The 68,979-nt window shown below is 35.2% G+C and overlaps 1 protein-coding gene across 7 annotated transcripts; it reads right to left on the bottom strand.

Moving 5' to 3' along the window:
• Positions 1-8,486: 8,486 nt before the first annotated feature.
• mRRF1 (mitochondrial ribosome recycling factor 1) lies at positions 8,487-46,972 on the bottom strand. Of its 7 annotated transcripts, XM_069816576.1 has the most exons (7): positions 46,684-46,765; positions 35,857-35,943; positions 35,642-35,703; positions 26,984-27,121; positions 23,427-23,637; positions 11,839-11,995; positions 8,487-10,661 (listed from the first exon to the last, which is right to left on the bottom strand). In XM_069816576.1, exons 1-7 carry the CDS (start codon positions 46,713-46,715, stop codon positions 10,578-10,580), a joined length of 771 nt encoding a protein of 256 aa, XP_069672677.1. In that variant the 5' UTR covers positions 46,716-46,765; the 3' UTR covers positions 8,487-10,577. The 7 variants fall into 7 exon arrangements, with proteins under 7 accessions (XP_069672677.1, XP_069672679.1, XP_069672675.1 ...); XM_069816578.1 differs by lacking the exon at positions 46,684-46,765 and adding an exon at positions 46,894-46,972 and having other exon boundaries at positions 35,642-35,943; XM_069816574.1 differs by having other exon boundaries at positions 35,642-35,943; positions 46,765-46,787.
• Between the last annotated feature and the right edge of the window lie 22,007 nt (positions 46,973-68,979).

Genomic DNA, 68,979 nt, shown 5'->3' with positions numbered 1-68,979 from the left:
CAACAATCGAAAGCTATTAAACATAGCCTACAAAGAATGTTTCTGTGTTTGTATGAAGCAATATCAGAAGCTAAATTAACCGATTTGTATAATTAATTATTATTTCACCATTGGAAAGTGTAGTTTCTCTAGATGGATATAATGCTATAATGTTATTACAGTAACGTCTGAGTAAATCGAGGACAGGAAAGATTAAAATAGCTTTTTAAGCACAGAAAATTTGATAGGCTATTTTGTACATTCGTTTTCTGTATTTCTTAAAATAATATTTATGTACACTCATTTTAATCTCAGAGAATTAACGAACAACGAGAGTATATTGATTTAGTATGCAGTAATAGTACGTTAGCTTAGCAATCCATTATTTTATAATTCAAATTTTAACTATGCTCAATTGAATCGTGTTAAAATACATAAAATATATAGGCCTATGCAATAAATGCAATGAAAAAAAAATGGGTAATGAGCGAAGCAGATTATCTTGCGCTGTTGTAAAAGTTGTTCCCTGGGTCAAACGTCCTATTTTAATTATGTAATTACTTTATATTTATTTCTAACAGGTGCAGCGGAGCGCACGGGTACGGCTAGTTGTTAAAATAATAGAGAAAATGTAGGGCTTAGGCCCTAATACACCTGTATTTTAGGAAATGTCATAGTCTAAGCTATTTGACAATCTGGTTTTGAAATTAGTTAATGTCTGAGAACCTGTGAGTTAGGGAGTTCCAATGACGAGAAATTGAAACAGTAAATGATGAAGAGTACTATCGGGAAGTGTTATGATGAGATATAGGCCTAGGCCTATTCCTACTTGATGTGGCTGTGATCTGAAATCGAGTATTTAGGTTATGATTGAAGCATAATAACACAGATAACTTGGGGTTGAGTACGCAGAATTTGGAACAGAAGAGGAAGACTGCAAAGTTCTGCGATCGTTGAGTCGGTGAAATATGATCGGATCGAAGTGCGGCATTACGAATGTTTGAACTAATGTCTGTTTCAGTGGCGCAGGAAAGAAATGCTTGAACCAGCTTATCGAGCGAATAGACGAGCAGTGTGCTTTACTTGTAATTCAACTCACTGTGTTATTATGGTACACATGTAGGGCAACCAGACACTTTTGACATGTCATTGAAGTCTTCTTGCGACAAACCCTGCATCATGTTTGTTTGCCCTGAGATGTTCTCAAATGATCAGTGCGATCTTATCTTGAATCTGCGTATTCGAAAGATGATGATCGACTTCTCTTCCTTATTGTTGATGTTGAACGGTCCACTGGGAAAAGGTTATTTGGAACAGAACTCATCTCAGGCCAGTCTACATAACTTAGTCTGTTTCTAAGTCACCATTTTTCCAAGCATGTTTTTTTTCTCGAAATAATTCACAGGTAATAAATCCTCACCAATGTTATATTTCTCTCCTTCGTTACATTCATCGCCATTTATTTCAGCTTCAGCACGAAGCTTTGATCCAGGTTAAGTGGACGATATTTAGGTCTAGGGTCATTTTCTTCCCCTGAATCTTCATCTTTGGCACCACCATTTTCCACAGGAGGCGGGAACACCGTAAGAGATCTCATTTCTGTCAACCATCTCATTATCATCCTCAGTCATTGTCACATAACTGAAACAATAACAGGCTTATTATATAGTAGGTAGGTATAGCACCCTTTGTGCCCATTGCTCTTCAAAAAGGACAAACAAATTTGCTGTAATGGCCGTAAAACAGGTAATGGGTAATTCAAAATATAAATATTAATTTTGAAGTTATTACAATCTATCTTTGCAATCTTACAATAATTAGACCTAGGCTATTTACTTTTTCTTTTCAAATCCGTCTTCTTTTTCACGTTTGAAGAATCCCACATTTTGACCAGTGCCAACAGTCAAACTCTGCGTTAGAAATTAATTGCAGCTGTTAGAATAATTATCTCATAATATCAACAGTGATGCCAACATAAAACCATCCCGATTAAAACACGCCAATGATAGCCTATCAGAGAGCCTATACTAATGACTAGGGCTAAGAATTGTATGCCGTTGCATTGCGCTTCATGCGCCTCTGACTTCAGGTATCGGTACGTAATTGTGATGGGTGGGGGATTTCAGTGTGTTTCGTTCAGCAGGGAACTTCAGTTGATCGGTTACATTACTGCTATTCGTAACAGACAACATTCAACGTCTTGAAAAGAAGAATAATAGCAAGATGCTGAGGACGAAATTTGTGACTTAATTTAAAATGAGGAAATTTGTAACAATAATACAGATTTTGAGATAAATAATGCTTGTGTAAAATATTTCAAATATTCCCGCATTGTTTCTGCAGAAGTGGAACTGAGTTTCTCTAAACATAAGACTGGGGATTCTAGCAACAGGCAATCATTCTCCTTTGAAAAGTTGAAAATGTGGTTTGTTATTCACAATATATTAAATGAAAAATTATGTAAAACAAAAACGTAATACACTACCATGTTAACATAGTGAAATAATAAGGCTGATACTTGTCAATGTCATATTAGGTGTATTTTCTACAGACATAAAATAGCATGTAGTCAATGATGTTGTGACGAATCGAATAGTTGCAACACGAAATAGGAAAAAATGTAGCAAACAAGATGAAAAAAATACTGGATAAACGTTATGGATAGATAGCTCTATGTAAAAGTTGTGACAATTTCAAATGAGGAAATTTATAATAATGACACAGATTTTGAGATAGATAATGCTTGTGCAAAATATTTCAAATATGTCCTCATTGTTTCTGCAGAAGCGGAACGAAGTTCTTCTAGATGTAAGGCTGTGTTTTATAGCAAAAGGCAACCAATCTCTTTTGAAAATTTGAAAATGTGGTTTGTTATTCACTGCAACAATATATGAAATGAAAAATTATGTAAAATAAAAACGTAATACACCATCACATTAACATAGTGAAATAATAAGGCTGATAATTATCAATGTTATATTAGGTGTATTTTCTACAGACAGAAAATAAAAATGTCTTTAAAATAGTGCAATTTTTCTTTAACAAAGAAAATGATGTCTTTAAATGTTTCTTTAGCAGATAGTTGTGTTTCGAAGTCAAAGGAGTGGCTTTCAACCACCCAAATGCCGAGCACTAACTTACCGTGATGATGAGCATGAGTTCAAACTCACCCCCACTCTGAGACGTACTCGAAGTCAGAGGTGCACGAAGCGCAGTGGTGGTATAGCGGCATAACTTACATTTCTCAGGCCTACTAATGATGTCTGTCCTTTTAAAAGAACAGTGAGCAGATCTGGGTTAATATAGGACTATCTTGCAATTTCTCTGGGATAGTTTGCACGTACGCTTATTACAGGTTTTAAATGATCTAAGCCAGTGTTGTCGTAATTAAGCCTTACTAATATCCAGAAAAAATAATAGGACAACCGAGTTTTTTTTTTTTCTTTTTCCCCTTGGCATGTTTTTAAATAGGCTACCTACATGAATTAATCTGTTTACCTTGAGTTGCCGTAAATTCTCGCTGCTTTTTATTGAAAGATACACAGATAGGCCTACTTCCTCAGTCGTCTTTCAAACAATCTATAACACGACGAAGAACAGAACAGATAGATATTGGCCGCCATGTTTGCCACTTTCAGGCCTGTATAGGCTATGAGAAGTGTTAAGACTTCTTTAAAACTTCTGGGAATCCAGCCAGTTATCGATATGATTGTAGCAACATTAGCTAATACAGCGTAGCCTACACATCGGGATGTTTTTCAGTGGCGGCTCATAAAAATTTAATGCCTAGTGCCAGAGATAAGGATAATGATAAACAGTAACAATAATGACATTATTATTATTATTATTATTATTATTATTATTATTATTATTATTATTATTATTATTATTATTATTATTAAACTCACCAAAATATATACAACTGTAGATACAATCCAGATAAATTAGAGGAAAAATGCACACTTATCGGTTAATAGACAGGCATTCCATCAATAATATAATGTAATTTATTTATTTTCTTGGTTATTTAACGACGTTGTATCAACTACGAGGTTATTTAGCGTCGATGGAATTGGTGATAATGTTATACCTATATTTGGTGAGATGAGGCCGAGGATTCATCATAGATTACCTGACATTTTTCTTACGATTGGGGAAACCTCGGAAAAAACCCAACCAGGCAATCAGCCCAAGCGGGAATCGAACCTGCGCCCGAGAGCAACTCCGGATCGGCAGGCAAACGTCTTAGCCGACAGAGCTACGCCGGTGGCTCGTAACGTAATAGTTGGAGGAGTTGAAACATCAGTCGTATGGTAAACAATGATAAAAACAGTCTATAATCATTAGTTCTTTTTTAATTTCTACATCGTACCCTTTCAACATGCAGTCAACCAACTCTTTTTGAATGATTTTAGAAGTACCCTTAAATGTTGTTGAATTTGTTAAGTGCTTTTTTAACTCTATAAGTCTTTATCGAACTCAGAACTGAAGTGAACTAATTCACGAAAACGCTCCTGCATTCTAAGTCGTCGGATTTATCGTACCTTGTTAATACTAAATCTACTGCTGCTTAAAATGTTATACAATTTATTATTAAATTTAGGACATATCTGTTTTCTTCAACTTGCTCGTCGTGTTTTGCAATCGCGAGTCTGTAATGTAAGTTTAACTGAATTGCAATATTCTCTTTAAGCAGCATAGACAAACTGAAGATGTTATTCATACGAACCTCTGATTTTGTGTACATCCATACCCGCAGTGTTTCAGACCGAGTTGTATAGGGCTTGAACTGTAGGTCTACTACACTACAAATTGGACCTACATATAAAATAGGGCACAACTTAAGATAATCTCCCTATTTTTTTTTGTCATACGCAAACACTAACAGAAACTTTTTTATCTGAAGCTTACTTTTCTGAAGATATCATATGAAATGTAAAGTCTAATTATTTTACTTAATCTCTCGTCCTTGAGTTTACACATTATACCGGGATCACTTTTCTTTTTTCTGCATTGTTGTGCAGTATGTTATTCATATTTCTCCAAGTGGCGGCTGAACACCTGCAGTCTTCTAACACATGAGTACAGAAGAAACATTGCGGTACTTCCATTTCTCAAATGAGGTATAGAAATTCTTAAACATTCAGAGATTTAAAATAAAAATATTAGTCCAGACACATGATCTGAACACATTAATTCGTCAATTTAAGCACAGAAATTTAATCATAAACAAAAGCAAGAAAAACCTTTTGAATTCAATATTTTCTAACGTTAGTAGAAAAAAAGAGTTGAGACAAGGTTGGGAGGGCAGTGCCCCCACCTCCATAACTGCGCCTATGGCTTCCAGACGAATACAAATATTTCCACAGTGCGTGGGATTCAACAAGTACGAATTGAGATGTTGCAGAATCTAATTGCAAGACTGTGCTACGGAGTAGAAGAAGAAAAACAAAGAATAAAATGTACTGCACTGTGTGCAAAAATAATAAGAATTGCTATGCAAAGAATAGTAAATTTTGTAAGAAAAATAATCCTATTGAAAGTGATTGTTATTTTAGAATGAATTGAAACAAGCAGTAGGGAAAGTGGAGTCTGAAATGAGTACCGTATTCTGAACAATGTAATTAATGTGCCTCAACTACCTAAAAATTTGCTGTCAGTAATTACTGAAGATGATGGTAAGGAAACAAAATGAGTAATGGAGTTTTGGATAGTGATAATGAAGTATTGTTAGCTGAAAATAATATTAAGTTAATGAATAACATAGAAAACTAGGGCATATAAGTATGTCAAATTTAAAAAGATTAACGGATTTTATTTAAGTGGAGATAAGTCACTACTTGATTTTAAATATGTTGGTTCGAAATGTAGTATATGTCGTAAAAAAAAACATAGTGGATTGTTATTTGATAGCATAAGATGAAGAGCCTCAAGGCCAATAGAAATAATTCATATAGATGTTTGTGGTCCTAATGAATCTGAAATACATGATGGGGAAAATTATTTTCTTAGTTTCGTAGATCATTATACACCTTTTCTGTATGGTGTACTTGATAAAACAAACATGAAGTTGAGATGTATTTAAAATAATACTTAATGAGGTTGAGGCTTTTATGAATTCAAAAGTGAACAAAATGAGATATGATAACGAAGGTGGGCAGCGGTGAACTTCTGCCTAGGGCCCAACCTCAGAGGGGGTCCTTATGAGGGAAAATAATAATAATAATAATAATAATAATAATAATAATAATAATAATAATAATATTTGTTGGTACACTGAACTTTCATGTACAGTATATGTAGGGAAAGAAATGGCACACATTGAGGACACAGGACATGAAAAATGTCAGTTTTTCCGAACAAAACAGAAAATAATTGAGGTGGTTGCCGGAAAAAAGGGTCCACATGTAAAATTCATATTTTGAGTTAAGGATGGTATAACGGTTTCTTTTAACTTCACTTAAAGAATATGAAACCTCAAGAGAACTAACTAATAATTAAGTGCACTTCAGAACTTATTATTTTGTTAACTTAAGTTCTTATATACAATAAAATGAAATACTGAGAGCTGTCATGGGCTCTTTTTCCGGAGAACAAGATAGTTTATAGAAAAATGTATACTTACTTGAACATGAATATAGAAAATACAAGCGATTAATGTCCTGTTACTTTTAAATAGCATGTATAATGACTTTATTTATACTTCCAAACAAGTGCACGATTTTAAAGGACATATCAATCCCACAATGTAAAGATAGAGTGAAATTATTTTTTTTAAATTTTAAAGGGAGAAAAGAAAGACATTTTCGTAGAATTTTTTTCCCATAAAGGTAGTGCTGTAAAGTCATTGTTCATCCATATCACATTCATATTCATTCTCCGACTTTTCCTCGCAGAACTTCGTACTACTTTGGAGGAATCTCTATATCCATCCACAACTTTCATTGTGCATGTATTTGAAAAGATCCCGTGCGTCTGTTCTCAGGCATTACAAAAACCACAGATGCCCGTCTTAGATTATCGAAAATGGAAGTTGGAGTTCTGCTTGAAATACGACTGACGGACAAAAAATTTGGGACACTTGAATTTTACTTTGTACTGAATATGTCACCAATATGTTTTAAATGGTGATTAATTTAATTATACGATTATAAACGTAACATAGACTGAAAATGAAAATGATTATGACTTCATACCACCAACAATTGCCAACAGTAACATCACAATCTGGATTTGAACAAAATGTTGCTTATGCAGAATGTGACAACAGTCGGCATTATTGCTGGTAATTGTTGGTGTTATGAAGTCATGTTAATTTTCTTTTTTTTGTATAGTAAGATTATAATCTTATTAATATATATTGGTGATCTATTAAATACATTTACAAAGGAAAATTCAAATGTCCCAAATTTTTTGTCCACCAGTGTATGATAAGTTTTATATTTCACTTTTAATTCACGTCCTGCTTCCTCTTTCAAATCACAAAACAGATTAAATAGGATTTCCACATTTAGACTTAGATTATCAAAATATTCGAAGTTAGTTTCATGCTTATTCTCACCTTTTATTTGTATTACAGTATTTTCTCCATTATTTAACAAGAGATCAACAACAAATATTAGTGACCAACGGACATGCAGGCCATGGACTGGCTGAACAGAATAAAATTCTGCAGTACATCATAACAGGCTGATTGCTATGTCCTTAGTACACAAGTTGAATTCACCAAACTTTAGACATTGTTAGATAACAAAATAATAAATGCAACTAATGCATTGTTCTCTGATCTATGAGACAATTTTCCATATACTGCCTCAATTGACCACAGCTAATTTTTTGACAATTCAAGTGGCAACACTATGTTCGTGTTCTTTGTTTTTGTTTGTTTCACATCACACCTGACTTCATCCTATAACATTTTCTAATGTAGTGTCTTAAAATTTTATAGAATAGTCCTGTAAGATACAATATTGAGGAAATGATTAGTAAATGGCAGTACAGCAGTACAGGAACATTCTCGAAGGTAGGTAGGTACTTATTGCTCTTGCTTTCCAGTATTTAGATGTAAGACTTTTATTTTGTTGAAGTGCTTCACAGTGTGTTAAAGGATTCATATCCATTTCTTCTTCTTGAGAACACAGTACACAATTGGAGTAGACAGAATGCGAGAATTCACTGAAGAACTACGATTTTATTTAAACTTTGGATTTGTTTAAACATTGAATGGATTTCTTCCATTTTGTTTCATTTTAGGTTAATTTCTTGATACCTACTATTGATTGTATTGTGGCTCTTTGATATTACTATATTCTTGTAATGATGAATCCAAAGAAATGAATTTTGTAGGGGTGTGTAAATAGCTTCAACTTCTCCATCTAAATTTGTGGTATTTTTCCTCACAATCTCATAGAAGGAAAAGAATTCACAAGTACCACCTGCTTCAGCTTCTTCCTCAGGATCCATGAGATAGCCGTGTGTGTGTGTGTGTGTGTGTGTGTGTGTGTGTGTTCAGTTACTTAAAGGATGTTGTATGTAGAGTTTCTATGTTAGAATTTTTGCTTCTTGAGGAGAAATATCTTTCTTGTTAACGATTTTATTTAAGTTTAGGTTATACTGTATATCTTCTTGATCAATTGGTTTATTAATAGATAGAAATTTCTCCTTTTGTTTAGCTATTCTCGAAGGTTCTATCTAGATATTTCGATATTGTATGTGCCTAGGAAGTTCTCTGGAAATTACTTAAGAGAGAACCTGACTCTGTTAACTGTCTAGGGGCTCTAGACTCCCATTTGTAACACATGGGAGTTACATCGTTGTTTGGGAGAGGTATTCAATAATAATGAAATTCTACATGTACCGTATCATATATCTGGGGGAACAATGTGTTCACATTGTTGAGTTGTTGAAACTGTTGTATATATTATACAGAGAATCATGTCTGTTCTGTGTTTCTTGTTCTCTCTTCAGAAACAGGTATTCAATGTCACTAGTGAGAAGTGAACTCACCACTTCAATACATGTTAACATGTCCTGCAAACAAATTTACAACACTACTGAACATTGAAGTTTTAAGGCCAGTTAGTGAAATTTAAAGTACGCATGGAATGTATGAATGTCCCTTCATTTTCATTGATGAACTGTGGAATTAAATCATACCTGAAATAATTATGAATATTTTTGCTCGTAACTGAATTAATTTACAACAACAACATCAACAAGAACAAAAACAGCAACAAAAATGCACAATATTAATGAAAAACAGTAGCTAATTATTATCAGTTTTAATTTATTTCAGACATGTCTCTTATTTTTGTGAAATAGCCCTTATTTTTAGGCTAGTGTTCTTTATATCATGTGTTGCTGTGTGCACACTTCTATTTAATTCCGGTATAATTTATACCAGTCAGTTTGGATAGAATATTCTATGTTGGTAAGTAAGACCCCTGATCACATATAACAGATAGATCAGATTAATGGACTTTTAAGGCAACCACTTTTATCAATTTCACTATGTTGCCATCTAGCGACTACAAAAGAAGTCACATGATAACCTTTATGGAATTGCACGGAGCAACTGTACTTCCATCTAGCGGTTGTTACCTTTGCGATGGTGGAGGCTCCGGTGGGTGTTCTCATTTCATGCTGTCATTTCACAACATGGGAATGAGTCCATTGCTGTACAGTAACGGTTAGCCTGCCTGACCGTGAAACGAGTGGGCCCAGGTTCAAAACCTGGTTGTAACAAGTTACCTAGTTGAGGTCTTTCCGGGGTTTTCCCTCAGCCCATTAATAGCAAATGCTGGGTAACTTTCGGTGCTGGACTCATTTCGCCGGCATTATCACCTTCATATCACTCAGATCCTAGATAACAACAGCAGATGATAAGCGTCGTAAAATAACTCACTAAAAAAAACCATGGGAATGGCCAAAACCCATTGTGAAGTCTCATCTAATGTCATCTTACCATAAATTAATTCCTAACTGTGCAGTTGATTCAGCGTCGCTAAAGAATAAATTTAAGAAACCTTTTTTTTCTTATACAATTGCAGGGACCTTGACTTTCCATTATTTGCCCTGACTCTACAAGTGTGCTCACAGTGCCAAGAAGTGTAGGCCGTTTAGTTCAGAGGAGGTGATTGACTTTCCACCGTCCAGTTGTTATACTTCATTTTATGTAATAATTATTGTGTTACACTAAAGACTGTGGAAGTTACACCAAGACATACTGTGTAAGCAGAGCTTTGCTGTACTATACCGGTCAATTTGTGTTTGTGAAACTTGCTGCAAACAGTGAACACGTTGCCAACAGCAGAAAAGTCAGTTAGCATTGTTGTAGTTTCATTCATTTTCGTGGTAATGCATTACCAGTGCTTCACATTTCGAACTATCTATAAGAACAACCGAGATGATTACAAACAATAACAATATATTACCAAATAAATTACACTTAGTTTTAACACACATTATATAATCATCTATTTAATTATTTTCATTCAATGTAATTGCAGTACAAATACCAATAAAATTCACATCAAGTAATGCACAATTTGAGCATTTATTTTACATTCTATACCTATCAAATTCTTTCAAACAGTTATTTATTCTTTTCCAATTAGTTCAGTATGTTTCGCTTCATATATCTTCTCTCCTTCTGACACATACTGGTCACCAAGAGCAATAATCTGAAACGAAATTCATCAAATGTTAAAGTTTAATCCACGATTAACAGCAGGAAGAAAGTTGTTAATAGTATCCATTATAAACTGCCACTAATACCAGCTACATAATATGTAGTTGAAATAAAATATCGAATTTTCAATGAAACAAGAAGCTCAATATTCAGTAATTATTTAGTTTCTCTTATACAGTGGTTCCCTAACTTTTTGAAGCTGCAACCCACTTTTTGGCAAGAGTTTTATTTGCGACCCCCCCCCCCCCTCCACAACTACTTACCGGTACTTAACCCACTCGAAAAATGCAAATCCTTGAAAAGCCTAAAACACCATAATTTTATTCAAAACCAGTGGATACCACCCAAAAACGACCAAAATAGAAGTAGGCTATCTGGTGCAACAATGACACAAAATATTACATAAACATCATTTGCAGTTAGTATGAGTTTTTAGGCTTTCAAGGTGACTATGGTCAGAATTGGGCTTTTGGATATTCCACCATGTTCTGACATATCCAACGTTTCTGAACTACATACAGGTTCCATCATCAGGGCAGATGTGTAAGACCAGAGTGGTCGCCTATGGATAGGTAGGTGGAATACTCAAAAGCCTAATACAGTGTGGCAATAATACAATAAAGTGTGGCAATAGAAAGACGCAATTATACATAAAATGTAATTGATACAACATGAACATTAGGACGAAGTGGAGAGAAGCGACTAGAAGCATTTGAAATGTGGATATGGAGAAGGATGGAGCGTGTGAAATGGACAGATGGAATACAAAACGAAGCTGTGCTAGAAAGAGTGGGTGAAGAAAGAATGATGCTGAAACTGATCAAGAAGAGAAAAGGAAATTCGCTGGGCTACTGGTTGAGAAGAAACTGCCTACTGAAGGATGCACTGGAAGGAATGGTGAACGGGCGAAAAGTTCGGGGCAGAAGAAGCTATCAGATAATAGACAACATTAAGATATATGGATCATAAGAGGACACTAAATGAACGTGGAAAATAGGAACTATTGGAGAATGCTGGGTTTGCAGTGAAAGACCTACCCTTGGGCAGAATACTATGAATGAATGAATACGGCTCTGAAATTCTTCCAGAAATCAAATATTAAAAAATTTGTCTAATGGTTTTTAAGTCACTGTAATAACAGTATTGAGGTGCAAGCAAAGCATACTTACCTGTTCTTGGACATTATATGCTAAATCTTGTGATATGTTGGTATTATTTTTCACATTTCTTACAAACTTATTTTGAACTTCTCTGATGGAATCTTTGCACTTCACAAAGAGTGCTTTTGCACTTTTAGCGAGATTCTCTCTATGTTCTTTGGTAACTCTGAAAAATAATACACATGAAAGCATAAGGAGAAGAATAACAGAGCTGCAGTTATGCAGTATAGACGAACTTGTAGGCATGGGTCCATTTTGCGACCTGGTACTTAAATAAATATACATTTCTGAAGAAAAAAAAAAAAAGACGAACTTGAGTTGCATTAAGGTGACATGCTATTGAGATTTTGTAAGTTATACACATTATTGTACCTTCTTACACCAGTTATTGCTAAAATACATCTGCACAACTTTTCTTTTTTATACTGAAAAATGTACCTAGAAAATAAAATTATATTTTTTATTTAAAATAATGTTTAATTTTAGTAAACATTTACCTGGGCCTCATGTAACGATAATTTCCTAAAAATGTTGAATTAAGCTAACACTCCCTATAACGAAATAGGTTGAATTGGTTCTTCCTGGCCATAGCATTTTTTCTTTTTTTTTTTTGGTCTTTCCAACTTCACTGCCAGACATAAAAAATCACAGCTTTCTTAATAATAATCAGCATTTCATGCACAGACATGTTGGAATATGTGACCAAAGTTTCATTACTCTAGGTGCAGCCATTCAGGAAATATTTTATTTCTAGTAAGATAAAATGTTCAATATCAAAGAGGCTTATACCTGAAACCATTTACATATAATGTGTCTGGAAATGCTTCATTTCCGAGTTATGGCCTTCACAACATTGAAATTCACCGGAACGTTTTTCTTTCTGCAGGTCGTTGCCGTCAAAGGAGACATTAAGAGGGCACTCTGACAGTTCATTCCGAGGCGAAGGTTACATTCAGTGTTGTGTAGGCATTAGACTGTGCGACATGTATTCAAATCAAGAGCTGGCAGAGATACACTTCATGTACGGTAAGGCAGACGGCAATGCTGCGCTGGCTCGTCGTTTGTACCAGGAGAGGTACCCACAGCGACAATGTCCAGATCGGAAGACATTTGTACGTCTTCATTATCGTCTGTGCGAGTATGGAAAATTTAACTCTCCTGGTTTAGGAAGGGGACGACCAAGATCTACAACTCCAGAAGTACAGGAGGAGATTCTGGAGGCTGTGAACATGACTCCTTCTATCAGCACACGAAGGGTAGCGTTGCAAGTCAATGTTCCTCATACGACTGTCTGGAGACTGTTGAAAATGTATCAATTGTATCCTTATCATTTGCAACGTGTACAGGCCCTGTCACCAGCAGATTACCCTGCACGAGTTAGGTTCTGTCAGTGGTTCTTGCAGCAGTGTGGTGTAAATCCGAACTATCCTGCCTTAGTATTATTTACAGATGAAGCACAGTTCACACAAGATGGCATAACAAATTTCCACAATCAGCATGTATGGGCGTATGAAAACCCACATGCAACTGTTCCATCTCATCACCAGGTGCGGTTCTCCCTCAACATGTGGGCCGGTATCATTGGTGATCGATTAGTTGGACCCCATGTACAGTACTTGTAAACAGACTTATGGGGCAGGCGTACACAAACTTCCTAGAAAACACCATACCTCATTTTTTAGAAGACACTCCACTGATCAATCGTCAACACATTCACTTCTTGCATGATGGCGCTCCTGCACACTTCAGTCGTACGGCTCGCCGGTAGGTACTTGGATCGAAGGTTTCCTGATCGATGGATAGGTAGAGGTGGCCCAATTGTTTGGCCTCCACGCTCACCTGATCTGAACCCTCTCGATTTCTACTTGTGGGGCCATTTAAAATCATTGGTTTACTCGTCTCCGGTGCCTGATTTGGAATCCCTTCGGAATCGAATTGTGACATGTTCTGAGGACATACGCAATACTCCTAGAGTTTGGGATCATGTTCGCAGGTCAATGAGACATCGATGTGAGGTCTGTATTCAAGCAGGAGGTAGACATTTTGAACATCTTCTGTAATGACAACGAACTGCGGAAAGAAAAACGTTCCGGTGAATTTCAATGTTGTGAAGGCCATAACTCGGAAATGAAGCATTTCTGGACACATATTGTAATGAACTATTTTGATTGTCTACATGTGGGAAATACATACCTGAAATTATACCCCGTATTTTTTAAACACCCTGTATATCAAAGCTGAACCGATGAAATCACATATCACTGAAAGGACGAGAGGGAAATCTAGAATTTTAACAGATAATCCTGAAAATGACAGAGCAGAAGGTGCCAACAAAAAAAAAAATGAGGAAGTCAAGAGAAAAATGACAACAATGGTCCCATTCACGAAACAAATATTACGATACATCCTGTGCTGACTATCTTAATTGCTTTGTTACAACAGAAAAGTACTCTGCTGGTCAAATGAAGAAAATATCAAATTAAAATTCCCCCCCCCCTCCAGAAAATGAATATCTTGGTGAGGATCCATTGACAAGTTACAGATTCTGAACAACAGCAGCTTGAGCCTCGTCAGCCTTGATTGTCTCTGCAGTTTAAATTGGGATAAAGATCATTACATTACTTCAACAAACTGAAAAATATTTTGGTTTTTGTTTTTCATTAGGTGTTAAGTAATTGCTGTAGTAATTTCTATCATTTTGTAGATTGTTATCTGGGTAATTTTTAAGTATGGATTTGTAATTTGTAAATTAACATAACATGATGCGTATAAACGAAAATTAAGGATTTAATCATATTCAGCATTTTATATACTGTATGGAAATACCCAACTACACTATGATGGGATAGTTTCATATGAAATACACGCATTGATTCATTTAGGGTTCTGTCCAAGGGCAGGTCTTTCACTGCAAACCCAGCTTTCTCCAATCTTTCCTATTTTTTGCCTTCCCCTTCGTTTCCTCATATGATCCATATATCTGTGGTGTTTGGGTAAAGGGAGATAAGTCATAAAAATGAGTTCGGAAATAAATGAAAATTAAACTTGGAACCCTTATTACAAATAATTTTCTACACAAATAAAACACATCAACTGCTTGTATTCTTTGATTTTTGCACACCCACTTGTATAATTTAACTTGTGTGTTCATCTGGCGAACAAAATTCCACCTGGACAAAAAAATGACTTATACCCCTTTACCCGAACACCACAGATATATTAATGTCGTCTACCATCTGATATCTTCTTCTACCCCGAACTCTTCTCCTGTTCACCATTCTTTCCAAAGGATCCGTCAGTAGGCAGTTTCTTCTCAGCCAGTGATCAACCAATTCCTTCTCCTGTTCCTGATCAATTTCAGCACCATTATTTCTTCACCCACTCTTTCCAACACAGCTTCATTTCTTATTTTGTCTGTCTACTTCACACGTTCCATTCTTCTCCATATCCACATTTCAAATGCTTCTATTCGCTTCTCTTCACTTCGTCGTAATGTCCATGTTTCTGCCCCATACAAAGCACTTCACTAGTCTCTTCCTTAGTTCTTTCTCCAGAGGTCCGCAGAAGAACTCCTTTTTCTATTAAAAGCTTCCTTGGCCATTGCTATCCTCCTTTTGACTTCCTGGCAGCAGCTCATGTTACTGCTTATAGCACACCCCAAATTATTTGAAGCTGTCCTCTTGCTCTACTGCCTCATTTAGAATTCGCAAGTTTATCCTCTGCATTTTTCTTCCTATAACCATGCTCATCGTCTTGTTTGCATTTATCTTCATCCCATACTGCTCACAGCTGTCATTTAGCTCCAGTAGCATATCCTTTAGTATTAATTATTTCCTCTTCTGCTAACAACGCCATATCATCAGCAAATCTCATGCATTTCATTCTTCTTCCTCCTACTTTTACAGCTTCCATGTTCTGAAAACAGTTCTTTACTAAATCCTCCAAGTAGATGTTGAACAGTGTAGGTGATAAAGGACATCCTTGACGTACTCCTCTCCCAATTTCACTTCCTTCAAACATGTCTTCTCCTATCCTGACTTTGACTAGTTGTTTCATATAAAGATTACTGAACAGTAATCCAATACACACCAATTTTCTTTAGGATTCCCATCAGTTTATTCCAATTCACTCTGCCAAAAGCCTTTTTTAAGTCCACATATACTACATACACTTCTTTATTCTTCTCTAGGTATCTTTCGCCGATTGTCTATAGCAGTACAATTGCAACTCTCGTACCTTTTTCCTTCCTGAAGCCAAACTGTTCTTCTTCCAAATGTTCTTTCATCTTAGAATATAAATGTCGATTCAGTATTCGCAAGAGAATCTTCGCCGAGTGCGATATTAGACTGATAGTTCCTGAACTCCTTACATTTCTTGGCATTATTTTTCTTCAGTATTGGAATCAACACTGTATCCATAAAATCTTCAGGCCATTCGTTTTTCTCACATATTGCGTTGCATAATGTTCCATGTCTTCACCCAAGCATTTCACTAACTCAATGGGGATCCCATCAACTCCTGCTGCTTTCCCAGTCTTCATTTCCTTAAGCACTAGTTCAACTTCTTTGCTTAAAATAGAAAATCCTATTTAGTTTTTTTAATAATTGAAAGTGTGGTATAAATTGTGGAAAAAATTAATGTGAAAGTTGTTTTCAACATTACACCATATCATCGGCTTGGAGTGTAAATCTGCTAACCGCCAAAAAAGAAAATTTTACAAGGGAAGCAAAAAACTGAGTTTAAATTAACTCTGAAACTTTAGAACCAAATCCAAAGTACAGGTACAAATGCCACCTGTATTTTGGATTTGGTCCTAAAATTTCATTGAAAAATGAGTTCTATTCAGTCAATACTTAACACAAACACAATAAACATGTTATAATAACATTTACACAGATTTTAAAAACAAACGTTTTCGCCAATTTTGATTGGCATCTTCAGGTCGTGTAGGTCGAATGGAACATGTTATAAAAAGTGAACACTTGGTATATGACGTTAAAAACCAAAGTTACAACTGTAATATCACTTAAAAACAGAGAATAGAATATATCAAAAAGCCTCCACGATGTGTGTAGAATCACTGTGTTGAAAGAGGCGTGTGTGAACCAAGGAAACAGCAAAACTCTTCTGTCATTGCAGATACAGTTTTCAAGATAGATTTGAAGATGCTGCGAACAGGTCGGTCGTGTGGCCGTTATGGAGAGCAGGAAAAATCCTGTAAATTGTAAGGATAGAATGAAGGAATATTTAGAAGCATTTAAGTATTATTTAAATCTTCTAAAACAATACTTACAAAAAATGGAAGAATGTCTTGAAATCCATGAGGACGGCGACACGACTGATCTTTACATTAAGTGGTAACGTATGACGAAAGCTGTATACGTTGCACGACTAGTGGATGAATGACCGTTACTTGCGTGTGATTTTAAACAGCGGGTTATTTGAATTTGGGTATTGTTCGTTAAGGAGCGGGCTATCATTATTATTAGAAAAGGTGGCAATATATAGTTCCTCCGCAGCATTCATATAATTATGATTGTTAATAGTCTTTAAGACCTGAAGGGCTTCTTCTATGCCAGTAAGTTCGTGATTAAGAGAAATGAGATGCGTGGCAAACTTTGATTTATTCCTATTGAATTTGAAGTCAGAGGCGTGCGAAAATTCCTTTTTGTTTGGCCAGTGTATTTACTGGGACAGTTTTTACATTGTAATAGATAGATATCGCTATTGGCAAATTTATTGTAATTTTGAATGTTATTGGGAATTATATTATTAAGTCTGTTGTTGGTACGGAATGCTACATTAATTTGTTCTTTTCTAAAAAGGTTACCTAATTTGTATGACACATTACCGAAAAATGCCATGGGTTTCCAGTGGGTGGTTTTAGTCTTTTTGACAGAACTTATTAAAGTGCTATTAGTTTTGGTTTCTGCTTTAAATTTATTTAAGCGTTTTCTTATCAAGCGTTTTCTTGACCGGTTGCTCAAAGTCCCCCTAAACAGAGACAAATATCAGGCTGAATATAGATACATTGTAATTTTAGCACAAATCAATGGCTTTAATAAGAATTTAATTAACAATTTGATAAGAAAACGCTTAAATAAATTTAAAGCAGAAACCAAAACTAATAGCACTTTAATAAGTTCTGTCAAAAAGACTAAAACCACCCACTGGAAACCCATGGCATTTTTCGATAATGTGTCATATAAATTAGGTAACCTTTTTAGAAAAGAACAAATTAACGTAGCATTCCGTACCAACAACAAACTTAATAATATAATTCCCAATAACATTCAAAATTACAATAAATTTGCCAATAGCGGTATCTATCTATTACAATGTAAAAACTGTCCCAGTAAATACGTTGGCCAAACAAAAAGGAATTTTCGCACGCGTTACAAAGAGCACGTCTCTGACTTCAAATTCAATAGGAATAAATCAAAGTTTGCCACGCATCTTATTTCCCTTAATCACGAACTTACTGGCATAGAAGAAGCCCTTCAGGTCTTAAAGACTATTAACAATCATAATTATATGAATGCTGCAGAGGAACTATATATTGCCACCTTTTCTAATAATAATGATAGCCCGCTCCTTAACGAACAATACCCAAATTCAAATAACCCGCTGTTTAAAATCACACGCAAGTAACGGTCATTCATCCACTAGTCGTGCAACATATACAGTTTTCGTCATACGTTACCACTTAATGTAAAGATCAGTCGTGTCGCCGTCCTCATGGATTTCAAGACATTCTTCCATTTTTTGTAAGTATTGTTTTAGAAGATTTAAATAATACTTAAATGCTTCTAAATATTCCTTCATTCTATCCTTACAATTTACAGGATTTTTCCTGCTCTCTATAACGGCCACACGACCGACCTGTTCGCAGCATCTTCAAATCTATCTTGAAAACTGTATCTGCAATGACAGAAGAGTTTTGCTGTTTCCTTGGTTCACACACGCCTCTTTCAACACAGTGATTCTACACACATCGTGGAGGCTTTTTGATATATTCTATTCTCTGTTTTTAAGTGATATTACAGTTGTAACTTTGGTTTTTAACGTCATATACCAAGTGTTCACTTTTTATAACATGTTCCATTCGACCTACACGACCTGAAGATGCCAATCAAAATTGGCGAAAACGTTTGTTTTTAAAATCTGTGTAAATGCTATTATAACATGTTTATTGTGTTTATGTTAAGTATTGACTGAATAGAACTCATTTTTCAATTAACATTGAACTTAACGGAACCAATATGCCTTTGAAATTTCCTAAAATTTCAGTTTTTTGCTTCCCTCGTAAAATTTTCTTTTTTGGCGGTTAGCAGGTTTACACTCTAAGCTGACGGTATGTAGGCCTATTCCCTATTGCTAGTCATGTGGAACATGAAATACAGACACTAAGTTCTGTAAATATTTACAAGAATAATTTGTATGAAAGTTCCTCACTTGCTCCTAACCATAGTACATTCTTGTGACTTGATATTCCCAACTTCTGTTAATTTCTGAAATATTTATTTCATTTAGATAATGTAATAATTCATTCATGAAATCAGATACTTTACATTTGGAATTATATAAAAAAATATCTTTTATGTGCAATGCTAAAAACGAGAGTTTATTTTCTTACTTCAGCATATAAGAAATTATTTTATTTACATACTTATGGAGAACAGAGAGAGACAAATCACGTCGAAAACCATTTACATTTCTGTTTCCAAGGCACCGCAAATTAAATCGTATTAAGAGCATTCCATTGTCATGTATGGGACATTTGCGCTCAAAATGACAAAAAGGAACTTGCTTTACAAGCAAGTAATGTTAAAGTAGAAAAATGTTTACTTTGTATCATATGAACACATGATCATTACAAGTAGAAAGTTTAAATTAAGATGAAAACAATGCCCTCAGACATAATTAATGTTTTGTCACGTACAAAACATCAAAATTTCCCTATGATTATCTTCAATAGAGCATTTATGTGAAGTGTGAACTGGATAGTAATTCTAATTTTTTTGTCATAGATGTTGATACTTCATTGTACATTTAGTTTCCAGTTAGGTGCAGTTCTTTGGAAAAACATATTTTGTGATGTCATGTACGGGACACTTTCTGCATAAAAATATGAAACAATAATTTAGGATTATCAAATGAAGAGTCCACTGCAAGAATGATGGATGTCACTTTCTTGTCGAAAATGAACCAAGACTGTCAATGCATAGCTTAAGACATATAGGTACATAGAGAGTTATATAGCATTAACACTGAAAGTCATTGTCCAGTAATGATCGGAAAATCTCAGTTAAGCTTTGAGTGCTAAGCTTTTCAAACTTTCAGTTGCTTCTCCTGCAAAATGTATTCCAAATGACATCCATCATTCTTGCAGTGGACTGTTCAAATATGAGTTACAGCATACAAATGATATTACAAATTGCATTTTACTAACTAAAGTAACACAATTATGTTAAGTTGGTCATTCACATTATTCAGAAGAATTCAGAAAATTTGTATGTGTTGCAGTGACGAGACTTCGAAGCCACAGTTGGTGGGTCAGTCTTTCTAATCATATCCTTAATGCAATCAGGAGAGTTAAGCCACTTATAGTGCTGTTTATTTGCATGTGTCATAACATTCACCTTAACTCCAGCCATTCTACAAATTTTCACATTTCCTAGATAAATCATTTAATTGTAACTGAAAAACACCGATCATCTTTACAGATTTACAGATTTGAGGAAGAAACAGATTCATCAGTCTCAAAAGCATGGTGTTTGCAGGAAAGTGTACCATCTGATTTTGCCTATATAACATGATATGATCCTATTCCAGGCAGTGCGGCAATCCTTTTCCATGCTTGTTTCTTTTTCTATTTGCTCCATATCTCTTTCTGAGAAAAGTACATGATGCATGTTGATGGAACAAGTTCTTCTGCTAACTGTGCAAATTCCTCTGGACTCTGCGCCATTTTCACACTACCCTGACTCATTACTTCCCACGCCACCAATAATCACCTTACTATGTGAGATGGCAAAATATTTCCAACTGAAATTTCTCTGATATCTGCTTCCTAGAACCTTGTGAACATGAACCATATATTTTGCAGTGTAGGCTTTCACGGCCGGAGTCTATAGATGTAGATTCATTTTCCGGGCTGAGAGGCCGTGGTCTATTAGTTGGTTTTATACCAGACGTTTCGTCTGCAACTGCGGCAGACATCTTCAGTGGAGTGGTATCCGAGGTCGCAAGACTCTTCTCGGCGTACCTGAGGCAACTGATCCTGTGTCTGGTTGTGCGAGCGTATTTATAGTGCGGCTCGCAGGCCGAGGCCTGTTGTCGCTGCGGTCCGCGCCGCTTTGTTCGCTGCTCCCGTTCTGGGTTCCGTCCTTTTGTTGTAGTGGCTTCTTATCTGTTCTGTTTAGGACCGGGTACCAATATTTGTTTAGCTTTACGCCTTCTTCCTTGCGATTAAAGTTGTTGTTATGTTAAGATAAGAAGCCACTACAACAAAAGGACGGAACCCAGAACGGGAGCAGCGAACAAAGCGGCGCGGACCGCAGCGACAACAGGCCTCGGCCTGCGAGCCGCACTATAAATACGCTCGCACAACCAGACACAGGATCAGTTGCCTCAGGTACGCCGAGAAGAGTCTTGCGACCTCGGATACCACTCCACTGAAGATGTCTGCCGCAGTTGCAGACGAAACGTCTGGTATAAAACCAACTAATAGACCACGGCCTCTCAGCCCGGAAAATGAATCTACAACCATATATTTGTTCTTAAATTCAGATGCAGGTCCATCACTCAAAATAATATCCTCATTTCTTGATTCTGTACTTCATAAAGTTTTTATCAGCATTAAATATACAGTCTGTATCTTCCTGCACTATGTGTGAACACAGAGAAGGTTCTGCAAAATCTTCCATTTTCTTCTTTAGTCTGATTTTCTTCATTCTTTCAGAACTGGTACTTTTCTTAGTTTCTGTGAATTCGTTCATTGTAAAGCCTGTAAAACTGTTACGTACAGGACATTAAATAAAGAGGTTTATAATAGTTTAAAATATTATGTTAAAATTAAAAAAAAAAAATTATATCATGTACCGAATCACTCCTTCACTTTGAGCCTGAAATAAAACATTTTAACAAAAGCAAACAACACATATAACCTAATAAATGTACTTTTCTTGTCACGTATGGGACATTAAAATTATGTATCTAATTAAGTATATATCTGCTCATTTATATATTCAGTTCATATATTTTAACCAATGTGCGTCCTTAGGTTGCGGATAGAGGAGACGGCCTCCAGATATGGAGGGTAGCTGCGAATATATTGAATAAGCAGTCGTGGACAGCCGATAAGGGGTGGTCCTCCAGCTTGGGGGTTGGGCGAAGGGCTAACAACCTATCACCGTAAAAAAACAGCTTGTTACGAATCCCTACAATAAGTAGGACTGAACATTAAATCCAGACTTTGAGATGGGCATGGCATGTAGCACGTATGGGGGAATCCAGAAATGCATATAGAGTGTTAGTTGGGAGACTGGAGGGAAAAAGACCTTTGGGGAGGCCGAGACGTAGATGGGAGGATAATATTAAAATGGATTTGAGGGAGGTGGGATATGGTGATAGAGACTGGATTAATCTTGCACAGGATAGGGACCGATGGCGGGCTTATGTGAGGGCGGCAATGAACCTTCGGGTTTCTTAAAAGCTATTTGTAAGTATGTAAGTAAGTAAGTAAGACAGTAAATTTAAACCCTTACCTTTGCTATTACAAAAATCTTGCTCTCTGTTCAGTTTAGGATACTACTGTTGCTTAACCAAAAATAATGTTCTTACTGTGTGTTTACTGTGGTCCATAATACCACCATTTTCAAAACCAAACTGTGCAACATCAAAAACAATACTACATCTCTTTGCATCATCAGAAATTTTTTCTATGGACTATATAAAATTAATTTCAGGCAAAATATTAACTGAGTTTTCAATTTGAAATGTCACGTATTTTGTCCATGTTTCAACAGAATTCTCCATTACAAGAAAATGGTCAATTTTATCCATAGATAAATCTGCTTAAATTATCACATTAAAATTATTTCAGAGGTTCAGATTTGCAAACTTACGTTTGTTTATCATTGTTCATTGTAACGTCTGCAACGAAAATGGAGATGATGAGGGAAGGCATGAGATATGTGAATATTCTTCATTTTTCGTCTGTATCAACACAGCATATTGACTGCTTCATTATGTCCAAAGTATGGTACACTAAATGCATACTTAACTCATCAGTTTCTAAGCCTAGTCATAAGGTTATAATTTGTTAAACACAGAAAATAACAAAATGGCAGTGCACCTACATCAATGATTAGTAGAAATGTTAATGAAGTAATAATAAGTAATCAAGAAGTGAACACATTTCAATTTTGTTATGCCCATACAATTTCCAACTTATTAATATCATATTTGCACTGTAGTTATGTAAGAGAAATGTTAGAATGTGGACACACTTATTACAGGACAACTAATCTCCCAACTGCTTCACAATAGTTTTTTCCTCGTTTAGAACATGCCACTATATAAAATCCACTTACTTCGGAACTGGTATGAACAAAGTTGTACCATCCTGTTGAGGATTCAAGTTCATTCCACTCTTCGCAATGGCTTCAAGAGTTGCTGGAATAGTCTGAGGAAATGCAGTCATGTTGACAATGATAGTTTTAGGATTCTTGCGTACAATCTGCGCCAGTTCTTGAAGTTCATATTCTTTTCCCTCAAAATTTACTGATAGTGTCTCAATTGAACCTGCAATGTGAAAAATAGTCACAGATAAAAGATATGTTAGCTTACAGATAATAGAATTTAAACTACATTACATCAGTATCACGCATTCCAGCAAAGGCTCTAGTTGCACCTTACACCTCACACTGACTTCATAAATATATCACTCAATGGCGCACTGGATATAAATATGATCTTCAAAGCGACCACTTTCCTATTTATAACTCTATGACATAGGTCACAAATTTTAATAAAAAGTATAAAGAGAATAAACCCTCACTGACTAAATGGAAATTAAAATTAACGGGGGGGAGGGGGGGGGAGGCAACGGAAATTATTTGAGAGGAATGCTCACATCAATACTATCACAAGTAAAATTATTTCAGCAGCCTATTTACTTATCCCTGTATCCAAACTGATAGACGGCCAACCAATGAATATATGGTAGAAGGGAGAAGTTACGACTGCAGGAAAAGAAAAGTGGTAAGCAAGAAGACAGTGGATAAATGATGAAACTACTGCCAACAGATCAATCTATAATAAAGCAACTCAGAAAAAACTAATTAATAATAAAGCAAATGAGAAAAAAGACTAATCAATGCAGCAAAAAAGAAAAGCTGGAGAGAATGTACAGTAAATCATCCTCCACAGTTTGGAAACATTTCAAAGCACTGGAAGGACATTCTGCTCAAGAAATAACGTACCTAAAATGTAAAAATGTTTCATCCACTACATCAAATGCCACAACATCAGAACTCCTTGCCAGACAATACACTCAGAAGTCAGAAAAGAAAAATCATATCCAACATTCCTCACACCAAAAGAACAACATCTGTCAAGCTGGAGAATGCTGGGTTTGTAATGGAGGATTGGCAGAAAACTATGACAATGAATGAATGAACATCCCATACTTATTTCTATATACTGAAATCACAATGGGGGACGAATTACACCTGGCAATCAGTGATCTGAAAAATACAGCTACTCGTAATGATGAAATCCACAATTGAACAATACGTGGCCTACCTGAATTAACGTTGAAATTATCACTCAGATCATTCAGTTCGCTATGGTCGAAAGGTAAATACCAGAGAAATGGAAAACTACTTTTGTTATCCACATTCTCAGACCTATTAAGAAAAATATATAACTCTAAATCCTACAGACCCATCACACGACATCCAGGTTAGGTAAACTACTAGAAAGAATAATCAACAACAGACTGATGTGAAGACTGGAATCCACAATACGCAGTTCTGATTTCGTTCACAAAGAAGTAGCGCAGATGAGATATTAAATTTACAAAGGTGAACAACTACACCACACAGGATTCCGTTGTGGCCGAGTTGAAAGCGACCATCGAACGAAACAGTGACGTGATTACTGAGCTGAAGAAAACCTTACTCGAGAAAGACAAAAAGATTAGTGAACTAGAAAGTAAAATTGACAATCTCGAGCAATACCAGCGTAGACAGTGTGTTAGGATATTCGGTATTGTGGAAGAAGAAAACGAAGACACCAACAAAATAGCAATAGATGTGGCACAGAAAATAGGTGTCGAATTAAATGTGTCAGATATTGACAGAAGCCATCATCATGTTGGTAGGCGAGATGGTGATAAACCTCGTTCTATTATCGTCAAATTTGTGAGTTATCGCAAGAGGTGGGAAATTTTCAGCAACAAACGAAAATTGAAGGGGTCTAAAATTACGGTTCGCGAGGATCTAACAAAGGTATGACACGCAATACTAAGGGAAGCCATAACAAGATTTGGACTTAATATTGTATGGACAAGCGACAGCATGATCATAGTAAACCACCAAGGCACAAAAAGAACAGTGCACATGGAGGATCTCCAGAACATGTAGAAGTCGGGCGATATGACACTCAAGGTCTAGTTCTGTTTTTATTTTTACTTTATCTCTATTTTTTCCCTTTCGTGCAATTCTTTAAATAATCATTACTATTAATACACTCAATATTTTAAAAGTTTTGCATATATCACCCCTAGTTTTTATTTAGTTAATATAGTGATAGAATTAATATTTTAAGTCAATATCTATTATAAATTTAAGTTACAATTTTATAGCATTTTTACTGTTTAATATTTTGTATTGGCAACATTGGCTTAGGAATTTGGCAGAAATCTTGTCCGACTGCTCCTGACCTCGACAATAGCCATGACAACAACCCCTTCGCAATATATCCTCAAGCACTAAATGCTCCCATTACGCTTAAAGTCACTCATGTGAATGCACATAGCTTGTTGTCTCACTACCACGAATTTCTTTCCATCTTCTCACCGCTTGACCTTCATTGCATACTTGTGTCCGAGTCCTGGATTCAACCAACACTCCCCTCTTCACTCGTCCATTTGGATGGATATACGCTACTTAGAAATGACAGAACAGGAAAGCAGGGAGGTGGCGTAGCAGCTTATATTAGAAATGATCTCCAACCTAAAATTATTCTACACTCTCCCTCCCAGTATTCAGCCCGTCCAGAATTTCTCTTTGTCGAAATTTCCTCCAACTTTAAAAACTGTCTTATCTGCGTTACATACCAACCCCCGAAAATTGGCCATCTCGTTGATCTTGAAAATGCCCTGCTGGATTTAATTCCTCATTATGAACATGCTATTGTTGCCGGCGATTTCAACACTAATACTAATTCAGCAGATGCAATTAAGCTTAAATCAATGTTTAATTCCTGTAACATGACAATACTGCCCTCCCACCAACACATCACACTGAGACGCTACTTGACCTAATTGTGATCACTCACCCACAGAGAGTCCTAAGACACGGACAACTACCAGTGCCTGATATCTCAGCTCATGACTTAATTTACGTAGAATACTCGCTTCAGTGTCCCAATGGATATCCAAGATAATATCTTACAGGGACATGAATAACACTGACGAAACTCAGCTTACAGCTGACGCTTTAGAGATGCCTTGGAATTATATTTGGAACTTACATACTGTTGATGAGAAAGTGGAAGCTTTCAATGATAAGACACTACTAGTATCTGGTGCTTCAGTTGCCTCTATAATCTGACTGTACTGCCTGCAGGATGGTATCGTTCGTAAACAGAACAAGTGGCACGCTCATCTCCCAGGCCCTCATTTGCCTTGGACGGGTATTAACTGGCCACTCTACCCAATTATCTCCTGACTTAGTTGCCTCACGAGTGACGCCTTATTGGTTCTCTTATGAGGCTCAAACCTGTCTTCGGACAGCTAACTAAACAAACAGCGTGATATGTCGCATGAGATACTGATATTCAACAATCAATTAAAACCTGAGATATTACAGATACAAGATCTACATGTTTGTAAATGCCTGACTGATCACAATAACTACGGTACCTGTAGTAGATCTGAGCGAAAGGTTTCTTACATACTCTTCCTTCATTCTGTCGATGGCTTTCTGCATTTGAGTTCTCAAGCTATCAACTTTTATTACCTCTGCAAGTTGCTCATCACTGACGTCTATCTTCTTCTTTCCTACAACAAAAACTAAATTTTAGCCAAAATACGAAAAGAATTTTCCATCAAATCTCATATTAAACATTTCTGATTCTTTTCTGAAATGCGTTGTTTTTCAGTTATATGCAATTAAAAGTATCAGGAAAATCTTCTGACTATGTCTTTCTCAATTCAACATAACCTTTGTTGGCTAGAATTTGTTTTTGTAAGGGATTTATTTTGAAAATGTTGTAAAACTCTACAGTTATATAACCACTTTCACAATTAAAGACTATCACTCTCAAGTTTTGTGTAACAGTTTTGTGTGTTTTGGACAGCATTGCAAGTTTTATTAATGTAAATAAAAACTTGAAATCCACAAATAGAATTCAAACAAATAAAACCATAAAATCTGATAAATGGTACCTATTCTAAACCATAAGTTTAATTTTATGCTGTATGTTCTAACAACTGTTTCATTGGTACAGTGCATCTCTAAGGAAGAGAAAGATGTACTAACTTCTTTATTAGGGATGTGATCACACTGCATAGATCTCTGTAATAACCTACTAGCCTACAATTCTGGAATCCAGTGAAGTTGCATATATATATATATATATATATATATATATATATATATATATATATATAGTCAGTTATTTTACCAGCTCCAGTTCTCCAGTTTAATTTCTGTTGAGAACTATTTCCTTCCTTAATCTTGTTCTGCTCGATTATTAATGGCTGATACAAAATATGACCATTAGTTCTAACAAGAGAAGACGGTGGCACAGCAACAGTTTCATTTTCTCGACCCAGGAAACTGAATAACTTGTTCTAAAGAAGTCAAGCGCCATAATGGGCTCCCAGTAGAAATTGAGTCTAGGAAATCCCTGTGGAGCGACTGCTGCCAGACATTACAACACTTTGGTGAAGAAATGAACTGGTACAACTTTTTCTTTTTATTTATAATTAACTCCTTTAGTTTTCAGTACAACTTAATTTCACCATTACTCCACTATATTACGACATTAAAGCTGAACGACATGTGCTGTTAAACAGTAATTACAATAAAAGGACAGGAATTTATTTATTCTTATCAAAACCTTACTTTTGTTATTCATCTCCACTATCTGCACCTTAACAAGGAACATGGAATTAATAACCTATCTGTGAGTGTATAGAATGTTTCACACTGTACAGTAATCCTTCTTGTCACCTATCCTATCATTATGCCAGTGAATCTGGTGTCAGGTTATGCTTAAAAAAAGTGAAAAGCCTTTTAAGTAGCTGTCTCCTGGACCATAAAAATTTATGCACACTGCAAACTATGCAACAAAGAAAAGGATACTGCAGGAAGCAGAAGACTGTCAAGCTACTTTTTTAGATTGGGGGGGGGGGGGGACAGAATGAACAAGTGACAGCATGCGAATCAACACTGTTGCCATCGGTATAGTTCAGACATGTTGCCTGTTAATTTGGTATTGCACTCGGGCCTGAGTTCGATTTCCACTTGGGTAGATTATCTAATTGGATTTTTTTCCTAGGTTTTCCTAATCAAGTAATCAGCCCAATGGGAATCGAACCCACACTAAGCGCAGCTCTGGACATGCAGGCAAATGTGCTACCATCTGAGCTATGACAGTGAGTAACCTGTAAATATGAAAATAATGTAATAATGTAGTGTACAATAAGTGTGCAGAAAACAAAGGGAAGCAACCACATTTACTTTTCTCAAGAAAACTGCAAACATGGCATGATGAGAGATGACATTAACATATATGGATCATATGCAGAGGCTGAAATGAAGGCAGAAAATAGGAAAGCTTGGAGAATGCTGGGTTTGCAGTGAAAGACCTACCTTTGGGCAGAAAACTATGAATGAATAAATATTAGTGGTCAACATCTTCGAAACAGGCAATTCAGTCCTCACTTGACAGACGACTGAGAAGAGTGAATGGCATTTTCCAATGTCGTGTGGCCGGCATTGTTAAGTATTCAGGTATATTCTAAACACAATATATAGACGGAAATGCTACAGCAGTGCGCCCTGTACCATTTTCTGAGGGTGATTTCTAGTGTATATAAAATCTCCATATACCCATCACTAAAATGTATCTTATGCAATGATTAACATTCCTTATTGACAATAGATCATCTACAGATACACAAAATGTTCTGCCTTAACTTCACTCTGTTTTTGACTCAGCGTCAAATCTATATTGGGAAGCAGGCAGGAGTAGTTCATCCAAGTTCTGGGCAATCTTTTACAAATGCCTGACCAAGAAATCAGTTTTGTCAAACACACAAATGTTATCAGTTTCAGAGGTACTGGTAGTGGATATTCCTAGTTTTCTTGTCTCTCTGAGCTGTAAGTTCAAAGAGGTAATTTCTATGCATTCATTTTTATAAAATGTATCCATTGTACTTACATTTATTAGTTTTGCCAGGAATGCTTTCCAGTTTCCGTAAAATTTCACTAGTTTGTGATGTAACAAAGAGATTCAGTTGTACTTTGAGAAATCTCGTCTCTTTTTTTTATTACGAAATGTCCTAATTTCGTTGCTGTACTACACTGTATTTGTGTTTAGTCAACAGTCCGGAGAATGGAGTATGGTGGGTAGTTCCTTTCCATCACTAAACCTAGGTAGTATTAATGTTTGGATTAGCGTTGGCACCTGCTATCTCCAGGCTCCGGTATGCTCAGAAAGAAATTATGGTCAACTGGATACAAAATGTCTTACCGTCATCTTTGGTGTGAAGAAATTTCACAAATATTTGTATGGTCATTCTTTTAATATCTACAATGGCCATCAGTCACTTAGAACCTTATTTTCAAAATCAAAAAATATTTCACATATGAGTGATTAGTTGGTCCATAATTCTATCTGCCTATCAATATAAAATTGTGTACAAAAAGGGAATTGACATAGCTCAAGCAGATGCTAAGTCAAGACCTGCTATAGAACAAAGTCAACAGTAAAGAACCAATTCAACAGAAATCGAGATTCAGCCACAGTCTACTATATACAGTCGCGAAGCTTGAGGTGATTTTTTGCAAATCTCGTGATAAAGCGCTCCAAGCGGTTAGCAACTAGAAACAATAGACTGTCCACGGTCGACTTTGGACTGTGTCGTATTTCCATCGAGTGCTAGCTCGTTGCGTATTTCACATTGATGCTTGTGAAATGTTCGTTATTGGTTGTAATGAAAATGTTAATGGCTAAAATACAATAATTGGAATAATAATATTTTACTAGAGACGTAGAAAAATTAAGTTTGTTTTAATGAAATTTATTGATCACGTTTTATTTTCAATTCTGGTGGGATTATTATTGCTTAGGCCTACCTTTTTTTTTCAAAGGATGTTTTTAATTATAGCTGTTAATTTTGTTGTTATTTTTATTTGTTACTTTACTAAAGACGTAGAAAAAGTCTGTTACAATAAAATTTATTGATCACGTTTTATTTCCATTTCTGGTGTGATTATTATTGCTTAACCTCATCCCACTTTGTTAACTACGTAAGCCTACACTACAAGTACCGGTACACGTAAGTTACTCCATTAATTCATATTTCCATTATTATTGTTGTAAAGGGAAATGCAAATTAATATTTATTGGTTTCATAGTTAATTATCACTATAATCTTGAATGAGTGAAGCGATTATAGTAAATTTCAGTTCATTTTGCACAAACAAAAATAATATTTCTTGCAGGTATCTTCGAGTTTATGGTGGAATTTAATATACTTCATTAAAATAATAAATTAACTTTATGCATTTAATATTTCAATAATGGAAGGAAGGTGTTAATATTTCCAAAAGAACACAACGAAAGTGTAACATATTTTGTCGTCTACTAGGAGAGAGATCTGCGATGATGAGGCAATAGTAGCGATCCTAGTGGTGGGCAATTACCCATGTTTGCATTTTTACTACATATTGAGCTTCGCGACTGTATATAGAAGACTGTGATTCAGCTGTGTTTATTTCAACACACAACAGTCTTATTCATTATGTAACTAGGGATTCTTTTGTTTTTAGCATAACACAAGCTTAAAATACAGCAAATAATGAACAGAAATTAGGGGGGAAAGTGTGCCTATGCAAATATTCATCTACAGCGTCATATTATGTCAAAAAAATCTGCCTCTTCACTGGCCATCACTATTTATCTGAATACCTCCACAGAATGGAAACCTGAGATGTATAATAATTATGCAACAAGACAGAACAAATCTTCAACAAAGACCAACTTGGTTTCATAGTTAATTTTCACTATAATCTTGAATGAGTGAAGCGATTATAGTAAATTTCAGTTCATTTTGCACAAACAAAAATAATATTTCTTGCAGGTATCTTCGAGTTTATGGTGGAATTTAATATACTTCATTAAAATAATAAATTAACTTTATGCATTTAATATTTCAATAATGGAAGGAAGGTGTTAATATTTCCAAAAGAACACAACGAAAGTGTAACATATTTTGTCGTCTACTAGGAGAGAGATCTGCGATGATGAGGCAATAGTAGCGATCCTAGTGGTGGGCAATTACCCATGTTTGCATTTTTACTACATATTGAGCTTCGCGACTGTATATAGTAGACTGTGATTCAGCTGTGTTTATTTCAACACACAACAGTCTTATTCATTATGTAACTAGGGATTCTTTTGTTTTTAGCATAACACAAGCTTAAAATACAGCAAATAATGAACAGAAATTAGGGGGGAAAGTGTGCCTATGCAAATATTCATCTACAGCGTCATATTATGTCAAGAAAATCTGCCTCTTCACTGGCCATCACTATTTATCTGAATACCTCCACAGAATGGAAACCTGAGATGTATAATAATTATGCAACAAGACAGAACAAATCTTCAACAAAGACCAACTTGTGGCTTGCAAGAAACTAGAAAGAAGAAGCAGCAACACTATAAAATATTAGAAGTCTACTGAAAACAAGCGGGGGGTGGGGGGGGATGCCGCCAGCTACTTCAGTTTCGTCACTATTGGACAACGACAACAACAGCAACGAAAATTCACAAGATGCTGGTGACTTGAATTATTTCTTCATCTAGATTAATAGAATAATGGCACACTTGTCTATTCAAAGAAATGTAATTGAAAACTTCTATTAATATGACAGAGCTGCAGAAAATACTCATCTTCAGACATTACAATGGGTGTCGAACAGCATTGACATCCGACAATGTAGTCCGTATTTCCAGCTCTCTGACTCAGATAATAAGAAACAACATAGAATGTGACAATTGTCAGATTGTTCCTGTCAGATCAGCTAAGCATTCTAGTACTGACACTATTAAATAATGCTGACTGAATTTACTCATGTGGTCGCAGCCAAAATAGGTCTAACCAAAATGTTAGTCATTTTTATAAACCACGTTTTGTCCTTTTAAATCGATTCCAAATTAAATTGTTCCGAAATTCTAGAATGCATTGTAACAACTCGGAAGGAGGGGGAGAATTAGTTTTACATGAAAAAATAATGCATGTTCCTACTGTGCAAGTTTCTAAGACAGCACTTCATGATCTGTTGCAGGAAGTCAACATAAGCTCTTAACTTCTGTAAAACTGTATTTAAAACAAAATTATTTTCAAGTGTACCGTACTGTAGCAGAAGTAGAAATTTTGTTTATGTACAAGTTAATGTTGTGTAATGTACTTAAATCATATAGCAGCAGTGCATAATCACTAGTTATGACAATGGTAATTTATGTAATTTTGTAACAGATTAACTTTAAGAACTTAACTGGAGACATCACACTTCCCGTCATTCTTGTTCAGGTATGTCCACTTATTTAAATAACTTCACTACTTCACAAATTTTCTTATTCACTTACGTACAGGCCTATTACATTTCCGTCTAATAGCTTATCATTAATATGTAATGTTTAATTAACAAACGTTTTCGTCCCTATATTGCTCGGCACAATAATGCAGCTATAAGTAGTCAGAGCCTGGCATCTCATACACAGCAGGTGTATAAATAGGTATACGCTGTTAAAATTTTATCATAAAAATCGTAATAAGTTTATATTACAGGCACATAATCATAGCACAAGACGAAATAATAATTCAACATTAGTACAACCTAAATGTTTCACATCTGCAGGTCTAAAGCACAGCATTAATTTTGGCCATCGGTTGTGTAATTCTGTAGCTAAATTACACCCAGAACTTTAACATGTAACCCACTAAAATATATAAGAAAATTAAAAACTTGTTAATGTCTTCAATACGATTAAATGAAATTATAGCCTATGAGTATGAACACACATATACAGTAGTGTGCAAATTAATCCGAACACGACATATTTTTACATTTTCTGTCATTGTTGGCCTCACAGCTGCTCATACCGCTTTAATTGACATCTATAGTACGTGTAATTCCATTGTTGAAGGTCTGTCGTTATTATTTTTTTTATAATATGTGACATTTTGCCTGTCATTTTGTATTTATAAGCATTTCAGTTGTGTTGAAGACTTAATATTGCAATCCTATGTACATTCTGTCATCTTCACAAATGGATACAACTCCACGAAAACGGTCTAAAATTATAACATTAGCAGAGCATTCTTCTATGACACAGAGGCAAATTGCTGCAGAATGTCACATCGGTTTGGCTACTGTTAATTCGATCATAAAACGATACAGGGAGACTGGATCCATCACACCCCGCAAAAAAGGAAACTGTGGCCGGAAAAGGAAGACTTCACCTGCAGATGATCGTTTAATTGTCAGGAAAAGTAAATTAAATCCTAGACTAACTGCTGTCGACTTAACCCGCGAGTTAATGGCTACCACTGGGGCGAATATTCACGTCACAACAGTGCGGCGTAGGCTTTTGGAAGCTGGACGAAGGGCTTGTAAGCCTATTAAGAAGCAACTGCTAACCCCTGTTATGTGCAAAAAACGCTTAATGTGGGCAAAATTACATTAACACTGGACAGTGAATGACTGGAAGAATGTACTTTTTTCCGATGAGGCTCATTTCGAGGTCCACGGCCACCGTGTTTCTTACGTACGGAAAGGATCCGAAAAAGTAACAGCAGCTCATCTCCAACAAGCACCCAAATACCCCCCTAAAGTAATGTTTTGGAGTTGTTTTACACATGAAGGGCCTGGAGCATTAATACCTATCAAGGGAATGATGAATTCTGACAAATATATTCACTTATTGAATACCAGAATCGTACCCCAGCTGCAAAAATCATTTCCGGATGGCAGAGGTATGTTCCAACAAGACCTGGCATGATGCCATACGTCTCGAAAAACTACAGAATTCTTCAACAAGAAGAATATTCAGGTACTCCCCTGGCCAGGCAACTCACCCGACATCAACCCCATTGAGAACTTGTGGTCAATTTGCAAAAGAAGAATGCAAAAAATGGATTGTTCTACAAAGGAGAAGATGATTTCTGCCCTCATTGGTGTATGGTTTTGGCGATGAAGAAATGAAGCATATTTGTGTGAAATTAGTGGAATCCATGCCAAATCGTCTCAGAGCTGTTATTAGGAACAAGGGAGGCCACATAGATTACCGAGGTATGTCTTAGATCTTTTTTTATCCCGTTTGAGTGTTTTTGCATAAGTAATTACGTTGTTCGGATTAATTTGCACGCTACTGTATATATATATTGTATGTATATGAAGGGGTGACAATGATATGAGCCGTTCAGAGCAGAAGTGGTGTAAGTCAAAAATGGGTAATGAGGGTTAAAGTAAACATTCTGTAAAATACAGAGCAAAGTAGCAATAATAATTATAGTTTCCTTGGCTTTCATATGTAAACTGTAAAATTATTTTACATTATTAAGTTTTATCATAAGTATAATTACTGTAATAAAATAGATATTGACATAATTTTAAGTATAATATAGGACTAAGCCTAAATCTAGATTGGGTAGATATTTTCTGTCCTCTTTAATAATTACAGTTCCCTTGACTTTCGTATGTAGCTAACTGTAAAAGCATTATTATTAAGTTCTATCGTAATTATTTTTGTAATATTAACATACTTTTAAGTATGACATAAGCGTAAATCTGTATTGAAAATATTTTGTAAGAAAATAGAATAGATATTGATGTAATTTATAGTATAATATAGGCCTAAGCCTAAATTGAAGTACATATTTTCTGTCCTCTTTTTTCGAACAATGTCCTCCTTTTTGAAGCTTTGTGTCCTCTTTTCTATGGATGTGAATCTGGTCACCCTATGATTTATCAAAGCAACAATAATTATGAACATTAAAATATTCACTACTTTAGTTCATTTTATAGAAATGTTATCCTGTACACTTCTGTTAATTAAACTAGAGCTTGCTGTGGTTACAATGCAATGTTTTTCTTACCTTATCTTAGCAAATCACATTGGAAAAATGTGACATAATACTCACTGTGACCAACAATAGACCCCAGATTTTGACAGGCATTGCTGCACCAGTAAACAATATCTTTTCTATAAATAGGTCTAAGTTTTGTACACTATCTACATTTTTTAATATAAAGTATCACATAGAATGCAGTTTGACATTAACCTTTGTCAGTCTTCTTCTTCTCTCGCCCTCTGTCTTTCCCTTTAGCATATCCACGTATCAAACTAAAACATAAATTCCATGGCACATTATGTTTCGTCCTTAGACTTGCTGATGAATTGCTGGCAAATATTAAATTATTAGTTAGACTGCAGCACACGCTGTGATTGCACTGGTGACATAAACTGTAGCTGCTAACTTTAGAATGATGGACAAACCGAGATAGACTTCTGTTATGAGTGGAAACCAACATCCTCGACCTTGAAATCAGTGGTAACACATGTCGACTCCATCTCACAAATAACCTGAAACAGCAAAGATTCATTTCTTAGTAGTTGATTAATAAACATATCAAGTGTGTGTGATTTTTTAATCTACTATTCTGAGTCATACTGTACATTTCGAGAGTTTTACGGAGATAATACATCCCTGATAGTGAAAAAGTGGTTTTCGGTATGCTGCACAGTGCTTACTCTAGAAGTGTTGGACATACATTGTTTATGTCCAATGTCTACTCAGTTAATTTACCCACGAATGATGTGCATGAAATATAATAATTCCTAGTAAAAGAAAGAGCTGGCCTATGACAAAGCTGGCGTGTTTCACAATGATCCAGTGCCTTCATGAGGTTACGAACAGTATTACTGTTATTTATTCAAAGTATACGGTACCATTTAATACGCACCCAAGTAAGCAGATGAACTTTGGTTTTGTAGAATACAAACCAAAGGCATTACATTTAAATTATGTAATTCCAGAATGAGATTTAATGGTTTTGTTGCCAGGAACTCAGCATTGGTTAACAACATAAAACAGCAATATGTATTTTGTTTTTTTGGGATGTCTTTTTAATTGTTAAAGACATCTTTTAGTGGTTCCTCCATGTGTAACAAATGGGTTTAAAAGGGATGGAAAATCCTTAACAATGAGTCCATCTACCCTGTTCTCCGCTATATATCCACCCTGCTGTATTGTAACCTTCAACATTGAAGACTTGGGCTGAATTCGCAACAAAAAGTAAATAATTCCGTACACAATCATTAATTTCCAAAACTGTCTCTGCAGACAAAAAGTGACCTGTCTCATTGTCAGCTTATTCTTTGTATTGCTAAGAGCTAACGAGAAGAAGAGTGAAAGAAATGCATGACGTAATACTAGAGTCATAACTTTTCTATCACATGCATCGTAGTACCACGTGTCCTGAAAATATTAGTTGCACTTCTAATTTAACATTTTAATGCGTAAGAATTTTTTTTTAACCATTAACTGTTAAAAATAAATTAAGTTGTAAGTTATTCTCAAAGGATTTAAGTACTTAAATTTAATTTTCTTCCGTTACTTTATTCAGGATTTTTTTTTAGTTGGTTATTTAACGACGCTGTATCAACTACTCGGTTATTTAGCGTCGATGAGATTGGTGATAGCGAGATGATATTTGGCGAGATGAGGCCGAGGATTCGCCATAGATTACCCTGCATTGACATTACGGTTGGGGAAAACCTCGGAAAAAACCCAACCAGGTAATCAGTCCAAGCGGGGATCGAACCCTCGCCCGAACGCAACTTCAGACCGGCAGGCAAGCGCCTTAACCGACTGAGCCACGCCGGTGGCTACTTTATTCAGGAATTCGACAATTTGAGAATAATTTAATCTGCAAAAAAAAAAAAAAAAAAAAAAAAAAAATTGTGTACATTAATGTATAACATTTTAAATGAGTTTACATTGTACGAGTTTCATACGCTATTTTTTTTTGTACAACAGAATTATAAAAGGTTATTAATAAAATAAAATAAAATAAATATTAATGAATTAATATCGATTTTATAATAGATAAATAAAATTCACTAATGGTATCTCGAATTGCCCTCTTATCAAAATCGTCCAAATGAACATTTCTTTCCTCTTGGCGTTTTCTGTGTTTCCCTGGAGTAGAAAGGGAAGTTTCACCAGCATCAGCACCTTCTCTACGAATTCTTGTTACTGAACTGACTGAAAAACCAGTGTAATGAGATATTCGTAAATTTTCTTGTTTCACTTGTGGCTAAGTTTCCCTCATCACAACCAAGTATAACCCTTCTAATAATTTCCTGGGTCTCACTGTGCATTGTTTTTCCTTTTTTCCCTTTGTGGTTCCATTATAAAATACCTACGCGAACTTAACTGTATGACTACTAATATTACCATTAACTTAGTTATTTTGACGAATAAAACACAATCTTTATAAACACTTAATTAAAATGAAACAATATTAGTAACCCAACACATGGATCCACAATAAGACTGTGCAAGAGCAAGAGCACAAGTTTTGTGAATGATTAATACAGTTCAACGCACAGTACCATGTGCAGCAGGATTCTCAGCGATAACAGCGTCCCTCTCCTCATGCCCCGCTCTCCAACTCGTCAGCTCTTAGCAGTACCAGTTATTACAAAAGATTGCAGAAATATAATTGCGTGATGATTCTTGAAGTTGGACACCCCTTGTGTTTTTGATTTCAAGTACAGACCCATTAATTTTTTGCTAAAATATTATATTTAATTAGCATCATCTCCAGATAAATTGACATATAGATTGAATATGAACAAAATCTGACTGACATTTCCTGTATACAAATGACACACCCAAACCAATTTTTTTTAGTATTAGGTATATTGAACACGTGTATTTTCGCGAAAATATCGATATCGATTTTTGTAGCATCACACTAATTTTACTAATAAGAAGAATATAAAAAATGGTGCTCTTTAAATATACGGGAAAAGGAGTTGGCTTGAATTCAATTTAAATGTGGTACCAGCACTGCAACCTAGATCATGTACTTCCCTGACAGTCCAGTAGTTTAATGAACTACAGAAGAGACACTTGATAGCTCATCAAGCTTCACAAAACAGATGAGCTACAGACTCATCTCTGTGAATGAGTTAAATCATGTCCCATCCTGTGAAGGTTCTCCTTGAGGACACAGTGTCCTGTAAGGACTCTGACTGCCCAGCAGAGCTGTTCCTTGCTCATTTTCAACCAGTCACTTGACCTGCTTTCATCAAAATCTCTTATGAGGGCATTAGAATATCTGCGTTTCTTGGGCAGTAGCCCAAGGAAATTACAAAAGAAAAAGTTTATAATATAACATAATGTAATAATTTTGTATTATTAGTTTTACCATAGTAATTAAAATTAAAGTAATTGTTAGATATATTTTGTGTAATAATAGGGTCAGCGGTAGCCCAAACCCTTTAACCAGTATACGCCACTGTGTTCAACCAGTATCATGAGGGACTCAGGCAGTTTTGACTTAACCAAGGGGCTCAAGTGCCTTAAGCACCACTTCAGTATCTGAAAGTATAAGAATAAGGAGTTGGCTTATTTCAAGAATTTATTTCTGCAAATAAATGGATTAAAACACGATAAGGATTTTCTTTCTGAATGAAAAATGATTGACCAGGTGACTGATGTACATATAATACCGGGAAGATCTCAGGATGGTATCTTTGTACCCTTGTTCGCTTGGAGCATTGCTTAAAAATACTCACCATCACACTGTCAGAGAGATAATGGCCAAGCATCTTGCAACAAAATTTGATGTTCATCAAGAGGTTTCTTGTATTGCAAGCAATAGCAGTTCTAGATGTGTTGATTCGTTGCTATTGACCATCAGGACAATAAGGCTTATATTTTAGATCCTATTGTATGTTGTGAAACTGAATATGACAATCTGAGGAAGTGATTGTGGAGGAAAAAGGTATTTATGAACCTACCATAGATTATTTAAAACAGACATAAACTTCAAGACCACGTGAAGGAGATGCTATACTTGACCGACTGATTCAGAGGAATAACTTCGCATAGGCTAGTCTCTTGTCTGGCATATTCATAGACACAAGTAAGGTCTATGCTATGCAGTCTCATGACAGGGCAAAAATCTGGTAATCAGTACAAACGAGAATCGAACCCATGCCCAAGTGCAATTCCAGAAGAGCAGGCAAAAGTGCTACCTCCTGAGCTACAACTTCAAGGAAAATTCACCGAGAGCTGAGCTCGGGAATCGAACCCGGAAAATCCAGATCTGAAAACCAGCATGCTGACCACCGGACCTCAGGGGGATTTCTTTCTTATAATGCTAAAGAAAATGGAGCAATTATGTTACTCATCATGACAACGCCAATAAAATATAAACATCATGTTTAAAAAGTTAATGTCGGTTTGAGCACATTTATTTATGGTTAAGAATTGGTGGTCAAGCAATAAAAAGCTTGTATTGTGTTTAATTGATATTTGTAATTTTACCTGTTTGTGGTATAATATGGCTCTCCACTGACCTGAGGTCCATATGCCTCTGAGGTTGTGAAGTAACTGTGGCAGTGTATGAGTTTTCTATTAGTTGGCATTGTATATAGGCTATGGTAGATTTGATTATATTCCACAAAGTTAGATCATATAATTTAGTGTATTGGTTAATAGTCTGTGCGATGGTTATCAGTCGACAGTTTTGGGATTTTCAAAAGGGCCATTTTTTAATAATGTCAACTGTTATCTATCGTATGATTTTACTACATCAAAGGTCTGAGACAGGGATGCGGAATGTCCCCTACCTTATTTAAAATCTATCTGGAGTATGTGTTGGAAAGTTGGAATACATCTTGTAGACCAGGAGTCGTCATCTCAGTGCACTGTGGTGCAGGGACAGTTTGCTCGCTGCTCAGTTCTATCCCTTGGACATCAACTGTGCAGCAGGAGGTGGGGGGAAGGAATCGGGTGATGGCAGTGGCGTCCGTTCACTTGTTCAACCCTTTTAATCAGTCTCTAATAATCATAATAAACACGGAAGAAACCTGTACTTCATTTATTTTAAGAGGAACTGTGCAAGAAGTACACACTTTTCAGTTTAAGACAAGAAACAATATGTATTTTTCCATTATGTATTGTATCGGTTTTGAAAGTAAATAGTTCTATTTTATATTAAAGTAATTACGAACTTAAAGACCTATAAGCCTAATGCATTTTCACTATTACGAAATATTAAACAAATCGAATCCATTAGTAATATTTAAATCATGTCATCCTATTCCTTTGTTCAAGTGTCGTCAATAAAATAAAATTAATTATCCATTTTTTATCTGACACTATATATCACACAACCAATTATTTGTTATTATGTGTAAAATATGAAACATATTATCGTTTCTGTTACAAGGCTAAAGTAGGCTTAAATTATTTTATTACAATGTAAATAACAAATTATAAAATTTATTTTCGCTGTTCGTTAGCATTGGTTTTCCTGAATTTTTAAATCACTTTTTAGTTTAAGACAACAAGCAAGTTGTACTTTTTCGTTATGTATTGCAGCGGTTTTGAAAGCAAATAGTTTTTCTTTTTTTTTCATATTAAAGTAATTGAGAACTTACAGACCTATAACGCATTTTCACTGTTACAAAATATTAAACTAATCGAATCCATTACTAATACAGTATTTAAATCATGTCATCCTATTCCTTTGTTTAAGTGTCGTCAATGAAATAAAATTAATTATCCACTTTTTTATGACGCTATATATCACAAAACCAATTATTTGTTATTTTGTATAACATATTGTCATTTCTGTTACAAGACTGAAGTAGGTGTAAATTATTTTATTACAATGTAAATAACAAATGATAAAAATTATTTTCGCTGATCATTAGCATTGGTTTTCCTGGATTTTTGAATTCATTTTTCCCTCACTAACTGGTTTATGTTAGGTGTCAATGCTCGTGTAGAACACAATCGAAGAAGACATTGTAAATTATGGTCAGAAAGTTGGCTTCTGTGATGAGATGCGTTGGCTTGGCTCGACACACTGCACACTACTACCTCCTCAGCCAGCACCAGTTGACAATGGCTGTTGTAGACCAATGAGTATTCTGATCAGGGATAAGGTCATCTATTCACTTCTATTTGAAGATAATCAATTGGTAATAACTCAAAACTGTGATGATGCAGAATTTATGATGAGAAGAATACTGGACACATATAAGAAGGGAGTACTCAAAATTAACTTAAAAAAAAAAAAACAAAGTATTTAGTTATAGGGGGAGCAGGAAGAGACCTGAATGTATGTACAGGTACAATTAAAGCAGTAGAACAATTTAAATATTTAGGTTCTATTATACATAAGTCAGATAATTCTGAAGTAGAAGTAAACAGTAGAAATCCTCAGCCTCAAGAAGCACTAGGACAATTAAACAGAATATTTTGGAGTCGAGATATCAGATTAGAAGTTAAGAAGACTGTCCTAAAGGTTATTGTTGAAAGGATCCTCAGATATGGCGCGGAAGGACGGACACTAACTGAAAGACAGAAGGATCGAATTAAATCTGTAGAAATGGATGACCTTCGGAGAAGCCTATGAATCTCCCGAATTGAAAGAGTCTGGAATTAGACGATTAAAGAAAGAATGAAAATTCAGGACAACATCATAGATCGCCTACAAACTAGATTGTTACAATTGTATGGTCACACACAGTGAATGCCCATGGATAGATGGCCCAAGAAATTAATAAATTGGTCTCCAGAAGGTCGTAGGAAAAAAGGATCCCCTCGATTTAGGCCTACCTGAAGGGAAAATATTAAGCAGACCATGGCATATAGGGGATTAGACAACAACATGTGGGAAGATAGAGCATAATTAATAGAGAATGGGATTCAAAGGCAACCGTTGATAAAAGTGGATACGCCTTTAAAAGTAAAAGTAAAGTATGCAACTGTTACTTGCAGCACTCCACCATTTTATTTTAGGGCAAGCAGCTACTGGGAATAAGTGCGTAGTCATGAGGTGGAGGATAAGTGACAGGTGGGGTTTGTTTTTTCCAGGCCTTTGGTATGCGTTGCCTGTTCGCTTTTTGGTACATAGTAGATAACGGTAGATAGAGAGAGAATTTTCGTAAGGTTGAGGATCAGTGATAGGTTAGGTTTGGTTTGTTTGGGCTTTTGCTTAGCTGTGCATGTGTTCTTTGGTAAATAGGTGTAGAACGCAAGTTTTGGTAAAATCGGGGACCAGTGTATTGTTAGGTTTGGTTTGTTCAGGCTTTTAATAATAATCTGTGGCGCTACAGCCCGTGAAGGGCCTAGACCGACCAGCTGGCTGCTGGCCTCACGCCCACATGCCGAAGCAGAGGTGGACGATCATCCAACCAGAATGAAGGTATCGTGTGGTTAGAGCGATGATCCCCCCAGCCGTTATAGCTGGTATTCGCAACCGGATTTCGCCACCTATCGTAGCTCCCCAAGTGCATCATGATGCTGGGTGGGCACCAGTCCCATACACTGGCCGAAATTCATGAGAAAATTTCTTCCCTCATGAAGAATCGAACCAGCGCGCATTCCGTAACGCGAGTCGTAGGCGGGATGCCTTAGACCGCGACGCCACGGCGCGGGACTGTTCAGGCTTTTGGTATGCCTTAAATGTACGCTTTTTGGTGGATAGGTACGCAATTATTATGCCACATAATAATTGTGCCACATTTGTGAAAAGTAAGCTATTTTTGTTTTTTCATATAAATTATCCATTTTTAGCCATTTTTTTAAATTTGGAGTTTGTAATATTTCATGAGGTTTTAGAAATTTAAACCGTATTTTCACTAATTTTCGTTTCTAAAAAAACCATGACATATGGCTATATTTGAAAGGTAAAAACAAAAAGAGGCCATCATGATGGCCAATAGTTTATCGAAAAATATAATTGTATTTTTGTTATCAATAAATTTCTTATTACAGCAATGAGTAAGTCGCAGAATGAGTAATAAATGGGCGTGTGAAAGATATGGCCTAATTAGCTTAGGAAGGATGATAGAATAAATTCAATGCAAATAATATAAATACAATGATCGACTGCAACGTGCATTTATAAGTAAGCTTAAGTACATTTTAAGTAATATTGTGACGATAAGATTACATTTGCTCCTAAAATAACTTAATAATTTGTTTCCTGCATAGGTATCAGGATTTAATAATATGATTATTAAGTACCGATAAACTGCTGGCCACATGGAATAACTCATAAGGTACATTTCAGATACTATGTTGGCTAAGCTGTTTTGAGCAATTTCAAAACTTTCTGACATTTCAGACGGAAACCGCAAACACTTGTTCGTAATATATTATATTAATTACGAATTGAACGAATATCGGGTTTCGTGAAGTATGAAGTGGAACTGTTGAAAGTACGTGACTGTGGATAATAGCTAATTAAGCTGAGGTAACTTGAATATTCTGTTTTTGTGACAACATAACTCAGACCACCATCATGTATGTATACGTAATTAGTAGCCTATAATGTTTAGACATTTATTGACATCAGTTGGGAAAACCACCCCTGTTGATTCCGCACCATCCATAATACTGTAGGATGTATCGTTACCTTTTTGATTAGTAAGATTACTCACACAGAACATATGGCGAATTAATTGAACATTTCTGTTCATTATCTAATGAAGTCCATATCAAAATGTGATTAAGTGTAGTACGAAAATTTCGCGGTAAATTCATAGAAGTGGTGTACTAGATACAACGGCAAACCATAAAGCACATCTTAATAACATCAGGCTTGAGAGCCCACGATTTATGCTAAAGAATACAAGAAAGACACTTTAAATTATTTTACAAAATATTTAATTAAGCCATATAGTATAGCAAATATGTGGGTAAAGTATACAAATTTCGATGATTGGATAGGAGAGGCCTACCTTTTACATAATATGTCGTTTTTCCGCTAACTCAATCTCACTGGAAGTACTAACTTAGTATTCTTTGTGTCTTAATTGCTTTTAATGCTGCTTTTTTATTTTTATTAAGAGCAGTCAGAGTTTTCGGAGCAACAATGTAGGAAATGACATTCCTAATTAGGCTGGGATATGGCTAATATCCTACATTACTTTGTTAGGGTTTTTGGATCACTCTTCTAGGCTAAGTCAAAACTATATCACCTGAACTTTCCATGCACTAGTTTCGCCTACCCATTTCCTATGATATATGAAAAAAATATAATAGGCTATGCCTATTTATTTCTAGTTCATATTATTATGGCACCAGTTACGTGTTTTTTTTTTTTTTTTACCTTGGGGAATTTAATTGAAGTGAATTTATTATGGCAGGCAGAGTAACTATCTCATGTCCCCATGTTTTAATTTGCTACCAGTGCACTTCATTGGAACCAGGTACTTCAATCTCACACAAAATCACCCGTTTATATTCTTAACCACAACAGTTGGAATTTAGTACATAGTTTCTATGAAATTATCAAAATGTTAACTGCAAGAGCATTACACGAACATTTATGCAATCTTCGATTAATTTTGTAACTTTAACAGTGTGCGTACTTTTGTGGCTTTCTATTAAATTTAAAAAGGTACGTGATACGTACAGGATCACTATTTCGTAAACACTCGAAGATAACCTTTCATCATCGTAAAAATTAGTATTTTACCGTGGTGTTCACTGGAGCTGTTATCTTTAATTTTCTAGGTTATCCGAACGATTTCACAAATTGCTGCGAAATAGCATTTCCTTACTTACCGTGTTATCAAAGAAACTGTAGTTTCCTTAGGCCTACATAAGAATTGTACTAAATTTGGATGGATAGTCTGCATTGTAACTTGCTTTTAAGGAACCCGTAGGTTCATTGCCGCCATCACATAAGCATGCCATTGGTCCCTATCCTGAGCAAGATTAATCCATTCTCTATCATCATATCTCACCTCCCTCAAATCCATTTTAATATCTTCCCATCTACGTCTCGGCCTCCCCAAAGGTCTTTTTCCCTCCGGCCTCCCAACTAACACTCTATATGCATTTCCAGATTCACCCATACGTGCTGTGCTACATGCCCTGCCCATCTCAAACGTCTGGATTTAATGTTCCTAATATGTCAGATGAAGAATACAGTGCGTGCAGTTCTGTGTTGTGTAACTTTCTCCATTGTCCTGTAACTTCATCCCTCTTAGCCCAAAATATTTTCCTAAGCACCTTATTCTCAAACACCCTTAACCTATGTTCATCTCTCAAAGTGAGAGTCAAAGTTTCAAAACCATAAAGAAAACCGGCAATATAACTGTTTTATAAATTCTAACTTTCAGATTTTTTGACAGCAGACTGGATGATACAAGCTTCTCAACCGAATAATAACAGGCATTTCCCATATTTATTCTGTGTTTAATTTCCTCCCGAGCATCATTTATATTTGTTACTGTTGCCCCCAGGTATTTGAATTTTTCCACCTCTTCAAAGGATAAATTTCCAATTTTTATATTTCCATTTCGTACAATATTCTGGTCACGAGACATAATCATATACATTGTCTTTTCGGGATTTACTTCCAAACCTATCTCTTTACTTGCTTCAAGTGAAATTCGTGTATTTTCCCTAATCGTTTGTGGATTTTCTCCTAACATATTCACGTCATCCGCATAGACAAGCAGCTCATGTAACCCGTTCAATTCCAAACCCCTCTATTATCCTGGACTTTCCTTACGCCATACGCCAGAGCAAAGTTAAGAAGTAAAGGTGATAGTGCATCTCCTTGCTTTAGCCTACAGTGAATTGGAAACGCATCCGACAGAAACTGACCTATACGGACTCTGCTGTACGTTTCACTGAGACACATTCATTTAATTGGGAATACTGAATTCAATTCAATCAGAATATCATATAAAATTTCTCTCTTAACCTAGTCTGCATTGTAATTACTTTATTTGCATTGTTCCAGATTCTAGGTTATGTTTCAGGTATCACAACATTTTTAACGAACCGTAAATTATTTGAACTAAGAGATAATACTGTGCATCCTATTAACTGCATGAGAAGCAAATATTTAACCTGTGAAATATAACCTATTGTACGTGTTTACAGTAGGCCTATGCATTACAGCCTCATTTGTAAACAAAAGTAGAAACAATGTACGAGTATGGAACACATTACAGCGACACAGTAGCTACACAGAACCGCTCAAACATTCTTATAATGAATGTGGAAATGTATAAAATATTCCCATATAAAAATAAATTATTAATAATTACCCTTCAATGTTCATTTCACACAATAACAACATAAGATACCTTATTACTCCCTCCACCTTACATTAAGTGTAGCCAACATACCAACACGATTCATAAAGCCCCGCTATAAAACAGTGTAAAAGTCGCTAATTATAAAAGAGATTATTTTGCCGCTGTATTAAAAAACCCGCCAAATTCCTTTGTCAATAATACAAATTTAATAAATTTTACCGGATAATTAACACAAAAAAGCACAAAATCTGGTGGGGAAAATCTCTGAATTGGCAACTCTCTGCTCCCCCTCTACTTGTTTACAGTCTGGCCATCCATGATCTGGCTTGTGTCTTGCAGCATTACCAACATGTAAACAAATAATAGTACTGCTGTGAAATGCTATTTTTTCCAAAATTTATTTGTCAACTTTTGGGCATCTTAGAGGTGAACTTCTAAGTTATAACGAAGGTTAGGAAGTTCATGTCCTAAAAACCTACTAAATATGCGTGCAAGTCTGCCCTTAAAAACATTAAAATATGTCAATAAATATGCAGGAATAAAATTCTATATTTCTTCATATCATTCCTGATCACTTATTAATAAGTGATCAGGGATATAATTAAATAATAATAATAATAATAATAATAATAATAATAATAATAATAATGAAAAAATAAATATAATAGTACTAGTAGTGTCCAAATTTTAGATTTAAAATATCGGCATCCTAATCAATTTAACAAAAAAAAAAAAGAGAGAGAGAGAATGTAAATTAATATTAGAAATATGCATAATAAAAAAAATTAATGATCTGCAACAAGATGTACAGTACCGGTAGTAGCTATCAATACAATAAGAATTTATTGAAAAATAAATAATATACAGTGATATATTATAAAGTTGAATAGAGATGGTGATTGATGATGTTCAATGAAGATTTTAAAATGGTTGATGGAATTGTCTGAAAAGTCTTTTCAGGAACCTTTAATTTTCTGAGAATCTCCAATGTAAATCTGGGAATTATTCCTCGCGCACCAAACATAAGTCCAATGACATTCCAATCTTGAATATTATATTTATGAATGAGATCATCACAGCATGGAAGGTAAATAGCGCACTTCTTTTCGTGTATTTGCTTCGGTTGATTGTTATTAATTTCAATCCTAATTGTTGGGTCAAGAATGAGACCAGTTTTTGTATTTCGGTCAATTATTATGATGTCAACACGCCATGTAGATTCTTCCATAGAAAGACACTGAACTTCCTCATATACTTCGTGTTCCCTTAATCTGTTAGCAATTATCGAGCGGACTGTGTTATGTCTGCCAATTCGCAGTACTTCGCCCTGAGGGCAGAAACCTAGCACGTGGAGTAACGTTTCATGCTCATTGCATCTCCTGCAATGGGTATTGCTGAGGCTTCTATCAGGTAGAGATCTAACTGCGGTAACATTGGTGCTCATTTTAATGGGTTCTGTCCATTGGCCACAAGATAAATCTTTCTTATTGCTAATCCAGCTGTGTTACCTTTTTTCCAGTGAGAGTAGAATGTAAATTCCTTTACCTTTCCCAGGTAATACGCTCCATTTATGATAAGAAGTTGTTTACGGATGTTGCATGGATTAAATAATTAAAATATACATAAAGTAACTGTGACAGTATTAAAAAACGTTTTTATTAAAATTTATTTATGTTGACTAGACATGTTTCTGGACCATAACTATCCTTTCATCAGTAATCATAATTTGAATCAGCTGTCTGGAGCCGAGGTGTGTTGGTAACAGTGACTAACTTTTTCTCACTGGGATTGCTGACGATAGACATGTTAAATTATAGTTATTGACACACATCAGCTCCAGAAGTCAGCGAACACCAGCTGATTCAAATTATGACTACTGATGATAGAACAGCGATGGTCCAGAAACATGTCTAGTCAACATATATAAATTTTAATAAAAAAGTATTTTAATACTGTCATAGTTATTTTATGTATGTATATTTTAGTTATTTATGAGAAAATACTGTTGTAAAATTATTATAATTTAACTTGTCTATCGTAGATGAAATCAAACTTATATTGTTGAGAGTGGCACACTACTGTAGATTCGCTGGGTGTGTTGCAAAACTTTCAATACTTTTCCGGTAAAAATAATTAAATAATTTCACTCAGTACCAGTTTTCAAAAGTAGAATATGATGCTTTTATTTAAAATATCCAAGCTATGAATTTTTATGCAACATAAAATCGCTAAAATATGTCACAATAATATATAGTAAATGTTATGAAATACTATGCATTTATAAAAAAACCGCCAAAATATGCAAATATATGCAACATAAAATTTCGTTTATTGAGCTTAAATGTTGATGATGCTCGAAGATAACTAATCAGCAAATAATTACAGCCAATGGAAAAACAGGGATATGCAAATGGATGAACTTTCTGGCCCTAGTTACAATGTAAGAAAGAAATGCCGATTAATGGTATTCAGTAGGTTGGTAACAATTTTCAAGCATTAGTTTCCCAAAGGTACCACTGTCGCTGTGTGATATAAGGATATAAGGACCATGCTTCTTCTTCTTCTTCTTCTTCTGCATTAAGCGTCCAGCTTTTTGTGTCAATTCATCATTGCTTTGTAAGCGTATCTTTTTATCTCAATTTTGAGCTTGCTAAATTTCCCTTTCCGTCTGGTTTCCCTTCTCTAATTTCTTCACTGATCTGTTGTCCTCCATACAATCAATATCGGTATGTTCATTCCATTTAATTTTCCTGTCCATTATCAGTCCACACCTGTGGAGTAACAGCTAGCATGTCTGGCCGTGAAACCAGGTGGCCTGGGTTTGACTCACGGTCGGGGCAAGTTACTTGGTTGAGGTTTTTTCCGGGGTTTTCCTTCAACCCAAAATTAGCAAATGCTGGGTAACTTTAGGTGCTGGACCCCGGACTCATTTCACCAGCATTATCACCTTCATCTCATTCAGACGCTAAATAACCTAGATGTTGATAAAGCGTCGTAAAATAACCTACTAAAATAAAAAATCCTATCCATTATCAAATTATTAATAGGTTCAGTTTTGCATTCCTCCTTAATTACGTCACTTCTGATTTCGTACCCTAGTGATTTTGTGTAATTCTTCTTAAAATCTTCATTTCTGTTGTTTTATTTATCTGCTTAGTTGTTTTTTTTTTTTGTGTTTTGGCTCTGGATTCACACCCATAAGTAAATAGGTGCAGATCTTTTCCTAACATTAGTCATTTCCAATTTATTTATTCTGATGTAGTTAAGGCCATTAGGCCTTCTCTTCCACACCACCAGTAAAAGCTAAAGGACCATGCTGAAATATTTTAATTGATTACACAGTTGGTGATGATGATGATAATAATTTACTTTATACTTTTACTTTTTACAGTCTTTCCACTTTATAGCAGTTTGTCTTTAATTCCTGTTTTCCAGATATTCCTATCCTCCCACTGCCCCTCTTCCAATCCTCTCTTCATCATGGCTGCGCTTATTGCTTCATATCAAGTCTTCTGAGTCCTTCCTCGCTTTTTCTTACCAGGCGCATCTCAACTGATGATACGTTTGGGCCATCTCTCCTTCGACATTTGCTGCATATGTCTATTCCATTGAAGTGATCTTCTTTCTACTCTGTCAAGAACAGTTTCCTTCTATGTGTTTCCTTTATATTGCAGTTCAGATATTCTCATGTTTCTTCGAAGCCCACCCTTTTCCGTCGCCATCATTCTTTTCTGCACCTCTCATTTGTGGCCCAACTTTGTGAACCAACACTGCTTTCTATTATTGTCCTTAAAATGTATTGCTCATTACATCCCTACTCCAAAGTACACTGTTTAAAGATCTAATTTCTTTTCTTGCATGATTTACTCTATTATAAAATAATGTCCTTTCCATAGGTATGGTACGTACCATAATTTCGCACAAATATAGTCCACAACACAATCATTCAAAGAACATTGTAGAAGTATTGTAGACCGTTCATACATAGTAGCAATAACTTGACTTCAAACGTAGTAGGTATAACAAAAATGTGGATAAACTCGGTACTAAAAATTTGAATGATTGTATCGTGGACCATAGTTATGTTTCTAGGACCGCAGTTGTGTGAAATTACGGTACCAGATTTGTCGATAATAGAACCGAGGTATTTAAATTCATCCACATTGTTGTCATATCATTTATTCTCAGATCATCTTCATTCTCTCCAACCACCATATATTCAGTCTTAGTGGGGTTTATTTTCAAACCACCAACTTCAAATGTGTGTATAAGTTTACGTAGCACATAGGCCTATTCTACATCATCTTTCTCTGGTCGTCAGCAAATTATAGGCTTTGCATCAAGTGATTGTTGATATTCATTCCCATTCCTCTGCAAGCCTTATTTCGATTTTGTAAAATATCTTCTAAAAATATTTTAAACAGTGTAGATAGCATCCTGCATCCTGGTCTTAATCCTTTTGTTGTAGAAAATTCTGACGAAATACATTTTCCAACTCTTTCACATGTTTTACAGTCATACATTCTTTATATAAAATGCACAGAACAGGTTTAGAAATATCACATTTTATCAATGACTTCCATAGTCTATTGATAGATACAGAGTCATAGACTTTTTCGATATCTGTAAAAGCCATACTGGTATGCCTCTTGCTAAAATTTTTTCAGTAACCTGTCTAGTTCCAAATATATTGTTGAGACATGATTTGCCTGCTGTAAAATCTGCTTGATCTTCTGATATTTCGAGTTTTATTAACTTAATTCTTCAAATCTGATCTTAATTATTGTACTTAAAATTCTACTAATAGGTGTCATGACACTAATCTATCTGTAATTTACTGAATTCTCTTTATTTCCTTTATTTTTTATGTATGACAATTTTCAATTAGACGAAATCTTCCTCCATTACCTGGTTAAATAGTCTAGTTAATATTCTTATAATACTTGGTCATCCATATTTAGTGAGTTCTATTATTATCCATCTGTAGGCTTCCCATATTTTGCCGTTTTTAAAACATACCGTACCTCATTTTCTGTATTAGGATCCATATAATTATTTTTTCCAGTCTCAATTAAAATAGGATCTGAATATTCCTTTCTGGTTTCTCTTAGAATCATTTTAAAATGTTCCTAAAAATCATTCATTTGTATAAAATTAAAACATTTTGTTACAATAATTGTGTACATAGTTTTTGAAGAGTTTTCCAGGCTTGAGCTGATCTCGCATAGCCTACAGTATGCTCAGTCTCTCCATATATTTTGTCCCACATTTCTTTCTTTTGTTTCCTGACCTGCACTTTGCTTTGTATTTTCAGTATGACATACTCTCAATAATCATAACCTTTTTTTGAGCTTAGGTATCTTTCATATGCATTTTTCTTTGTTTGTTATTATTTGAAGAGTTTTGGTATTCATCCAATTGTTTTTATGCTGTCTGCCATTTTCTGTACTAAGTGCTGCCATTGCAGCATCATGGATACATTTTTTCAGACGTTCATAAATGCTAATGGAATCCCAATCTTCTTCGAGATTTAATTTTTCAATAAGGCGTTCAGCATAAAAGTTTTTAATGTTTTCCTACAAATGTAGGTTATATCGAAGTTCTTCTAAATTTATCAACCTGTAATAATAATAATAATAATAATAATAATAATAATAATAATAATAATAATAATAATAATAATAATAGTAATAATTTATTTATTTATTTATTTTATGTGCTGGACAACAGCCAGAAGCCAATTATAGTTCAGCACAAGACAATAAAGTCAGAAATGATACAAGAATGTAAAATACAATGGGTATAAATTATACGAGAATAATTAAATTAATAACAATAATAACAAAAAACAAATTAAAATAATGAGAATAAAATGACATACAATATCAGTACAAAATAAATACTATATCTTAAATGGATCTAAATTAATTCCATGCAAATTGGCATTTTATGCATTTATGGATTTGCGAACGTTATTGACATTATTTGCATAATAAATGAAATAATTTAATATACGTACAAATAAAAAGACGAATTTCGTTCTCTGGCTTGCAAACAAAGTGCATTCTCCATTGTTTGCCTCTGATTATTTTCTCAATTTACGGAAACTGGAATTAGAAATGACATGATTGGATTATAAATCTGACCCCATATACGGGGTTTGCCAATTGACACAGAATAATTCACAATTAATTTTACAAGCAACATAAAAAAATTAAAATATTAGGCAGCATTATATTAGGCTTTGGTTTGCACATGCGTAATAAGATGCTTAAAAAAAGGGACGCTATTCCTGTACCAGTGAGTAGTGATGACTGGGCTGTTAAATTCTAACAAATTTTTAAACGAAATGTAGAAAGAATTCTGCATGTAATACTTTTTTTTTTTTTTTTTTCGAAATATAGGAGTCGGGGGACATACTGGACAGCTCATTTCATGGAAGAAATAATTTTTAAGATAAATCATTAGTATCGATTTTGAGTTTATCACCATTTCGCCATGTGGTATGTCCCATTTAACGTAATGGCCTATTATGTATGTATGTATGTATGTATGTATGTATGTATGTATTAACACTACAATTGGGTATACACCCGGTGGTAGTGATATATAATATACAATAATTACAATTACATGAAATAAAATAAAATAAACGTAAATCTATAAATAGTAGATGCAATTATTTTTTACTAAACTGTATTCGCTATATTTCATTGCATATTAACTTGTGCATAATGAATATGAACAGAATCCGTCAACTAGGTACCGTAGGCTACAATACGATAGTAATGTAGAACATGCCGTTAAAGGCTACACAGACGGACGGACTGACTGACAGACGGTAGGCCAAAAACCACTTTTTATGGCTATGCTGAAAACTTCTATCTTTGTGAAAATCTAAAAATCAGTTTTTTTTTTTCAGCATCAGAATACGTTTTCTAACAAGAAAGTAACAACGAAGGATGGTCAAAGTTTTACATTCTGCATCTTTGGCAAGGATCACCTGGTTATTGATAGGTTGTGTTGGCGACATTGCTTGCATATGAAACCGTTGCTTACGGGATTACACAAGCTGGCGCATAGCACAATCGAGAGTAGGTCTCTGTGAGTCATGACAATTTCTGCCGCTAGGTTCGCCTCTCTGCCCTATGAAATGATGAATAGTACCATTATAAAGCATTGTGCATCGTGAAAATAGTTCGATTAATTGTGCATTACTGATTGAGTACGAATATTATAAATATGCCAAACATATTACAGTGTTATTTGAAGTTTGTTCAGCTAAGTTATATTCGAAAATTGTCTGTGTTTTGCTATGTGAAGAACTCGGTACCAACAGGTCGTATCTTTATAGGTTAAGGTAAATGTCAAAGTTCTCTCATATAACAAGCAATGCTATGTTAAAAGTGGCGAATTGCATTTTCCGACTCTCGAATGATGTGACCCGAAATGTAAAATAATTTTATGCATTGTTTCACTTACCAAGCATTACTGATATAGGCCTAATGAAAATGTGAACGACGTGATGTAAACATTGAAGATAATGTTGTTACTGTTTTCCCTTTCTCTTTTAGAAAATACCGACAAAAGTAATGAATTATCTTCATGCTGTACTTATTAGGTAATTAATGTGTATTTGTCTGTATTTTAGACCTGTGTATTGTTACGTAATATTCAGTGAATTAGGTTAGAGAACTTAACAAGGTTAGTATGAGATTAGGTAATGCACCTCAAAGTGTAACTAATAATGGCTGCTGCCGAAATAGGCTGAGGTGGTTATCGTGTGAAACAAATTATATCTGGAATATCTAGTTTTATTATATACGGATACGTAAAGTTTTGTTTTTTTTTTTTTTGTTTTAGCATGTGTTTGTAATTTTGTGAGGTTATGTCTAGCCTAATTTCTTTTTATTCTTGTATCATTACCAATACATTAATTTATTTTATATTCATTTCAGGTGTTACATCTATGGTGGCAACTCTACTTATGTTAGGATATGAAGTAACAGTATATATTCAACTTCATCATTTGCTAAAAACTTAAAAGAAAACTGTATGTGTTCGACTCATTCCATCGTCATTTCTTCTTATGTATGTGAACCACGTTCGTTCTAAAAGTGCTACAATAAATGAACACTATAGACAACGTGATGGAACAATTTACAAGTTACTGTTAAAATGCTCAACATTTTCAGGTGGTGCTATACTCATTGTTTCAAAATGTACATACATATTTTTACATTTCTATAAGAGGTGTCCTAAATTATTTCAGCATATTTGTAAATTCTTAAAAATTAATTCTTCTAATTAATACCATAAAGTAATGAAATAATATAGCCTAGGCCTATATGTGATTTTATACTACCGGTATTGATGTTGATCTTGGTAAATTAATCCAATTTCACAGTGTTGTCTTTTGTAGTGTGGTTCATAACAATTATAACAGTATGTACGTGGAAATGTTTTTAAAATAATAAATTCTAGCTCATGATTTTAAGTGGTCGTTTCAATGGGAGGTTATATTGGAAAGATGATCACAAATGGATAATTTACTGCAAGATACAAGAACTGAATATAAGTGAGTGTTCCGTTGAAAGTGAAAGTGAAAATTTCGTTTTACAAGAGCTAAGTAGGCGTACACGCACTAAAATACTACAGCGTTTACTATTACTATGCTCAATAGATTAATCAGTAGGCCTATAGAAATGTTTTCACCACTGCAAGAAAAAATCGCGCAATAATTATACTTCTCAGTTATTGTGACGTCCGTATTTTTTTTTAAAAGAGAGGGAAAAGTTAGGCCTTCTTGCAAATGCGTAATTATGAATTCAAGGAAATTAAAGATAATGCAGTACCTTAATTAGTTGCAATATCTTATTTAATAACAATATTAATAATATTAGGTGAAAAGGGTAGGCTATAGTGCGTATATGTAAGATGTCAAGTTAATTTATTTCCGGAAATGTTTGGTGTATGAACTGAAGTACAGAGCAGACAGTCCCTCAGTTTATATGTAATATGTTTTAATATCAAGAATGACAGCCTTTTATTGTAATATAATTGAGGAGTAGAAGTTTGCAAATTACGTCTATTGTCCATAAAATATTGTACGAAGCATTTAATAAGCAATGATGAGTCCTTTAAATGTCCCAAATGTCAATGTCTTTTAAGTGTTCTGCTATGAATATATAGGGCAGAACAGCGCTCCGAGCGGCGGAATTGGCATTACGAGGGAACCACTTCAGACTCGTTTTTCAAGCTCTATGCGCCAGCTTGTATAATCTCGTAAGCAACGTATGAAACGATGTAACTGAACTATTATAGGTGGCACCACATGTACCACAAGTCTATAAAGTGCGTTTAGTCGTTGTTAGATGGCACCACATGTACCACAAGTCTACAAAGTGCGTGTAGTTGTTGTTAGATGGCACCACATGTATCACAAGTCTACAAAGTGTGTTTAGTCGTTGTTAGATGGCAACACATATACCACAAGTCTACAAAGTGCGTTTAGTCGTTGTTAGGTGGCATCACATGTACCACAAGTCTACAAAGTGCGTTTAGTCGTTGTTAGGTGGCATCACATGTACCACAAGTCTACAAAGTGCGTTTAGTCGTTGTTAGATGGCAGTCCTGTTAACCGCTAAATTTAAAATTAAGTGATGTGTGGTATGTGGTAAATTAGATTAGACTTACAATGTTAGAATTGACTGTTTTCATGGCCTGGTGGTCCAGATGTGGAGTTCCTGGATTCGATACCTGGCTCAAATTGAATAAGAAAAGTTACCTGGGTATCATAAGTCCGGAATTTTGTTTGAATGTGAGTGTGTCGGGTTATTATTATTATTATTATTATTATTATTATTATTATTTATTATTATTATTTATTTATTTAACCTGGTAGAGATAAGGCCATCAGACCTTCTCTTCCCCTCTACCAGGGGATTACAACTACAATATAAAGAATACAATCACAATTATAATTACAATTAATATTGAATTTACAAATACAATAAAAATCAAAGTACTAAAAGAATTAACAGACTAATAAAAGCTAGACAGTTCATTGTAAAAATTAAGAAGAGAGAAAATTTTTTATTAACTAAGTAAAAATTAAACCTACTCTACGCAGTAAGAAAATGCTTAATAAGTTTGCTTTTGAACGCTACTAAATTCCGACAGTCTCTGATGTCACTGGGTAGGGTATTCCACCAGCGCGAAAGCCCCTCTTCAAAATATAAAATACAATATAATAATAATCAAAGCTGTGGCTGGGCAGAAGGCACATTGTTGACATATCATCATCGTGAAGGACAACAAGAAGGCACAAAGAGCTGCTGGGGAGTTAACAATTAATTAAAAAAAAAAGATGTTACGGTAAATGTTAATACGAAATATTTTAAGTATGTCCAGGTTTCATGCAAAATCACGAAATCTGATAGTATTACAATGCCCTATAATGCTTTACTTCGGTCGTTAACACCTATTTCACTGTTCTAGTACTTTAAAACGCCTATTTTGTTGTATTTAAATTGCCAACTTTTATAATTTTTATTTAAACCTTAAATTCCTAAACGGTCATATCCAGATTGTAAAAAAATTATTACGAAATGATTTAGAAACAATGAAACCTGAAAAATTATTGGTACCAATTTTATCCTTCAACTACCAAATTATTGAACATAGAACTGATTTATTTATGTATTTATTTATTTTATTTATTCCGGTAAAGTTAAGGACATGAGGCCTTCTCTTCCACACTACCAGAAGTGAAATACACAATGACAAAAATAGTAATATTAATAGTCTTACTTAAATATAAAAATTATTTTCATGCACATTAACAAGGTTACATATAATGAAATATTGGCGAAACATGATACATAAATAAGTGATTTACAATTCATATCCTAATTCTACTTTATGATAGGCCTAAATGTCAATTTATACAAACACACTTGTGACAAAAACGACCTCAGACTAATGCAGATATACCGATGTCACGGCCCTGCTTACAGTATGATGCTTTGAACTGTGTGTGCGTGAACATAGTCAAACTTATTGCTTTTTTTTAGGTCGGACAGATCTCTTGTGATGCTGATGTGCGTCTGGATGTGCTCCGCAGTGGCAGTAGCTACTTCCACAGCAGACTGTAAGTAAAAAATCATTTTGTGCGATGTGTTGTTGCTATTGCCATTGCCTGTAATATGTATTATTTCCTTGTACCATCCTAATGGCAGCACCATGAAAGTACGCGTTAAAAAGAACGAAGTATTAGTAACGTTATAATAAACGTGTATCTTATCATTTGTTAAATTGAACATATTTTATTTTTACGAACAATTTATAACAAAAGAAAGAGAATTGAAATTCCGAAAATATTTTTTTATAAAGAAATGTTTTTATTTTCGATCCCAGCAAAATTTTCTAGATACAAATAGATGAAGAACACCCTGTCTACTCTACTTAATCTAGTGATGTGAGAAGGAAAATAGGAAGTTGTCAGAAATATTTTTCCCTATATTTTTCCGAAAAAAATTCCGCCTGACCAAATTGTTGCTTCCTTCGCTTCTTGCTGACAGCGTCAAGAGGTGCACGCACTGTCTTCTAGTTAGACATTACCCAACGGAAGTCGTAATCGGTGTTGAATCCAGCCGCTTTGCTTCGGGGGGGAGGGATGATTCCCAGGAAGGGTTGAAAATTTTGTACAAACATTTATAGCGGGGACTATTTATTTCAGAGTTATTTCATATTGGTTTAAAATTTTCTTTTGTAAGTTACTGTTTGCAGCAATTTTTTAGGTCGAGGTTGGTATATTTCTCTTTTGTTCACTATAGAAGGTTTGTAAGCAGTATTTTGGACTCTGGAATAAAATGTTCCAGTGAGTACACAAATATTCATCCAAATAATAATGAATTTGAAACTTGTACTTTACCTTTCCAATATCCTTATTCCTCGAGATTTTTGCCTGGCATATAAGTTCATCACTTCCTCAGTGAAATTGGCTGGTAATTGCTCTGGTCCTTAAATACAAATTTTCATGCACGCATTAAATGCCTTTTTGTTCTATTCGATTTCGGAGTCTTGTGCAAATGCGATTCATTGCGCTGAAAGATCTTCCTGCTATGGATGTAGAAACTGGCAAGCACCACAAAATAAAACAAAGTTCTTTTAGATGTTCGTACCCAACGTTAGACTGAAGAATATAAGATACCTACGAGGTTATCACGTTTTTCTATATCCAATACGTATTAAACGAGCAAATATGAGTCCACTTCTGCTGATATGGCGTTGTTAGCAGAAGAGGAAATGATACTAAGGGATATGCTTCTGACAGCTGTGAGCAGTGTGGAATGAAGATAAATTCAAATAAGACAAAGACCATGGTCAGAGGAAGAAAAATAAAAAAGATAAACTTGCGAATTCTAAATGAGGCAGTAGAGCAAGTGAACAGCTTCAAATACTTGGGGTGTACTATAAGCAGTAACATGAGCTGCTGCCAGGAAGTCAAAAGGAGAATAGCAATGGCCAAGGAAACTTTTAATAGAAAAAGGAGCATCTTCTGCGAACCTCTGGAAAGAGAACTAAGGAAGAGACTAGTCAAGTGCTTTGTGTGGAGTGTGGCATTATATGGGGCAGGAACATGGACATTACGACGAAGTGAAGAGAAGCAACTAGAAGCATTTGAAATGTGGATATGGAGAAGAATGGAGCGTGTGAAGTGGACAGACAGAATAGTTAAGAAATGACGCTGTGTTGGAGAGAGTGGGTGAAGAAAGAAAATGGTGCTGAAACTGATGAGGAAGATAAAAAGGAAGTGTTTGGGTCACTGGCTGAGAAGAAACTGCCTACTGGAAGGAATTGTGAACGGGAGAAGAGTTCGGGGCAGAAGAAGATATCAGATGATAGACGACATTAAGATATACGGATCATATGAAGAGACAAAGAGGAAGGCAGAAAATAGGAAAGACTGGAGAAAGCTGGGTTTGCGGTGAAAGACCTGCCCTTGGGCAGAACACTGAATGATCTCCCCGCCATCTGCGTGAAATCTTCAATTACTCCGAGGCGGGAGCCATATTGGCTAACTTTCTAACATTCTTTCCGTTTGAACATGAAAACGTTTCCTCTTTTTTTGCGATAATTAATTCGGGATACAGAGCGGAATTTTAATATTTATATCACGAAAATTTTCAAAGTAAATGAAAAATTCTGTGGTCTGTACTGATGGTTGTGGTAGAATATGTATTCTAGAGTGCAATCGGCTTCCATAGTCGGAAATAGACTTTCAATCACTAATGCCTTCATGCTGATAATCCACGCCACTGTTACAACTCTGCTGTCGTCACTAATAGCTAACTACATTACATTTGCATTGGAACATATTTACAGCGGTAAGAGACTTCGCTATTCACATGAATCTCTTAGTCATGGTCATTGATGTAACAAATGCAGTTGAATTTAATTTTGTTCAACCATATTTGTAGTGAAATTCATGGAGCTGATCTCTTGAAGGAAGTGTGAAGCACAGTAGATTAAGCTACTTTAAGGCTCATTCAAATGAAAATTAAACATAACTGTAACATAAACACAGATGTTTGCGCCCAGGCTACCAAATGGGATCATTCACAATGATTCACATAAGCATTGACATAAACATTACCGTAAGACGTTAACATGAAAGTCTGCAAACTCAAAATTTTCATGCTTATGCTTACGTGGTTTGCAAAGAGAACACAATCGTGGAGCGCTGAAGTATACGACAGAATATGAGGAAATGGCATCGTTGTTATGTTTCCATGGTTACCAAGTATGTTTGCTGTTATGTTTATGTTCCCATCGTGAATGATGGTATGACTTCTTGATTTTGCCGTAACGTTTATGTTCTTAAGTTAACGCTTACGTTATGTTTACTTTTCATTGTGACTGAGCCTTTATTCTGATAACGAGGGTGCGTCGAAAAACCCACTCTTTATATGAGCTAGGTTCTCCTTGGGCGAGCCATTTGCGTATGTCCGTAACATTTTCGTATCATATTGAATGTCTCGTTACTCCGAAAAGAAAGCTTATTTTTGAGAAGTGTCGAATAATTCTTATAATCGGAATTGTCTTTAGTGCTAGAAATTAATGCCTTTCAGTGTTATTTTACACCTATTATTATTATCAGGGAACGGATTTATATGGACTAAAAATATATGAAATATGTAAATATATATGTAGTTATTTTTACCAAAATATGGAATTAAATATGGATTTTTACCAAAATATGGAATTAAATATGGACTTAAAATTATAAAAAAATGACTATGTACGTTAAATATTGGTACATTTTAATCAAACTAAACAAAAAATATAATGGACGTACCTTATCTTCCAATGTAGTTTCAACAAAACACAATTTTTATTGTCTGTTACCATAACAATAGGTTACAAACATTTCTTTCAAGTGCTGAAAAGTGAATCTTCTTCTATTGTCTCTGAGGATAGATTTATACTGACTAAAAGAGCGTTCGACGTCACAAGAAGTAACTGGTACATAATTCAATTTCACAATGTCTGCTGGGGATAAGTCCAAGTTAATCTTCACTGTTGATTCACCACTCATCACAGCAACAACCTTTTGTAGTTCTTCATATCCAGGGTTTTTTGAAAGTACAGTGTCCACCTTAGCTCTTACTGCATCTGCAACTTTACCTCTACCACGATTCAGTTGTTCCACAGTACTATTTATAATTTCAAAACTTTCAGATAGTGAAAGGTGCCTATTTTGGAGACTTTTGAGCGTTTTTATGATGCATGAAAATGTATGCTGAATGTGAGCTAAGTCATTCTTCACACTTATGTCACAGGTAACTGTTTTCGCAGTATCAATTGAGACTGCATCTTCAGAGTCCAATGCAAGGAGAACATTGTTAATAGAGTCTATATGTTCGGCATAATATTCAACTGCTTCTAGCCATGTACCCCATCTAGTTAAAATTGGCTTTGGTGGCAATGGAATTTCAGGGTACATTTCTTTCAACACGTTAACTCTACTGGGAGCTTTGAGAAATACTTTTTTCACTGATGAAATCAACAAATCTACTTTAGGGAAATTGTCTCTGACCACTTCTGCCACACGATGAAATGCATGCGCCACACAAGTAAAATGAGTCAATTTAGGATATACAACAGATAATGCTTGTCCAGCTTTGACCATATAAGGGGCAGCATCGCTAATAAAGAATAACACATTATCGTACATAATACCCTTTGGCCACAGGATACCCATAGCTTCGTTGAACAGTTTAACTATAGTTTTGTTATTGCACTTTTCTAGAACATCACAATGTAAAAGAATTCGTTCAGAATATTGTTCACTTAACAAACCGATAACTACATTACCAACAAGTCTACCTTCTTTGTCGGGAGTCTCATCAATGGAAACCCAAATTGAACTATCTTTAATTTCATCTCTTATCTTCTGTATTGTCTCATCGTAGATGGATGGAGCATACGTCTTCCTAAGTGTTGACTCATCCGGGATTGTATGTTGAGTATATTTTTCAAGGAATTCCCTGAAGACCTTATTCTTTAGTTTGTAGAGAGGAATATCAGCAGAGATGAGAGAACGGCACAGGTCGATGTTAAACTCAGATCTTACATTCGATGTTGTTGGTTGTGTTAAAAACAATTGTCTCTGCTTGGAATTTAGTTGTTTGTTGGCCTGATGTTTACTAGTTGTAATGTGTTGTTGCACCAGGAACTTTTGTGTAGATGATACTGCACACTGACACAAATTACAAAATAATATTTTATTGTCAGTTGATAAACCATCTTCTTTAAATTCTGAAATGTAACTTGTTAGTTTTGATTTTAAATTGACTGAATGACGTACTTTTGGCATATTTGCCGTCTTTATAGTATGATTTACAAAACTGAACCTATGTGTACTCTGACTGGCATTTAACTGTTGAGCTGCACAACTGAAGTCTGTTAAAAATTTTAAATTAAATTAATACAGTTTTGTAACTTACTTTCCCATTGTTGATAGGACTGCTAATTTTCAAATAACTCTGATGTTAAAGGGATTACTGAACATGTGTTTAAATCTCTATTGTTGAAATGTATTTTTAAAGGTTAATGGAATTTTGTTTTGTTTTATTGTTAAACCTAATATAATATGGACTGTTTTATATGAAATATGGAAAATATATGGAAATTAACGAAAATATGTACTAAACTCTAAAATATGGAAAAATATGGAAAATAAAAGTAGGATTTTTCAACCCTACACATTGTGAAACATAAAGATAATGCAAAATATAAATTATATTAGCTTTATAAGTAAATATGTATTTACATATAAATCCTTTCCCTGATTATTATTATTATTATTATTATTATTATTATTATTATTATTAGTAGTAGTAGTAGTAGTAGTAGTAGTAGTAGTAGTAGTAATGTAGGAGCAATATATTTGATTTCCGAGTTGTCTCAAGAAGTGCCACACTGCAGTTCTGCCGCGGCGTGATAAGCGTGATGTATTGGCAGACAAAAGTGACAAATCGTCTCCTCTCTCGTGCCAATAATTCAATGCCGTCTGTATCAATAACATCAGAGGACGGAGCTAGTGAAATCGAAAACTCATATCAGCTTTAAACATACTATACAAGTGCAAAGGTTTACAAGCTCCGTAGGGAGAGATCTTTATATTATGATGGAATGGGTCACGTGACCCATGTGTCTGGGACTGCAAATAATAATCAACAGTATGAGCGTGAGTGTAGTGTAAACAGCCGGAAGCACGTTCAGTGCCTGTTGTCTCGTCTCCTTTTCACACGATAACGTTCGCAAAGAGATTGACACGCCGCTCACAAGCGTGGCCTTTCGTTTTGTCTCAGTATCCCATCTGTCATGCGGAAGGGAGCGGGTTCGAGCTTCATGTATTACCTGAATGACGTTGAAATGGAGTTTTACAGTCTTGGGACCGGTGTTTCAGTTTAACTGGGGAATAATTACTGCCCAGATTCTGTGGATTGTTATTAGGCTTGACCTTGAATTAATGTTACAAAGATTAGCAGTAGAAAATTTAGCTGCATCTTTTTCTCCACTTTCGGATATATAAGCTATTAATTATTTTCAGGTTTAAGCGAAGGGAGTTGTTGCATGTCTGGCGAGGGCACAGTGGCTTTTCTGAAACGAAACGGCAAGTTCTTTACAACAAACTGAAGAAACTAGATTAGAGAACTATTGATGAGAGTATGTCATTGTAAGGAATATTAACGACAATTTATATACTTACTTACAAATGGTTTTTAGAGAACCCGGAGGTTCATTGCCGCCCTCACATAAGCCCGCCATCGATCCTTATCCCGAGCAAGATTAATCCAGTCCCTACCATCATATCCCACCTCTCTCAAATCCATTTTAATATTATCCTCCCATCTACGTTTCGATCTCTCCAAAGGTCTTTTTCCCTCCGACCTCCAAACTGAAACTCTATATGATTTCTGGATTCGCCCATACGTGCTACATGCCCTGCCCATCTCAAACGTCTTGATTTAATGTCAGGTGAAGAATACAATGCGTGGAGTTTTGCGTTGTGTAACTTTCTCCATTCTCCTGTAACTTCATCCCTCTTAGTTCCAAATATTTTCCTAAGCACCTTATTCTCAAACACCCTTAGCCTCTGTTCCTTTCTAAAAGTGGCAATTTATACAGAGTGTTTAAAAATGAACTGACAGTAATCGAATTTCTAAGAAAGTTTTAGCTAATAACATCAGTGGTTGAATTGTGGCCTACTGTAGCTTTCCTGACAAATGTGTTAAATGCAATGAGACTCTGTAAAACACTAGTATCTTGTCCTGAATTGACACCTGGTGCCAGCAGAGGAACGTCCTAGGAAGATGTTTGGGGAGAGTATAGCAAGGAATCTAAGAGGCATTGTTATAATAGCAAGTACGAGTAAAACAGTAACTTGCACTGGTGAGATTAGTTTACAATCGGAATAACAATAAAATGACATTTTAGAGAATATTTTGTTTTGTTTTCATAATTGTGTTTGTTTATTATTTTGTTTGAGGAAGACAAAGTGTCTTCCAATTCATAGCTTTTTTTGGCCAGGTAAAGGCTAATGCTGATAGGAGTTGGGCAGTAATTATTCCACTTTTTGTTAAACAAACTGAAACATGGGTCCTAAGTCTGTAAAACTTCATTTTGATATTATCCAGGAAATAAAAATCATTAGAATGAGGTTCGAATCCGCTTCCTTTTACATGACACGCTGATATTTGAGTAGTTTGAGCTACTGAAACGAGACTGACGACTTCACTTCTGAGCGGCGTGTCAATATTCTTACGAAGATACAAATCTCCATTTTATTGTACGATTTATCTTCATCCATTATTTGCAGGAAATTCATTTTCTTCTCATCTTTTCAAGTGCTTTTCAAAACGGGTTACAACAGTCGAAATAGGACGAATTTCAGTAACTCCGTTAGCGATCGCTTGTGTATCTGAGCATGCGGAGTGTCTAGTATACGGAGCGAGTCTTGATGGGAGTCCACCTGTATGTAGGCAACAACTTCACACAGCTGCCTACAAGTAGCATATATACAGGGGTTCTTGTTTAATGCACATGCGCAGTGTGTTGTAAGCGGAACATACGGGAGCTCTAAACTTTATTTCTGTGTCTGTACATACATAACTGTGATTTGATTCCCATGACTTCAAAAATGTCACTGATTTTGAAAATGAGAAGTGCTGATTACCTGTCAGTAATGTTCAAGCCAGTTTAGCGTTTAACAATTTATTTGGTTTATTTGTCACGAAAGATTGTGTTCTGTTCAACGGAAGTGAACGGCGACACGTAAGCTGTACCAACGTCACGTAACTGTTTACTATAAACACATTTTTCAAATTGCGGATGTGAGCGAAATAACACTAATTCGTAGCATAATTTTATAAATTAGAGGATAATTAGTCATGAAGAAATAAACATATTTATAGTCCCGTTGCTCTTATTTCCGGCAGCCAATCACGTTACAGGTCGGCTACATTTAAACGTGTGCGTCTTGTGATTCGCTGATGAAGATAAAGAAGGCTCGATAAATACGTAATATAATCGTCCGCCATTTTGGCTCTTTCGTTCTTTTGGCGTCTTGTGATTCGCTGATGAAGATAAAGAAGGCTCGATAAATACGTAATATAATCGCCCGCCATTTTGGCTCTTTCGTTCGCAGAAAGCACACGAGGACGTTATTTGGCGCTCAATTATTTGCTGAATTACAGTGCATTTGATTTAATATCATAGGAGCTACGACATGATAATGTTTAACGGTGTGGCAAATAGATCCCTCGTCCGGTAGCTCGGCATCGAAAGAACAAAAATAGCGAACTATACTACTACCTAGACTTTATAGAGCCTTCAGTTTCTAAGACGTAAGCAAAGAGGAGGAGTCACGCCGGGAATAACAGCGTCGCGACTATAGTTGGAAGATTTTTGTATTAAAACAACAGGATCATTTATAGAAGTCATTAAGCGAAATGCATTACTCATGTCCATCAAGACCAGTTTTGGAATTCGTAATAATTATGTAATTTTTAAGTGCTTTCGCTTATACCTTATTGAGTATTGGCAAGGCAGTGATATCTGTGTGTTTCTGTGGTAACCATTTAAACCAATCAATGAGATGCGACCGGTTGCCATGGAAACCATGCGTGATTGCCTCTTTGATTCATGGGAACCATGTTGTAATCAGCTGATCTGTTGAGTCACCTGCCGAGATGTTGGTAAGGCTGGATTGTCGTTTAATTTCACAGTTGGAAGCGAGCCTTGTAGTTCTTCATTTTGGCTTTTAGCATGCAGATTGCCCGGAACAGGTGCATTGGCTTTCCTTTTCAGGTAAACAAAATCTCGGCAATTCCATGAATAGTTTAGTGTGATAAACATTTTCATAGCAACGTTTCTGTTTGTTGCATCATGAGTTAGACATTTTCGTATAGAGGACCATTTAGTTTTTGGTCTATTTTCTTTTTTGGACTACCTCGTCGTAGGACGATGTTTTGTGGGCGATAGGCTATAGTGAATGGGACATCTTTGAACGGACACTTTGTTATTCTGGATATTTGCTGTTTTCATATCTCTTGTTCACCTGGTAAGTTCACTTGATATTTGAACTCTTATTTTTCCGGAGAACTCGACGAAAAAATTAAAGAATTTATTTATAGTTTTGTTACGTGAAGCGAAAACGATCCTTGCGACAACTTACGTGAATCGCGATTCTGACTACTAAACAAAATATAGATGCCACCTCAATGCAGAGCTAAGAATTTGGTTGCAGCTGTTCAATATTCAGGCAGATTGGCCTAGGTGTGACCTGGACTGTAAATCATCAGATGACTGAAAGCAAGTAATGGTCTCTTAAACCAAATTATAGTAATTTAGCAATTACTTCTGATGAGAAAATAAATCCCATTCCACCCATATTTCACAATCAAAGACGTTGTAGGTTTTATAATCATCCCTCTCTTAGAACCTGGATTCCCGAGCTATTTTTATCATTCTATGATGCCATGTGACACTTTTGTTATTGCAGCTGTAAAAATGGTTTTAAATACCATATCTACGTATGTGAGTAATATGATATTATAGACTAGCCGTACCCGTGCGCTCCGCTGCACCCGTTAGAAATAAATATAAAGTAATTACATAATTAATATAGGACATTTGATCCAGGGAACATTCGTGTTTGATAGAAGGATAAATCGTTTATTATGTTAATTTAAAATGTATTAAAAAATTAAAATGCGATCATTTTGATCCAGAGACCACTCATTTGGTCATAAAAATTATTTTAGGAAATACAGGAAACGAATGCCTATCAAGTTTTCTGTGCATAAGAAGCTATTTTAATCTTACCTGTCCTCGATTCACTCAGAAGTTACTGTAATAACATTATAGCATTATGCACATCTAGAGAAACTACACTTTCCAATGGTGAATTAATAATTAATTGTACAAATCGGTTAATTTAGCTTCCGATATTACTTCATACAAACACAGAAACATTCTCTGTAGGCTATGTTTCATAGCTTTCGATTGTTGTTGTCCAAGACCCCTTATAGACGAAGTCATTTGTTTTTTATTTCATTACACCGCCTTAGATGGCGTTGTTATTGTAATTTTAAAACTCATTTATCTCATTAAATATCAGTCCTATCAAAATTTTGCATGGGATAAAACTTATCGGAAATTATGTTTAAAGAAACTTTTGTTATGTAATATTTTTCATGAAAATTAATAATAAGGGAGATATTTCGATTTATTTAATTCAAGCCCCCTTATAACCCCCCTTTTAAATAAAATATTTTGAATGCCATATAGCCTAAATTCTAAGTTCCAACGAACTTAATTTATATTCCAATTTTCATATAAATCGGTTCAGCCATTATCACGTGAAAAGGTAACAAACATCCAGACAGACAGACAGACATACAAACAAAAATTTCAAAAAAGCGATTTTCGGTTTCAGGGCGGTTAATTATATATGTTAGGACCAATTATTTTTGGAAAATCGAAAATTACCAGAAAAATTTCGGCTACAGTTTTATTATTAGTATAGATTTACAATACTTTTTGAATTCGTTGTCATCTATGTCGCCTGGCGTTGTGTTTTTCATTTATATAGGCCTGGTTAAGGATTAAAATGGGTTTGAGGGAGATAGGATATGATGGTAGAGACTGGATTAATCTTGCTCAGGATAGGGACCGATGGCGGGCTTATGTGAGGGCAACAATGAACCTCCGGGTTCCTTAAAAGCCATAAGTAAGTAGGTAAGTATAGTTAAGAAATATGCTTAGCCTATTGCTCCAAAATGGAGAAAATTATATTTGGAATGAAGTAAAACTTTCCCAAATAGTTAAAATTACCTTCCATGGTCAATTCTGCTGTTATTCAGTTTAATCAATTATTCATTATTTAGCCTATTCATTTATTTTGGTGGTTGTAGGAGCTAGGTAGGCTCTGTTACCAACTTTCCTCCTGAAAATTGCTTCGCGACTACGAAGTCTGGGAACCGCGGTTTAGAACCGTGCGGGGACCGGACTTCGTGCATGTGGTCGATACAGAGGAAATGTGCGGCTGGAAACCGCATAGTTGGCAAGTTGTGTCAGTTGCAATGTGGCAATATTAATCAACAATCAAATTTACACTTGTGATGCATTTTAATTTAAGTGAAAATAATTTCGATACAAATCGACAGTTTCTTGGCAAGTGGTAGTCCAATTCGAAACTGGAAGTCAAGCTGCCGAGGTAGAGGCTGTAAC

The sequence above is a fragment of the Periplaneta americana genome, chromosome 17, assembly GCF_040183065.1.
Source record: "Periplaneta americana isolate PAMFEO1 chromosome 17, P.americana_PAMFEO1_priV1, whole genome shotgun sequence".
Taxonomy (NCBI): Eukaryota; Metazoa; Arthropoda; class Insecta; order Blattodea; family Blattidae; genus Periplaneta; species Periplaneta americana.
This window is presented reverse-complemented; position numbering and strand designations above follow the sequence as displayed.

Excerpts from the sequence above, each read along its gene's own strand:
- mRRF1 (XM_069816571.1), bottom strand. The coding sequence starts at position 46,715 with ATGTTGTTATTGTGTGAAATGAACATTGAAGG. Across the intron at positions 27,122-35,641 it reads GAAGAAGAAGACTGACAAAG|GAAAGAAGAAGATAGACGTC; the intron begins GTTAATGTCAAA and ends TTTTTGTTGTAG. Across the intron at positions 11,996-23,426 it reads TTGTTCATACCAGTTCCGAA|AGTTACCAAAGAACATAGAG; the intron begins GTAAGTGGATTT and ends ATTATTTTTCAG.